Consider the following 60,948-nt stretch of genomic DNA (forward strand, 5'->3'; position numbering starts at 1 on the left):
ACACACTTCTCCGGGTTGAGGCACATGTTGTGCTTCCTGATTTGGGCGAACACCTCGGCGAGGTCGGCTGCGTGATTCGTTGCCGAGATGGTTTTAACTACCATGCCGTCGACATAAACTTCCATGTTTCTTACAATTTGTTGATGGAAGACCTTATCCATCAGCCGCTGGTAGGTTGCTCCCGCATTTTTGAGGCCGAAGGGCATCACCCGGTAGCAGTAGTTGGCGTGGTCAGTGATGAAAGACGTGTGCGCTTCATCAGGTGGGTACATCATTATCTGGTTGTACCCGGAGTAGGCGTCAAGGAAACTGAGGAGGGCATGTCCGGAGGCTCCGTCAACTAGCTTGTCGATGCTCGGCAAAGGATATGAGTCTTTGGGGCATGCTTTGTTTGGGTCGGTATAGTCGATGCACATGCGCCACTTCCCTGAGTTCTTTTTTACCAGGACCACGTTTGCCAGCCATGTGGTGTACCTGACCTCACGGATGAAGCCGACGTTGAGCAACTTCTGCGTTTCGACGACGATGGCCTCCCGCCTTTCGCCGCCGACCTTCTTCTTCCTCTTGGCTACTGGTTTTGCCTCCTTGTGTACTGCTAATTTGTCGTAGATGAAGTCGGCGGCTATGCCGGGCATGTCAGCGCTGGACCAGGCAAAGAGGTCGGCATTTTTGAGGATTTCCGCTTGGAGTTGCTGTCGCAGCTCTGGGGTTAACTGCCTGCTGATCTTTGTGGTTTGTCCGGGGAGTTTCCCGATTTGAAGGTCGTCAAGCTCATCAAAGGGGCTAGGTCGTTCTTCATGAGCGTCGGATCTTGGATCGAGATCGGTGATTTCTCCGTGGTCGGTGTGAGCCACGGCGGTAAGGTCGCTCTTGCGCTGCTCACCAAGTGGGGCGATTTCCAGGCTTTCTGCGTAGCATTGTCGCGCCATCTGCTGATTTGCTCTGATGGAGATAATCTCCCCGTTGTGTCTTGGGAATTTCATGGTGAGGTGCGGGGTGGACACCACTGCCCCAAGTTGATTTAGGGTTTGCCTGCCGATGATGACGTTGTAAGATGTGTCGGCTTCCACGAGTAGGTATCGAACCATGATCTGCCCTGAATCCGGAGGTGTTCCGAAAGTCGTCAGTAGGTCTACGTACCCCCGGGTGTGAATGCTTTTTCCTGCAAAACCGACTAGAGGTTCGGTATGGGGTTGTATCAAAGAGTGGGGGATGTCTAACCTGAGGAATGTTGGCCAATATAAAATATCAGTCGAGCTCCCTTGGTCGATCAGGGTCTTGCAAACCTCCCAGTTGGCTAGTGCCACCGCTATGACCATGGGATCGTCCTGATTTGGGCTGATCCCCGCATAGTCGTCCTTAGTGAAAGTGAGTGCCGGTGAGTTCCGGCGTAAGGCGGAGGTGGTGGGGTGTACGCGATTAACCTTGAGTAGGTGTTTTTTCCGGGCCGAGCTGCTGGCACCCCCTCCTGCGAAGCCTCCTGCAATCGTACCAATTATTCCCCGTAAGGGAGTTGATTCTGCCTCCTGGCTTACCTCACCTCGCAGTGCTCCGCCTGGGTTGAGCTGAGAGTCGGAGGGGTGGTCAGGGTGCCGCCGTCGGGGCTGAACGCGAATCTTTTTATTTTCCGCATTCAGGGTTGCTAGGTCGATTTTGTTGACCAATTTTCTTGGGGCTACATGGTCGCTACCCATGGTGGTTGAATGGCTTGCGTCGTCTGCTGCTCGTCTGGTGTGGCTCCTAGTAGAAACCATACGGGTGGCCGATGAGAGCTGTCTTGATCGGCCCCACGGTGGGCGCCAAATGTTCTTACCGGAATTTGGTCGTAGAGGTGACCCGTCCAGTAAGATCGGTGAGCCTCCTTTGCTTGATGTATTGGTGCTCCAAGATGGGGGAGGTATCTGCAAAAGAGACTCCGATGCCAAAGTTAGGGTTTGTATGAATAATAGTCTCGTATATAATGCACGTACCTTGAAGTGATTTAGGTGTGTCTTGGGCCTTGGGCCTGAGATAGGATATGTTGTGATATAATTAAATGAGGGAGCCCGTCTGGTGCGGGATCCCGGGTTTCAGTTGTGATTTGCTCAGACCGGGCTGACACCGGACAACTAGTTGTCCGGGGTCGCCCCGCGTTGATAACCCGAGTTCGGAGCCCGGCTGCGAAGTACGGATAGTACGTTTATATTTATTTATCTATTTTTCTTTTTTCATCGTTAGATAATGTATAATTATTAAGGTTTCTTTTAAAGATTTTTTTTTCTAAATCCAAATGAATTCCCATATCAATACAATAAATTTTTAAATTTTTAAATGTTAAATTAGGCTTTTGATTTCTCTATTTTAAAATAGAGATAATTAGTCATTCTAATTTTTAAAATACGAAATTTTAGTTCTTAAATCAAATTGATATTCGTTAATCATGAAGTTTTAACGGTTACTCATTCTTAAATTCTCTGATTTTTAGTAATATGACATCTAGACATAATTTTTTTTTAAAAAAATATTTATTAATAAAATAAATATCAATCACTTATTAAAAGAGATATAAATGAAGATCTTTTATATTCTATTTTTTAATGTTGATCACAATATGTCATATCAATAAATATCACATCATTTAAGTGATAATCAGTCATTGAACAATATCAAAATTTAAAGATCAACAAGTGATGGAGGAAGCCCATGGGCCAAGGGCCCAACTACTAGGGCTATGGTCAAGATGATTCAAGAAGAGTGGGCCCATGCTCAAGAAAAGCCCATCATACTTTTCAGTTGGGCTTTGACTCAAGCCCAAGTAGATTAGAAGTAGTGTAGGTTTGGGCCTTTGGGCTTGTATTGCATTTTGGGCCTTGTATTTCGGCCACTTAGACTAGGATTTTCATTTCATGGTCATGTGAATTTAGGGTTAATTTAGGTTTGCATGTGCATCTTCATTTGCATGTAATTAGTATAGCATTTGGTATGCATTTCGGCCATGTGCACACATGTACATGGTGTGACCGAAATGCAACTCAAATGGATACCAAATTACATCCAAATGAGTGCACATGGGGGGGGGGGTGACCAGTTGGCACCAAAATTTGAATATTTGAATTCAAATTTTGGCGCCTAAAGTTAAGTAAACCATAGCATGGTTTCACTTAACCTTAGGTTAACCCAACGTGCACCCTTAACCTAATTTTGCCTATAAATTCATCCTTGGCCGAGAATTGTACCACTTTTGGAATTAATTGAATGAGAATTCTACTCTTGAAATCTCTCCTCCGAAAGTCTCCCTTAGCCTAATCTCTACCCTACTTGAGATCCTCTCCTTGTAGAGTTAGGCATCATCACTTTCTATCCGAGATAGCTAGGTTATACTTGGCTACACTTGTTTCTTCTTGGAGCTTCCAATCCTTGCCATCCTTCCAAGGATCCGAGAAGAGGTTGAAGAGCATTCCTCGAGGTTTTCTTCAAGAAGAACCTCATCAAGTGGTATCTAGAGCTTCGGTCATCAAGAGATAAGTTTCTTGTCTTTTGATTGAATTGTTTGATCCATATGCAATAATTGTGTCTATGTCATTTTTGAGTTGATTCTTTCCTAGATCTAATTCTTGCCTAAAAATTGATGGATCTAGCTTTCGGATTGCTTGAATGATTCATATATGCTTCTTGTCTTAATTTCTTTCCATGAATCATGCTCCACAAATTATGCTTCTAGGAAAATTCAGCTTGTGAACTTTTTGTTTCCTTGAGTCTTACTTGAAAATTTTTGGTCATATGTGTTTTTTGAGTCTTTTAATTTTTGAATCCATGTCTAGTGTCATGTGTAGCTCTTTGATTGTTCTTAATTCCTAGCTATGCTTGTTTCACTCTTTTTGTATTAATTGTGTTTGATTTTTTCTTCTTCTGGATTTGGCCGAATCAATTTGGTTTAGTGTGCTCCATAATTTTGGTTTGATTTGAGTTCATAAACTACTATTAGATCATTAGTAGTTTTCTTAGTTTTTAGGTTTCCTTTGATACAAAGTGTCTTCAATATTTTTGTGCCTAATTCTGTGAGTGATTTTTGAATATCATTTTGGTTGCTGAAAATTTTGTTTGGAAAATTTGAAATTCAAATTTAGTGGCTAAAACCGTGGCATGTGAATAAAAAAGAAAAGCATGTGTAAAATTTCATTTCATTTTGACCTAATTTGAGTATCATTTACATTCAAATTTTGAAACCGGTTTTAGTGCTTTGAAAAAGAAGTGACCGAGAGTGCTTGTATTCAAAATTCAAAAGAAGAAAAAGGCATCTCCTAAATAAAAAAAAATATAGAACAAAAGTTCAAACGAAAATTCAAAAGAAATTTGATAAAAAAAAATATTCAAACCTAATTTTCAAGTTAAAAGCCAAAAAGGAGATTGTATTAACTTGATTTGTGCTTCTCGGTTTGCTATTGTGTAGTTTTAGTACCATACATTTTCAGCTTGCAAATTTTGAGTGTTTTTGATTTGTCATTCAAATTCTAGAACCTATCTAGGATTTTTCCTTCTTGAACTAGCCTAATCAATTCCTTTGTCCATCTAAATTGTCTATTAATCTATTCTACTCTTGTCTTGGTTATCTCTATCTTGTCTTGGTTGTTTGTACCTAACATTGGACTCAAAGTGTGACCTAGTTTTGACCTAGTCTATTTCAATAGAAACTAGTTCTACAAGGGTCATCAAAAGAGGACTAAGATAAGGAGGAGGAAAGGTGACAAATGAGATCTTCTCGGATTGGCTACCAAATCAAACACCAAACACTTCAAGTTGCTGGAAATTTTTTTGTGGCTGCTGCACCTTACCAAGCCGTGAAGATCCAGTGGAGAATTAATTCAAATTGTATTGATTTAAAAAAAAAAAGAGTATTAGTGACGGATTTAGAGACCAATTTTCCATCACTAATTTGAAAGTTTCATTACAAAAGTGGTCTCTAATTTCATCACTAATCTTGGTGGCTGTTTTGGTGTTCCATTGAAGCCACTTGTTTACTTTTCTGTCCAGCATTTATTTCATTTGTAATTGGCCATTTTTGGAGTGTCTTGGGAGTGTCTTTGGTACACAACCATCTCTCCTTAGGAACCCTAATTTTCGTTAGTCTTGGTGGAAGTGGTCCTTGATTGGTCTTTGGTACCTCTCAAGCTTTCACCTTAGGGATCCGTTTGATAGTTTTAAATTCTTGCAATTTCATTTGTTTTAGTTCATAGTTCGTCTAGCTTATTCAACACATCAAAATCACAAAAATATTTTCATTGAAAATATTTTAGGTGAGGATTAACTACAATGGGGATTAGTAATTTTTACTTGAAGAGGCTTGGTTATTAAGTGGCTCTTAGTAGCTCACCTCCCTCCAAAGTTCAATTTGTATACTTAGTCCTCCAAGTACTTAATCTTAACCTTTAAAAATTGCTTTCAAAAAGTCTTTATCAAACAAAATCTTTCACCTATAATGGAAGAATTTTCTACTCTTCATAGTGATAGTAATTCAAGTGACTACAATGACATTTCAAAGGTAGCACATGATTTAAGATCACTAAAGATTTGGAAAGAGCAAGAGGCTAAGTATAGACTTAAAGAAAAACTTGAAAGAGAGGCCCAACTTGCTCTTTTGGAAGAGGAAATTTGTTAAAGGAAAAAGAAGAAAAATTGCACAATAGACACCGAAGTAGATATAGCTCTCAAGTTCATAGTTCAACCATAGGAGAATCCATGCATGATGATAGCCTAGCCTTAGGTGATCATTTTCAACAACCTCCTAGAAGAGTTCATAGGACCCCCAAAGCTAGGGAATCTAGGGTAGATCTCCCTTATTTTCATGGCAAAGATGATGTGGAGGGGTACCTTGATTGGGAAATGAAGGTTGAACAAATATTCACTTGCCATCAAGTGAGTGAAGAAAGAAAAGTGTCTCTAGCCACCTTGAGCTTCCAAGGCCACGCCATGTATTGGTGGACATCCCTTGTTAGGGATAGGCGCCTCCATAATGACCCTCCAATTCAATATTGGAATGAGTTAAGGAGTGCTTTGAGAAGGAGACACATTCCCTCATACTACACTAGGGAGCTTATCAATAAGCTCCAAAGACTCCATCAAAAGAACATGACTGTTGAAGAATATAGACAAACCATGGAGTTATATTTGATGAGGGCTGGCATTAGAGAGGAAGAGGACATTACCATTGCTAGATTTTTGAGTGGTCTAACTTTTGAAATAAGAGATAAGGTTGAGCTTTTACCTTATAGAGATTTGAATGACTTGGTTCAACTTTGCATCAAGGTTGAACAACAAAATTTGAGAAAAAATTTCAAAACAAGCTCATACTCATCTTCTTATTTAAAGAATGACTACAAGAGGGAGGGAAAAACTTTTGAGAAGAAAAATACTTTTGATTCCTCCAACAATCTAGACAAGGGTAAAACAAAAGAAGAAAAAGAAAAGAAAAATACCTCACACACTAGCACCAAATCTAGTGACATAAAGTGCTTGAAATGTCTTGGGAGAGGCCACATTGCTTCTCAATGTCCTAACAAAAAGGTCATGATACTAAGGGGCCAAGACATTTATAGTAGCCAAGATGAAGCTACTACTTCTCCATCTTCAAGTGAAGGTGAAGAAGAAGCAAGTGAGGGAGAGTCATGTGAGGTCACTTATCCTTACAATGGGGAGCTTCTTATGATGAGAAGGGTCCTCAATAACCAACCTAGTGATACACAAACTCAAAGAGAGAACATTTTTCACACAAGATGTAATATTTCCAACAAAGCTTGTTCTCTAATTGTGGATAGTGGATCTTGGTGCAATTTTTGTAGCACTAGGATGGTTGACAAGTTGGGCTTAACTACCACACCACATCCAAAACCTTATCAACTTCAATGACTCAATAATGATGGGGATATGGTGGTTAAACAACAAGTGAAAGTATAGTTTTCCATAGGGAACTATCAAGATAAAGTCAAATGTGATGTAGTTCCCATGGAGGCTTGTCATATTTTATTGGGTAGGCCATGGCAATTTGATAAAAAAAAACACCATGATGGCCTAACTAATAAAATAACTTTCACTCATAAGGGTAAGAAGTTTGTGCTTCATCCTCTATTACCTTCACAAGTGATAGAAGATCAAGCACAAATGAAGACCAAACGTGAGCAAGAAAAAGGAGAAGAAAATTAAAAAAGAAAAAAAAACTTCTAAAAATTAGGAATCAGGAGGATTCTAGAGCTTAGTGTTCCCTCTCTAGAGATAGTTCAAGAAGAGAAACTTGAAACAAAAACCTTACAAACGTCTCTCTTACTTGAACCATCTTCTTATATCCTCATGTGTAGAGGAACACTTACATGCACTGCCACAAAGTCTTTGGAAACTTCTCTACCTCTTGAGGTTAAAAACCTTTTGATTGAATTTGATGATGTATTTCCTAGTGAAGGCCCTATGGGACTTCCACCTTTTAGGGGAATAGAGCATCAAATAGATCTTGTGCCTAGGGCTAGTCTACCCAATAGACCAACCTATAGGACAAATCCTCAAGAAACCAAAGAGATAGAGAAACAAGTACAAGATTTGTTGGATAAGGGTTGGATTCAAAAGAGTCTAAGCCCTTGTGCTGTACCTGTTTTATTGGTGCCAAAAAAAGATGGAAAACGGAGGATGTGTTGTGACTGTAGGGCCATCAACAACATCACCATAAAATATAGGCACCCAATTCCTAGGCTTGATGACATGCTTGATGAGTTGCATGGGTCATCCATATTTTCCAAAATAGATCTTAAAAGTGGATATCACCAAATTAGAATCAAGGAAGGTGATGAGTGGAAAACTGTTTTTAAGACTAAGTTTGGATTATATGAATGGTTAGTAATGCCATTTGGGCTTACTAATGCACCTAGCACATTCATGAGGCTCATGAATCCTGCCCTTAGGGATTGCATTGGTAGATTTGTAGTTGTTTATTTTGATGACATCTTAATCTATAGCCAAAGTCTAAGTGATCATGTGGATCACCTAAGACAAGTCTTACTTGTTCTTAGAGACAATCACTTGTTTGCCAATGTAGACAAGTGCACTTTTTGTGTGGATAATGTTATATTCTTAAGGTTTGTGGTGAGTAAAAAAGGGGTTCATGTGGACCCCGAGAAAATCAAAGCCATTCAAGAGTGGCCTATTCCTACTAATGTGAGTGAAGTTAGGAGCTTCCATGGATTGACAAGCTTTTATAGGAGATTTGTTCTTAACTTCTCTACATTAGCTTCGCCTCTCAATGAGTTGGTGAAGAAGGATGTGGTCTTTCTGTGCACACTACAAGAAAATTCAAGATTATCTATGGAAAAATCCGTAGATAAACATGAAAATCCGTAGATAAGTATCAATTATCTACGGATTATCTACGAAAAAAAATCCGTAGATAATATGATTGTAGATAACGTTATCTACGGAATTTTCCGTAGATAACGTTATCTATGGAACATTATCTACAAAATTTTCCGTAGGTAACGTTATCTACGGAATTTTTCGTAGATAACTCACGAAAGTTGTTATTTACGGATTTAATCCGTCAATAACTTTCAGGAAATTTTTATTTAATTTTAATAAATTTATTAATGTAATAACCCTCATATTTGGCCTCTCAAGGATGCTATTTCATTACACTTCACTTTTCAACATATTTTGTCCTTATTGCACATTTTCTGGGAAACTTCCCAGAAGGTCACTCATCCCTATACTACTCCAGGTCAAGCACGCCTAACTGTGGAGTTCTGATGAGATAGGCTACAGAAAAGCTAATGCATGTTATCAATATAAGTAGTACAAATTAATTCATTTAAGTACAATCTCATACTTATACTATTTTTGGATCTCTCTCATTTTGGTATGTCCAGACCGCTATAAAAATATAAAAATATATATAATAATTATATTACCAATAATAATAATAATTATATTATATTTAATTAATATTTATTTATATATATACTTACTTGTATAATTAACAATCTACTTATTTGTATTTAAAATTAATATTATGATACAATTTAAATTAATTATTATAAATTTAAAAGTTTAAATAATAATTTATATATTTTAAAATGATAAGGGCTGAAATAACACTAGTGTAACTTTTACTAAGTATTACACCGCTCAATAATGTTATATGAAATGTGAATTTTGTAAATTCAACCATTAGATTTAAAGTTCATATCACTTTATATGTTTATATCAAATTTTGTTAAAATTGAACAACAACTTGAAGGTAATCAAAGTGTTCATATTTTAGTATATTTTGAAATGTATATATAACGTCAATTTTATTTTACAAGAATGAAGTATCAAATCATCTTAAATTAATATAAAATTTTATATATATGAGCTAAAAGTAGAAAACTTTTAATCTTACGGTTGAATTTATAAAATTCACATTTAATAAAAGTTACATTGATATTATTATAACCCTTCTCTTTTAAAATATTATTTTTATAAATTAAATTTTAACATTTTAAATAAATTATTAATAAAATTAATATATTTATTCATCTTCAATCTAAGATATAAAATTCAAAAAATGTATTTATTCTTGTTTTATTTTCTAATTATCAATTATTAATAAAATACTAATTTAAAATCTTATCTAATTATATCATAATATTTTCATATCAAATTTAAAACCATATATTAGTATATTATTTTTTTTAACATCAATTAATTTATAAAAATAAAAAATTTAAGATGACAATTTTTAATAATATTTATTTTAAAATATTATAATGAAAAATAAAATTTTAAAATATATTTTAATCATAAATAATTTTAAAATAATTTTAATCAAAAATATATTTTTTGGTCAATACGATAACTAAAAGTATTATGATAAATAATTAAATTAAAAAAATTAAATCTTATAATGATTATTTTTTTAATGATGCTAAATTAAATATTCTAATTATTTTACAATAAATTAAAATGAAAAGATAATAAAATATGTTAATTGATGTTTCAAATAAATTGTAACCTAAGAAATTTATTTACGAGTAAAGTTATCTACGAAAATTTCCGTAGATAACTTATCTACGGAATAATCCGTAGATAAGTTACCTACGAATATTTTCGTAGATAACTTATCTACAGAAAAATCCATAGATAAGTTATTTATGGAAATTTTCATAGATAATTTATCTACAGAAATTTCTGTAGATAACTTATCTAATGACAATTTTTAATAATATTTATTTTAAAATATTATAATGAATTAACTAAAATTTTAAAATATATTTTAATTAAAATAATTTTAAAATATATTTTAATCTAAAATATATTTTTTGGTCAATAAATTGACTAAAAATATTATAATAAATAATTAAATTAAAAAATTAAATATTATAATGATTATTTTTTTAATGATGCTGAATTAAATATTCTAATTATTTTACAATAAATTAAAATGAAAAGATAATAAAATATGTTAATTGATGTTTCAAATAAAATGTATTACCTACAGAATTTATCTACGGGTAAAGTTATCTATGGAAATTTTCGTAGATATCTTATCTACGGAAAAATTCGTAGATAAGTTACCTACGAAAAAATCCGTAGATAAGTTACCTACGGTGTTTTCTGTAGATAAGTTATCTACGGATTTTTTCGTAGATAACTTATCTACGGAAAAATTCGTAGATAACGTATCTAGAAAAATTTCCGTAGATAACTTATCTACGAAAATTTTCATAGATAACTTATCTAATGACAATTTTTAAAAATATTTATTTTAAAATATTATAATGAATTAACTTAAATTTTAAAATATATTTTAATCAAAAATATATTTTTTTAGTCAATACGGTGACTAAAAGTATTATAATAAATAATTAAATTTTAAAAAAATTAAATCTTATAATGATTATTTTTTTAATGATGCTAAATTAAATATTTTAATTATTTTACAATAAATTAAAATGAAACGATAATAAAATATGTTAACTGATATTTCAAATAAAATGTTTTACCTACGAAATTTATCTATTGGTGAAGTGATCTACGGAAATTTTCGTAGATAAATTATCTACGGAAAAATCCGTAGATAAGTTACCTACGGAAATTTTCGTAGATAACTAAACATTGTCTACGAGAATAATTTTCGTAGATAATATTCCGTAGATAACTAAAAATTATCTACGGAAAAAATTCCGTAGATAATATTCCGTAGATAACTAAACATTATCTATGGAAAAAATTTCGTAGATAATATTCCGTAGATAATAATAATTTTTCTTGTAGTGGCAAGAAAAACATAACTTAGCATTTCAAGAACTTAAGCAAAAACTCACTCAGGCACCTGTTCTAGCTCTCCCTGATTTTAGCAAAACCTTTGAGCTATAATGTGATGCTTCAGGTCTTGGCATAGGAGCTGTGTTGTTACAAGGTGGCCATCCCATAGCATATTTCAGTGAAAAACTTCATGGGGTTGCCTTGAACTACCCTACCTATGACAAGGAGTTGTATGCTTTAGTTCGAGCCCTTCAAACTCGGAAACATTATCTTGTGACCAAGGAATTTGTTACTCATAGTGATCATGAATCACTTAAATACTTGAAGGGTCAACATAAATTAATTAAGAGGCATGTAAAATGGGTTGAGTACCTTGAGCAATTTCCTTATGTCATCAAGTATAAGAAAGACTCTACAAATGTAGTAGCTGATACTTTATCAAGAAGACACGTGTTGTTGAACATCCTAGGTTCTCAAATACTAGGGTTTGATGACATAAATGAATTGTATGAGAAAGACCTTGATTTTGCTAACTTTTATTCTTTATGTATTCAAAAACCTTATCAAGGTTACTATATTTCTGAGGGGTTTCTTTTTAAAGAAAATAAACTTTGTATTCCCCAAGGATCTATTAGGAAACTCTTGGTAAATGAGAGCCATGAGGGTGGGCTCATGGGGCATTTTGGGATTGAGAAGACTCTTTTACTTTTGAAAGAGAAATTCTTTTGGCCTCATATGAAAAGAGATGTTCAAAGATTTTGTAGTAGTTGTATAGCTTGTCTTCAAGCTAAATCTACTACAAAACCTCATGGACTATACACTCCCTTGCCTATATCCAAGGCTCCTTGGGTAGACATTTCCATGGATTTTATCCTTGGTTTGCCAAGAACCCAAAGAGGCAAGGATTCCATCTTTGTGGTTGTGGACCGTTTTAGTAAAATGGCACACTTTATTCCATGCCACAAAGTGGATGATGCAAGTAGTGTGGCTAAATTATTCTTTCAAGAGACAGTGAGACTACATGGGTTACCTAAGACTATAGTCTCCGATAGAGATGTTAAGTTCCTTAGCCATTTTTGGAAAACTTTATGGGCAAGGCTAGGAACTAAATTTCTATTTTCTACCACATGTCATCCCCAAACTGATGGGCAAATTGAGGTAGTTAATAGGTCTCTTGGGACTATGTTGAGGGCAATCCTCAAAGGCAATAAAAAGTCATGGGATGACTATCTCCCTCATGTGGAGTTTGCCTACAATAGGGTGGTCTATAAAACCACCAACATGTCTCCTTTTGAGATTGTTTATGGTTTCAATCCTCTCACTCCTTTAGATTTATTACCCCTTCCCGATGTTGCTTCTTTTTGTAGACACCCAATTTCGTCCGGGAGGCACAAAACAACAAGATAGGACGTCAAGGGTCCAAAAGCCCAAATTAGCCATTTTAAGTGGCCCGGAACGGGCCGTTCCCAAGTCTGGAACGGGCCATTCTTGAATTGGAACGGGGCGTTCCAAGGCTCCTAAAAAGCCTATAATTTGTAAACTGGTACGGGACGTTCAAACTGGAACGGACTGTTCCAGTCTCCTACAAGTGGGCTTAATTTGTACCCCCAGAACGGGCCATTCTGAAACTAGAACGGGCCGTTCTGGTTCCCCAGAACGGGACGTTCCAGGGTCCAAATTAACACAGAACGGCCATATCCAGAACGGCCGTTCCGATTTTGGAACGGGCCGTTCTGGACCCCTTCTAAAGTCTATAAATAGACAACTGGGGCTCATTTCTCCGGACTCCAAATTTCGTCCAGACTCTCTAGAGCTCGAAATTTCTCTCTTTTTCTCTCATTTTCTCTCTCTTGTATTTCTTGAGATTTTGTGAGACATTGTAGTGTGAAAGGTTGCCACAAAGCACCTAAAATCTCCATAGTTGAAGATCTAATAAAGCTTGTTACGAGGTATTATTCATCAATCCCTTGTTCTATTTTTTCTTCTTTTATTTTAATTATTGCTATCATAAACACAATTATGTAAATTTCTTAGGGTTCAACCGTGTAATTTAATTTTCATGTAAATAATCATTAATAAAGGGGATTAAATATTTTAATTATTAATTCTTATTATGTTATCTTCATCATAGGGTACCGATTTAGGGCGTTGTAAGGGTGCTTAATACCTTCCCTACACGTAACCGACCCCCGAACCCAATTCTGGTTATCAAGACCATTATTGGACTTTTAAAAACCTCTTCTTTTTCCAATGTTTTGAGTAAAACATTGGTGGCGACTCCATGAACCTATTTTCAAAACCATTAATTAAGGATTAGTCTGGTGTCCGGGGATTCCTTAATTGATGAGACTTTTAAAAAGATGTCTAAACCATAGGTCGCGAGATCGGAAATTTTCGGGTTGCGACACTTTTATCCATAAAGAAGGCACATCTAGGGCTGAATTTGTCAAAAACTTGCATGAGAGGGTTAGGAATCATATTCAATCCCAAACAGAAAAATATGCAAAATACAATAACAAGGGTAGAAAGGAAGTTGTCTTCAATGAAGGTGACTGGGTTTGGCTTCACCTTAGGAAGGATAGGTTTCCTTCTAAAAGAAAGTCAAAACTTAGTCCTAGAGGAGATGGACCCTTTCAAATCCTCAAGAAAATAAATAATAATGTCTATGTCTTAGATCTCCCCTCTGAATATGGGGTTAGTCCTAGCTTCAATGTTTCTGATTTATCTCTTTTTACAGGACTTGTTGCCCAAGAGGAGGATGCTTTGGATTTGAGGACAAATCCTCTTCAAGAGGGAGGGGATGATGGAGGAGGCCCATGGGCCAAAGGCCCAACTACTAGGGCTATGGCCAAGAGGATTCAAGAAGAGTGGGCCCATGCTCAAGAAAAGCCCATCATACTTTTCAGTTGGGCTTTGAATCAAGCCCAAGTAGATTAGGAGTAGTGTAGGTTTGGGCCTTTGGGCTTGTATTGCATTTTGGGACTTGTATTTCGGCCACTTAGACTAGGATTTTCATTTCATGGTCATGTAAATTTAGGGTTAATTTAGGTTTGCATGTGCATCTTCATTTGCATGTAATTAGTGTAGCATTTGGTATGCATTTCGGCCATGTGCACACATGTACATGGTGTGACCGAAATGCAACTCAAATAGATACCAAATTACATCCAAATGAGTGCACATGGGGGGGTGGGGGTGACCGGTTGGCACCAAAATTTGAATATTTGAATTCAAATTTTGGTGCCTAAGGTTAAGTAAACCATACCATGGTTTCACTTAACCTTAGGTTAACCCAACGTGCACCCTTAACCTAATTTTGCCTATAAATTCATCCTTGGCCGAGAATTGTACCACTTTTGGAATTAATTGAATGAGAATTCTACTCTTGAAATCTTTCCTCCGAAAGTCTCCCTTAGCCTAATCTCTACCCTACTTGAGATCCTCTCCTTGTAGAGTTAGGCATCATCACTTTCTATCCGAGATAGCTAGGTTATACTTGGCTACACTTGTTTCTTCTTGGAGCTTCCAATCCTTGCCATCCTTCCAAGGATTCGAGAAGAGGTTGAAGAGCATTCCTTGAGGTTTTCTTCAAGAAGAACCTCATCAACAAGGAAAACCAAAATTTTGTATTTTAAAAATAAGAGGGCTAAATGTCTTTATTTTAAAATAAATAAGGGTGTTTATGGGTAAATTTTTTGAAACATCAAAACTATACCGAACTAATCCATTATATAAAAGTAAATTAGTTAATTGATCCATTTTTTTTATAAACTGGATTGGTTCAATTTTTAAAAAATATGAATCGGATTTTTTTAAAACTAGTTCTATTTAGTGCGATTATCTACTTTTTACTTATAAATAGATTAGATGTTTTTTAAAAGAAATTGAATCGATTTACTCTATAAAATTGGTAACCAAATCAATTTTGCAAAATGAATTGGTTCAAATTTTTTCTCTAAATGGATTGAATTGATTATGAATCGATTCAGATTGATTTAGATTATTTGTGTAACAGTCCAAATACACTAAAATGATAGAGATCTAGAAATTGTACAAGTATGAGATTGTATAGTTAAGGATGACTTAAATGAATTAATTTGTATTACCTATACCAACAAAGTGCATCTACTTTTTGATAGTTCATCACATAAGAACTTCACAATTAAGTGTGTTTGACTTGGAACAATTTAAGGATGAGTGACATTTTGGGAAGTTTCCTATAAAGTGTGTGAGTGAGGACAAAACATGTTAAAAAGTCTTGTGTTGATTTGTTGGTTTAGTCGTTGATTCTAGAGGTAGATGGGCATCTCAGAAATGGGTACTCATGGAGGGGTTCTGACCGGTGAAAGATTCTAATCAACTAGGGGTAATATAAAGTGTCATCGTGTGAAGTGTCGTGAAGTGGAGTCGCTAAGATGTCAAATTTTATCTTAGAAATGGCTACACACGAAGGGGTTCTGGTTGGTGAAAGGTTCTAACCAACAAGGGATTGTGTGAAGTGTCATGGAGTGAAGTCGTTAAGATGTCAAATTTGAGGGACATTATAAATGATATTGGAGTAGGTCCTTTCTCCTAGTATGGTGTGGTTCAGGGATGAACCAAGTAGAAATTGGTGGACTTGTAACAGTCCAAAAAAATTGGAATAAGAGGGATTCGAAGATCGTATAAGTTTGAGATTGTATAGTTGAGAGTGACTTAAATAAATTTGTACTAGTTATATCAATAAGGTGCATCTACATTTTGGTAGCTCATCACATAAGAACTCCATAGTTAAATATGTTTGACTTAGAGTAATTTAAGGATGGGTAACCTTTCAGATTACTACCTCCAATTAGGTCGATTTTCAAATTACTACCTATTAATTTATTACTTTTTGTTTTAAATACCTAACTAATTTTTTTTTCTTCAATTTAGTACCTGACATTGGTCCCCATCTATCAAATGATGACGTGGCAAACAGACTACCATGTCATCACCTAACAGTGTTTGCCACGTCATCACCATGTCCATGTGGCAGTCCCTTGGATGATGTGGTAGACACTATTGGGTGGTGACATGACAGTCTGTTTGCCACGTCATCATTTAACAGAGAAAACTAACGTCAGGTACTAAATTGAAAGAAAAAAAATTTGTCTGGTAATTTTAACAAAAAATATATTTAAAAAGTAGTAATCTGAAAATTGAGCTAATTCAAGGTAGTTTAAACATATTTAAGCCTTATATATATATATATATATATATATAAAGATGAAGGATCAAATTACTCCAAGAGTAAAACTTGATAAAGTTATTTTATTCAATAACTCACAGTGTATGTTAAGTTTCAATTATCCAACCGTTAAATTAAAAAATTTTAATGCATAAATGAAGTTTACAAACTTTTAAAAACTTTAAAAATTATTTTATTTTTCATTTCATCGATTTAAATTGATTAAATTTTTTCTTTATTAAATGGTTAAAATACTTATTAGTCTCTATAACTTCACTTACTTTTCTCTTTTAGTTCCGATAGTTTTAAGTCTCTATAATTTAAGATAAGATCATTTTAGTTCCTATTCTAACAATTTTCAATCTTTTTAATCCTAATTGTTAGTTCTTTTGTAAAGTTCTCTTGTTATTGTTGATGTGACAAATGTATTAATTTAATTGCATTGTCTATTATTGAGACATTTTTTTACCCTCATAAAATTGAAGACTTCTATCAACTTAACATAAAAAAAAGACAACATTACAAAAACAAATAACAATAAGAACTAAAAAAATTGCAAATATAGGGATTAAAAGATGTATCTTAAATTGAAGAGACTAAAAATAATTAAAAAAAGATAAGTATAAAGATTAAAAATATTTATTTTAAACTATAGGAATTATATAAAGACTAAAAAAATTATTTTAACTTTATTGCATTTAAAATTTTTGACATTTAATCATAATATGATATATTATTCCTTTTGAACCTGAAGTTATATATAAGTAAAAATAACTAGTTTTACACGTATTATGAAAATTTATTAAATATATTTAATTATTATAATTTCATATACACTACATTTCTTAAAATATCTTTAATTTGATTCATGATAAATAGTACTCTCATTTATTATCATATAATATCTTTAAATTAGCAACATTAAATAAGATTGAGTTAATTTAATATACAAAATTTTTAAGTATCTCTTACTTATATATATATATATATATATATATATATATATATATATATATATATATATATATATATATATATATATAAGAAAAGTTCAAACGATACTGGTGTAATTTTTATTAAGTATTATACCGTTCAATAAATTTATATTAAATGTAAATTTTGTAAATCCAACCGTTAGATTGAAAGTTCATATTACTTTATATGTTTATATCAAATTTTGTTAAAATTGAACAACAACTTGAAGGTAATCAAAATTTTCATATTTTTAGTATATTTTGAAATATATATATTACATCAATTTTGTTTTATAAGAATGAAGTATCAAATCATCTTAAGATTAATATAAACTTTTGTATATATGATTTAAGAATAAAGAACTTTCAACCTAACAGTTGAATTTACAAAATTTATATTTAATATAAAGTTATTTAATACTTTCATTCTCTCTTAGTAATTTAAATTCTCTCTTTAACTCATTTCTCTCTCATCTCTCATGAGGTCTTCCCCCTCTCTCTGAACAAATAATAATTAATTAATAGAAAAAATAAATGAATTGGAGAATGAAATTAATAAGAAAGAGAAAATATTTTATTTTTATTTAAAATTAAATTAAATTACTATAATATCTTTTATACAAATTAACCAAATAAAAAAAAATGAATGGTCTTTTTGTCCTAAAATTTTGGTTAGGTTGCTAACATACTCCCACTAAAAAATAGGTGGGAGTACATTAGCATTCCCCTATATATATATATATATATATATATATATATAAGGTGAGATCTGTTTATTCTAGGAATAAGTCTTCCTAAACTTACTCTGTTCAATAACTCATGTTTTACATCAAATTTCAATAATCTAACCATTGAATTTATAATTTTTAATGCATAGATCAAGTCTGCAAATTTTTAGCAAATTTGAAAATCATTTGATACTTTATTTTCATTAATTCAAATTGACGAATAATCATAAAATTATTTTATGCATTAATTTGAATTAATGAAAAGAAATATCAAATGGTTTTTAAATTTTTTAAAATTTGTAGATTAAATTTATGCATTAAGAACTTTAAATTTAACTGTTGAATTACTGAAATTTGATATAAAACATGAATTATTGAACATGATAAATTTAGGTAAACTTAACTTTAGAGTAAACAGATGTCTCCTCTCTCACTCGTGTGAGGTTCACAAAGAGAGTACTTCCTTACGCATCAGTCGCATCTGCTGTGTGTGCATCGCACATGTAATAAATATGGTTGGACACACAAGAGACACCACCTGCGGAAAGACGGGTCATTTTTACGAACATAAACCAGTGCTGGAGATTTTTGATGGAAGCTACAATTAAGCACAGTAACTAATTAACGAAAGGAATAGAGAAAAGAGAGACCAAGAATATAAGGAAAAGTTAAATAACCAAATTGTAAAGTGTACGTGCGAATAAACTTCTCTAAAAATATTTTTCAAACAAAAAATAATTATTTTTTATAAATTAAAATTAATTTACACACAAACTAATTTATAATTTTTTCAGTGTAATTTCTCTAAAAAATTACAATTTAATTTATGCATAAATTAATTTTAACTTATTAAAAAATTATTCAATTTTTTCTTCCAAAAGTGCTTATTACGGAGAAATTTATCTTATCCAAACAAGTCCTAAACTAAAATGAAAATCGATATAACTACCAAAAGGGTGAGATATCAGGAATAAGCAAATATGAAAAAGGGGAAGAGCGCGGGAATAAAAATAAAAGAACTAAAATAAAGAGGTAAAGAAAAAGAAGAAAAATGCTAAAAATGAATTTTGTTAAACTTGCACAAGAAGTAGGGTAAATGTAGAAACTATAAAGTAACATAAAAGGGTGGAAATATTAACATGCAAGAAGAAAAGAAAAAGAAAATAACAAAACTGGGAAAACCACTTTAAGATAAGAATAATTAGTTAACTTGTATACATAAATTAAAAGAAAGTTGTATGTATGGATTTAGAGAATATAAGAAGCTTGATAACCACAAAAAGAGCCTTTGAAGAAAAATGTGTCCAATTGCAAGTGGTAATTTTAATTTTGCATCGGCCATCTATTTTTGCTAAACTAGCTAGTGTATAGTTGTGTGTATAAAAAAGGATATAATAATTATTATAATGTCATTGTGTATATTTAAATTAAAATTAAGGCAAAATTTATATTTATACTTAATAATAATTAATATACTTAGAATATTAAACAATAAAATTGTAATTGATCTACAAGATAAACAACAATTAGAAAGAAATATTTATTATTAAGACTTTAAAATTAAGAAAAATATTTTGAGAAAAGAATAAACGGACTAAACATTTAAGATAAAACATGTAACATTGTATATTTGTGTTAAAAATTGTTGACTTGATGTTTTTGAGAGACTATGAAAATTTAGGAATTCTCATGAGTTAAGGCATTTAAGGAGTTTCTTTAGGTAGAGGTCTAATTTGCTCTTGAGGGAAAGGTATGTAAAGTTTCTTTTAATAATTGAATTTTATTAGTTTATTCTTAAGAATCCTAGAGAAATAGGTTAGAGTGAGATACTTTATAATTGAAGGTCACTTTTCTTCCTTCTAATTCCATAATGGACCTCTAAGTCCTTCCTTGGAGATCTTGAGTTGGTGTGTAGTGATTCAAAATTTGTACAGCTAAGAATCAGAGCTTTTAGAGAATCGTGCGAAGTTCTCGGAAAAACTTGTTTCTTTTTCCTTCTTCCTCTCTTCCTCTTGGATTTTGAGGTAAGGGGAGCTAAGAATGATTTATTGTTGATTAGTTGAGTTGTAAGTGTCTTGAATTCTTTAGATTCATAGTTGTGTTGATGAATATGAAGGTGGAGATTATTTGTAGTGCATTTTGGAAGCTTTGGTATTCTTGTGGTGTAGTTGAGATGGAATGCATGATTTGATCTAATTTTTTTTATTATGATTTGATCTCATTTGTTGCAATGCATGATGGATTTCCTAATTTTCATGTGAAAGGAGAGCCAATTCATGAATATGCTATATGTAGATTTCACTATTGCGCTGGGCGTGACTCAAATTAGGGGTTCTTTATCTCACTCGGCCTAGGCATGAGTTGAATGGCGTTGGGCATGAGGTGAAAAAAGGGAGAATTGTCTTTGACTTGGTCACATTCAATGCGAGTTGAATGGTGTTGGGCATAAGATTATGGGAGAATTACATCTAAATTAGTGATGCTAGACCCTAGAGCGTGGAGAGCCTATCGAAACCAAGGTAGAGCTCTTTGCTTGAGTGATGTCAGGTGCTAAAGGTGTGATGTCGAACACGAGAATATAGATTTTTCTCTGTCTAAATTGGGGTTGAACTTGGGTTTAGACACACTAGATGTGATTGTCCTAAGGGATCTTTGATCTCTTCCATGCCAAGCGTAGGTTTAATGGCATTAGACATGGACGAGACAAAGAACTCTCTATCTCAATGGTGTCAAGCGCTAGGTGTATGGTGTCGGGTGTGGATTTCCTTATGAAAACTTGTGTGTTTAATAAAAAGTGAACATGGATAGGTTATGTGAATCTATTGCATGTTGTATGTTGATTAAAGTTGTAAGTTTTATATTCATTGATATGGGATAATACATATAGATGAATAATTGTTGAATTATTAAAGTGTTGATAGAGAATGTTTTAAGCATTTAGACATGTTGTGTTGATTAACTATTGAATAGTGAGGTGATGATGCTTAGAGTGCTCAAGGCATTTAAGCATTATGGTGTGCAATGTTGATCAATTTAGGACTAAAGGAGACAATGTTTTCAAAAGTTGAAATATTCTATTGTGATGATATCGGTGTGGTGCCCTACTAGCCCAAGTTGTTGAAAACTCTTCTTAAGTAATTGATTAGTGGATAGTTGAGTCTCATTTAGGACTTTAGTTGATGCGGTATGTAGATCAGGTCGAGCTATACTAATTACAAAGTGACCAATGTTGATCCGTATATGGGTAAGATTGAGTAGAAGGGCGTAGTATTTGGAGAAATATAGTCGATGGGTTAATCTCATAGGGGACTTAGTGTTGCAAGCTAATGTTGGGGTAAATTTATCCAAAATTTTCTATCCTGACAAGAATATTAGACTTCTTAGTTTAAGTGACAACATTCAAAAATCATGTTGTTGTAAATTTTTATCCAAATTGACTGTTGATCTAGTTGTTTCGAAAAGATCGCGTTGTTGATTTGGTAAGGTCAAGTCACTCAGACTACTTACCTTTATTGTATAAGATTTCCTAATTAAAATGCGTGACGACACATGTAGTTGATTTATTGTATATATGTGGTTGATTTGTTATTGAGTGGTTTGATACATATGCCATGTTGTAGTGTTGTTCAAGTTGAACAATAAGTTGTGCATTAATTGAGGTGTTGACTTTTATGTTGTTCACATGTTATTTAAATGGTGTTGAGTTGTATTATTATAGTCACTATTTGGGGTTATTTTTGTTGAATTAAGAGTTGATACGTGGATGAGGCTGAGGTAATAGAGCTAGTAATGTATTATGCATTAGTTCTTATTGTGGTGAAAAAATAAATACCAGAAGGGATTAAATATTGTGTATCAAAAACTCATATTTTTTTTAGTGAAATAGTAACGTTAGTCAGATGAAATACGAAGAGAAGTCAAACGAAACACTAGGTATTTTTATACTAATTCGTCTCAACCACCAAGATTACGTTCAGTTCTCAGTCCAACTAAATTAAGTTCCATTATCTTTCAATAAAGATATAAGTATTCTTTAAACAAATTACTTCTAGTGTAATCCTAAGTATTCTTTTCACAACAAATCTCTATAGACTTTACAACTAAGTATTCTTTTCAAACAGACCCCTCTAGATTTAATAAAGTATTGTCTTATAGACAAGTCTCTCTAGGTTCAACCTTATAACAATGGTTATGAAAGTTATAGGGATGTTGTGTTTATCTCACCTATACATTATACAACCAATATATAGCACTAAACTTTTCGCAAGAAAGAATGAAACTTATACACAAATATGATTTGCAAAAAGTGTTTCTTTGTGTATGTTTCTGTACAAATGTCTCGTGTCATTCTTGAGTTTCAAATATTCTTATCTAATAGTTTTGGAGAGGATGACCGTTACAACACTTTGAGTCCAATTTACAAGTTTACTTTGTCTATCTTCAACGTGCTTCCTTATAATGAGAGGTAACCGTTGACTCATTTAATGTAAGATGCATTTCACAAAATAGTACGTCTTATTTGATCAAGAAAGTTACTTATTAACTTTTCAAATTAAACGAAGCTTGTAGAAATAATGCCAATGCAAAGCAACAACAACACTTTTATCAACTTTCCCTTGGATTTCAAGGATTTTTGTCTTTGGTTCTAACAAAAAACATGATCTTGTTTTTTTTAACAAATTTGTGAGTTTTTAGATAATTTTCTAGTTCAATGTATTAATGAATCAAGCATTCAAATGAATTTTGTCATTAATTTTAATAAATAATAAACATTTAATATATACGAGACAAATTATATGTTTTATCTTATTCACATCGTCTTACAAACCATCTAGATCTTGCTTTTTGTCTGATAAACATATTTGAAAATATTTTTTCTTGTAAAATTTTTTCGTTTGTTATTAAAATTCCAAAATTTGAGAGATCTAAGATCCATTTTTCACTTAACACCTATTTTTTATGTTTGCTTATTTCTCCAATGAATCTATTTGATGAAAATTTCTTGATGAATTAAGAGTAATTGGACTTTTTTTGTTTTTTTCCTCTGGTCATTGTAGAAATTTGTGGATAAGAGATGAATAAATGAGTCAGATAAATTTAGATGATCACCAAACCATCTGGATCTGCACGAGGAAGACAACCATTTTCAAAATTCATCAGCAGAACATGTCAAATGACAGAAAGAAAATAATTAGACACAGGCAGTGATTTAGAACATCAGCATCTATAAGCATGTGATGTGTGGTAGAAGTACGTAGATGAAAAAAATTGAGAGTTCTAAGGATAATAGTAATACCGTTCATCCAGTTTCAGGTACTTTGTACATGAATGAATTGATGATGTGGGGGATGCATTGGTTTTCATGATGATAACACCAAAGTTATTGGAAGGTCAACAAGAACCACATGGCTAATGGCTAGTATTGACTTTGATCATGGATGATTTGTGCTATTATTTTGCATGGAGTGGATCTTTATTCAGTTTGTGGGTGGAGTGTCACAGATCTAAAATGAATCAGGGAGAAAAAACTACTTGGTACTTAAATACGGAAAAAACTTAAGTGTAGTACTTAGTTGTTTATGCATGTTCAATTATAATTAATAACTATTGTAAACTAAATCATGTAACTAAAATAAAATTTATTTTAAGTAGAGAACATGTGAATAAGTTTCATTCTTTAAATACTCACCAGCTTCATCATTGCAACTCAAATTTATATTAAATTTATTTGCACACTAGAGGTGTTATAGATAAGATTTTTACAAAATTTAATGTAATCAATAAGTAGATCGGTCAATTGATCTATTTTTTTTATAAAGTGGATCAATTAAGATTTTTAAAAATATGAATCAAATTTTTTAGAATTGAATTGGTTCTTATATAATTGTGTGATTATCTACTTTTTATTATATATGAATTGATTTTTTTGAAAAATCAAACTTATTCACTTTAAAAAAAAAAAAAATAAATTAACTAAACCGATTTTATAGATCAGTTCGAATTGGCATAGACTATTGACTAAGAAGGTCAAGTCATCAATAAATATAATTTCCAGCTGCAATATTCTCAAAGTTGGTGTATATTTAAATCCTAATAGGTTATGGATTTTTCTGCACGATTCATTTTATATCTGTGGCTTTTTTCTTTTCCACAAGTGAAAGATCCATTTTGTGCATAATTGCATGTACAGGCATTAGCCCTTGATCAAACCAAGCCACTATTCATCTGGTTTTCGTTGACGAACTTCCCATAACCTTGGTTCTATCATCATGGAGATCAATGAAAATGCATCCTCAGACAACATGAACTTTATCAAGTATAAGGTACCTAAGAAACAGCCTTATAGAACTTGGTACCACTTTCAATCCCCACAAAATTGGATGAACGGTATAACTTACCCTCAACAATTATTTATTTATTTTTATATCGAAAAATCCTAGTATTTCTCAATTTAGTTTTAGCATATATGCTTGTGTCTATTTCAGTGTGCTCATGTCTAATTCTTTTCTCTTGGTCATTTGACATTTTTTGTTGTCACAAATTGGAAATGGACAAATGGTTCCTTTCATCATGCAGATCCAAATGGTATGTTCATGAATTTCTCGGACTTCTAGTTATTTATTTAGTTCATATTCAAATAAACTTCTCAGTAAATATTTATAAAAAAGAAAATAGAATGATAAATTGAGTTGAGTTTTTATGTTAAACTCAACTTATCTACTTCAACTTATACAAAAGCTCTTTTAGTTAACTTCTCCAAAGCTTGAGTTTAACTTATTCACAAGTTAATTTTAGCTTATGAGATAACTCACCTTATTTTGTTCTTCTATAAACATTAAAAAAATTATCCCAAGAGAGCATTACCTATTTTCCACAGCATCATAGTATGAAAAAAAATAAAAACTAAAACAAGAATTCCTGTTATTTTACTTTTCACATGAAATTTGTTCATACACTACTACTAGTCCATTTGTCAACGTTTAATTCAATGAAATCATTGAGATGACATCCAAAAGTTACCATGATCAAATGACAAGTGTTGATTTACACGTGGCAGCACCTATGTACTACAAAGGAGTTTACCACTTTTTCTACCAACATAACCCTCATGCAGCAACCTTTGGTGATAAAATGGTGTGGGCTCACTCGGTGTCCTATGATCTCATCAATTGGATTCATCTAAATCATGCCATTGAACCAAGTGAGCCCTATGACATCAACAGCTGCTGGTCAGGGTCAGCCACTATACTCCCAGGTAAAGAGCAACCTCTTATTTTGTACACAGGAATTGATAATAATAAGCATCAAGTTCAGAACTTAGCCATGCCAAAGAATCCCTCAGACCCCTTCTTAAGGGAATGGGTGAAACACCCACAGAACCCTGTCATGACTCCACCAAGTGGAGTTGAAGTGAATAATTTCAGAGACCCTTCAACTGCTTCGCAGGGAAAAGATGGAAAATGGAGAGTAGTCATTGGTGCTCAAAATGGTGATGAAGGGAAAGTAGTTCTTTATCTAAGTGAGGATTTTGTTAATTGGACTCAGGATCCTAATCCCTTTTATGCAACAGATAATACAGGTGTTTGTGAGTGTCCAGACTTTTTTCCTGTGTACTTCAATGGAAGCACAAATGGTGTGGATACATCTTTGCATGATCCAAGTGTTAGACAAGTCTTTAAGATAAGCTATCTTTGCAGACACGAGGACTATTATTTTCTTGGTAAATATGTTTGTGATGAGGGGAACTTTATCCCTGATGTTAAGTTCACAGGAACTAGTTTGGACTTAAGGTTGGACTATGGTAAATTTTATGCCTCAAAGTCATTTTTTGATCATGCTAAGAATAGGAGGATATTATGGAGGTGGGTGAATGAGTGTGACACTACACAAGATGACATTGAGAAAGGATGGGCTGGTTTACAGGTACTTATTTTAGCTCCATGTTGGGCATTAACTTTTGCTTTAAATTTGGAGGAGGAGTCAATTATAAATGAAGATACAAGTGAAGAACACAAAGATGCATGTCTTCAAAAGAAAGTTGATGATCAAGAGGAGAATGAAGATGATGAAAAATCACCTTCAAAAGAGAAGTTCGAGACAAATGTTAAAGTGGTCCCACTCAAGAAGAATTACAACAAAATCACAAAAAGAAGAAACCAATCAAAAAGAGAAAAGGCAGATTTTGAAACTCAAATTAGGTGATAAAGATATTCAGTCAAGGAGGAACGTGCCAATTGTTGGGATTCAAACAAGTCTCACATCGATAAAATAATACAACAAATAACAACTTATATAATACAAACATACTTCAATGATTGAGAGGCCTTTTGGGTGATGACCAAAAGCAAAACCGTGAGGGCTAAGGCCCAAAACGGACAATATCTCATAATTGTGGAGTATGTTTGTGTAATAACCTTATAAAAATATTTCATAAAATATCCTCTCAGACAAATACCATAAAAATAACTCCATCAATAATGATATATTCATATCATAGTGATCATGTTGAATTGATTATTGATATTGGTCCATGTAGTGTATTCCAAGACAAGTTTGGCTTGATGAAAGTGGGAAAAGGTTGATGCACTGGCCAATTGAAGAGGTAGAAAAACTACGTGACAAACAAATTAGCATAATGGGAGAGAAACTGGTTGGTGGAACAATTCTTGAAGTCTCAGGTATCACTGCATCACAGGTAAGTAAACTAGTGTTGTATTTTCTCATACATATATATATATATATATATATATATATATATATTATGTATTTTAAAACCAAATAATGTTTTTTTAAAACTTAACTTTGAAGGCCGATGTAGAAGTGTTATTTGAACTACCAGAACTAGAGAATGCAGAGTGGCTAGATGAAAGTGAAGTTGATCCCCACTTGCTGTGTAGTGAAGAATATGCATCTAGAAGTGGCATAATAGGGCCATTTGGTTTGTTAGCTTTAGCATCAGAGGACCAAGCAGAACACACTGCAATCTTCTTCAGAATATATAGAGCTCCCAATAGATATGTATGCTTCATGTGTAGCGACCAGAGCAAGTTAGTTCTAATATTCTTCCAAACTGATTTGTAAATTATGGTGCATAATTTGGCTTCTCATTTAGATTTTCCTCCACTAGTGATATCAATGTTGTGTACATTTCACAGGTCTTCATTGCGACAGGACCTTGATAAAACAACATATGGAACCATCTTTGACATAGATCCTAATCTCAAAACGATTTCACTTAGAAGCTTGGTATGCTTATTGCTAATGAAAAATATTATCTTTAATGTTTTATCATGTGCTTGATAGTTTGATATATTTAGTTTCATATATATTATATGCAGATTGATCGCTCCATTATTGAGAGTTTTGGGGAGAAAGGGAGAATTTGTATAACTGCTAGAGTTTATCCATCATTGGCCATAGACAAAGATGCACATCTTTATGTATTCAACAACGGAAGCAAGAGTGTGGTGATTTCAGAACTGAATGCTTGGAGCATGAAGCAAGCAGAATTTGTTCAAGAGGAAAGCATAAATAAACTGTAGCTAGCTAAGAAAAGAAGGATTTGGATAATCATGAACATTTGATCTAGATACTTTATATTGTGTGTGATATTCACTCCTTGTGATTGTTTCATATGAAAAATAAAAATTAAAATAAATTACTAAACCCATTACATTGGACTTTTTGACTGAAATAAATTAAAAAAAAATTAAAATACATAAAATAAATTAAAAAAAAATTAATTACTAAAGTAGGTGATTTTTGACACAAGAAGACATAACATAAAAAAACGCGGAAAAGGGTGGTTTGTAGATGGTCCCTCCCCCATTCGTTTTCCATTACTGACGTGGCATGTGGCCTGGATTTGAAGATGGTGCCTTAACCCCCGAGCCTTCTTCAATGCTACAGAAAACCCCTCCGCCATGCGCCTCCTTTAATCTGACAGCGTGGCAAAAGATGACGCCTCCATAGCTGGCGCCATCAATTTACACCGCTTGTGAAACGTACACAATACTTAAATGCGAAACTCTGTTCAATATTCCTTTCTCTCTCTTTCTCTTAATTTCAAATTTTCTGCTAAGTTAAATTGGAGTTTTTTTTTCTTCTTTTAAATGGTTAACATCAAGGTTTTTGAATTCGTAGCCGCATTGCGTCCCGTTCGCAATTGTGGCTGCATTTGTCTGTGATTTCGACCATAATTTAAAACCTTCAAACGAACCTTGATCTATCTACCAATGGTGTTGTTTGATTTATAATTTCGATGCGGCTTTAATTTCGGAAATTCGTTTTTTTATTTTTATTTAAGCACATCCTTTTGACAATAACCATATATACTTTTTACTTTTTTTCTTTCTCTACTTGTGTTTTATTTATTTATTCAAGCTTTTGGAGGTGTTGATTTTATTGGAAGCTTTTTTTTTTTTTTTTTTTTTGGTTCAGATAAGAAGGTGTTCCTGCACTTCTACATACTGGGGTGGTATTCGACCGGGAGTGATGCGGAGGAAACAAGATATGCATATTCACAAAGCTGTAAGTTTGCGTTATTGCAATTTGTCTCAATTTAAGCATGCCTGTGATGTGATTGATAGGTTGATTTGGGTTCATGAGGAAATTTTAGTAGTTGTTCAGATGATGAAGGAGTGGAATGAGGTTTTGTGGACTTAAGATGTGGAGTGTTATTGTACAAGTTCAATGCACATTGAATAGGAATAGCTGCTGTGTGAAGGTGGTTTTATTTGGATATATGCTTTGAAAAAGGATATAATATAGTAGAATTCATCTGGAATAGAAAGCTAGGCTAAAATAGGCTAAGGGTGAAGCAAATGAAAGTTTGTTCGGGTGAAAAGGTTTGGCATTGAATGTAGAATTAACATGGCTTTTTAAATCCAGTTTTTCCTTCCCCCACCATGCATGGACTCAATTTCAGTCAGCTCTTTCTTCCTCACTGTGGATCTCACACTTTTCCATTATGTCCTTTTCTTCAAGATCTTTTGTCCACCCACCACTAGGAACACTCCCACCTCAACCTTCTTTTTTATCTCACTTTCCTAACACCAAAATCTCGGCCAAACATTCTTATCGCCTCTTCTTTGAATTTCGTTGCTACTTTTCCTCTTTTAGCTAGGTTTTGGGACTATCACTCTTGGTCTGCACACTAGCACCTAGATAGTTGCTTCTCTGCTTTGGTTGTATCTGCCACGTGGGAATTTTAGTCTAACTAAATTTGTTATCTTTTACTGTTATCTGATATTTTTTTATTAATTGGCATTGTGTTTAGGCACCATTTCATAACTGTCTATCATCCCTTGGACCTTGCAACACATTTTGCAACACATTTATGGATTGAAGGAGGTGCATGGGGGAGGAGTTTGCTGTAGCATTGAAGAAGGCACAGGGGGTTAAGACGCCATCTTCAAACCCAGCACGTCATTAATGGAAAGAGGTGCCATCTGCAAAACGCCTTCCCTTACGTTTTTTATGCCACGTCACCTCTTACGTGTCAAAAATCGTTGGTGATTAGTTTCTTTTTTAAATTTATTTTATGTATTTTTTTTAATTTATTTCAGCCAAAAAGCCATTACATTGTTCATAGCTCAATAAGTGACAAACCCGGTGTATGGGTGCAAAACATTAGTACTGGCTAGTGGTAACAAATATATGTATGAATGATTCTTCACTAGATTTGATTAAGAACATATATTTTGTGACACCCTTACTACCCCAATACATATATCGTAATAATGTAATTAAATTAAGGAAAATAAACTTTCATAGTTAGTAAAAGGGTTCACATAAAAACCTTTACAAATGTTCTTCAATATCCAAAATGATTGAAAAATGAACATTGGAAAATAAAAGATAAGAGTTTACAAAATGTTTTCAAAATAATAGGTTCAACTCCATATACAAATACAATTCATGTACTAGAAATCTTCTGCCGCGATGTCACAGTATCAGAACATACCCATAAATCAATTGTTGACATTCTAGATGCCATCATAGTCAGATCTTCCTCACCTAAAACATTCACAAGTTGTACGGTGAGAAAAGAAAACATCTATATGGAAAACACACAAGGGAAAACACAACATAATCTCATTATAACTCCTTAATGAAATATTCACAAGCATTTATATATATATATATATATATATCATAATTTATCAATCATTCATCATCTTCACATCTCAATTACATCAATCCATCACAATCCACTCAAATCTTACAATTAACACTATGCCAAGGCTACGCCACATCTGACACAAGTGATACGGGTTAATTGTCTCACTCATCCCACACCATGCCAGGGGCACGCTCGTCCTTGTAGCATCACTTACTCAAGGTTCGTCTCATCCCTGGTCATTAGTCTGAGGAACCACAATCACATTACAATCCACAAAAGTCTTGCAATTAACCATATGCCAGGGCTGCCATATTTGACATAAGTGATGCGTGTTAATTGTCTCACTCATCCCACACCATGCCAGGGGCACGCTCGTCCTTGTAGCATCACTTACTCAAGGTTCGTCTCATCCTTGGTCATTAGTGTGAGGAACCACAATCACAATCATAATCATATCCATACAACATCTCATCTCATAGCTCAATTTCATATCACATACACAATTCTCTATATCCCATACACAACAGATAAGTCCAACAAAATAAGGGTTTACACACCCCTCAAGCAATTCACATCTAGATCATCAATTCTTATCAAGTAATATAACAATAACATTCATAAATTGATATAATAATCAATGGAATTACTAATTTAATATAATCTTAACATAATGGTAAAACCTCCAATTATTCCAAAACCTAACTTACAGACACTTTTATACAATTTCGTTCTCTCTCCCAGATCATCATTCTTACAAATTATTAGCATATTTCTAATCCTCAACACATACAGAATCTAATGGGATCATCAATTTCTCAAACATAAATAATTATAAAATTACTCATAATCTTAAGGGACTCTTCCTCTACCCAATTCCCTCATGTAACTCTACATACAAATAATCCCTTTTTCCCCTGTACCTGGATAAACAGTAGCTGAAACTAAAACAGAGATCTCCTTGGTCTCTTCCTCTGAGTGCCTCTCGGTCTTCAGAGAGTGTAGAAGGAAAAGAAGAGAGCAAAAAAGAAAAGAAGAGAGAAGCGAAAAGTGTGCTTTTGAGAGTGCTAGAGTGCTCTATTTATAGGATCAGATGTCTTCGGAACAGCCCGTTCAAAATCCAGAACGACCCGTTTTGGACCCTTAAATCACGAGTAAAAATCACGTCCAAAACGACCCTTTCTTAAACCAGAACGACCAGTTCTGGGGTGCATTTAATACTTACAACGGTCATATTTTGGGAACGGCCCGTTCTCAACTCTGGAACGGCCCGTTCTCAATTAGGTGAAAAAGCCATTTCTGAAAACCGGAACGTCCTGTTCCCAACTAAGAATCATAGGAAAATTTAATGGTTTGGAACGGCCCGTTCCATATTCGGAAAGGCCCGTTCCAGGCTACCAAAAGTAGGACTATTTAGTAACTTGGAACGGCCCATTCCGGGCTACTAAACCACCTTAATTGGGTTCTTGGCCTAGTGAAAATTGGGCTATTACAATTCTCCCCTCCTTTATGAAATTTCATCCCCAAAATTTTTGCAATGGTAGACTCCTCGCATCTTACTTTCTAATTCCTATGCAACCTCACTACCTTATAGATGTAGAACTCTATCAATTTTACCAAGGAATGTCTATTACCAACGAGGGTAAGGCAAGTAAATTTGGTGAGTCTAACCACTATAACCCAAAAAGAATCAAATTTCGTAATCATCTTAGGCAAGCCTACACCCATGGTTTATCTACACACCATCTCACTTCCAAAATGGGACGTCTAAAGGCTGCAGAAGTCCTAAAGACTTCTAGCATACTAAACACGAGTACACAAATTCCTCTACTCCTCTCTTCACCTTAGGTCACTACGCTTCCGCTGCGCCACTCTGATACATCTTAGTAGCTCCTAAATGAATGTTAAGAGTACTCTTATGTCCTTCCTCTAAAATCATCTTTCTTAATTCAAGGTTACTAAGCACCCAAGTTTGTTCTTGCACCTCAAAACAACGTCGATTTCTACTCAGAAATGGTTATCTATACTTCTACCAATCTTCTCCACTTGGTTCCCTAAGAAAGGATCTGACTCTTAGGCTTCTCTAATCTCATCCATTAATTCACTAGTCACTTTCAACATAATCAATTCAATGCTCCTAAGGATAATCTCATACACCAAGCATAAGTCTCTAAATTCTTCAATCAAATCCAACCCTTAAATCATCAAAAATGATATATCAGAGGTCATCATAATCAAGGCATCTGCCACAATATTGGTTTTACTTCTATGATCATCTCTAAAGATCAAGCACCTAAGCGTAAGTTCACTAGGTATACATATCAGATATCTAATTTCACCGCTACATCTACACCCAAGTCAAACTCTTATCCATCACCTTATCCTATAGCCTCATATCTTGTCACCAAAATGAATCAACTAATTATGTTTCTCCAATTTCCTTCAACAATCCATTAATTACTCGAATAATACCTAGTCTCACACCACTAAGGGTAACCTTATAAGCCAAACTTAAATATTTCATTTGAGCCAAAAAGATCCATTTCTCTAATCATAAGGGATGATAGATGTAGAGGTTTCCTATGTGACACCCTTACTACCTCAACACATATATTGTAATAATATAAATAAACTAAGAAAATCAAATTTTCAAAATAGGTAAAAGGGTTCACATGAAACCTTTAGAAACATTCTTCAATATCCAAAATATTCTGAAAGTGAAACTTGGAAAATAAAACATAAGAGGTTACAAAATATTTTCAAAATAATAGGTTCAACTCCGTATTCAAATACAATTTATGTCCTAGAAATTCACTACCCCGATGTCACAATATCAGAGCATACCCATAAATCAACTGTTGACATTCTAGATGCCACTCATAGCCGGATCTTCCTCACCTAAAATATCCACAAATTATACGGTGAGAAAAGAAAATATCCATATGTAAAACACATAAGGAAAACATAACATAATCTCATCATTATTCATTACTTAATGAAATATTCACAAGCATTTATATATGTATATCATAATTAACAATCCTTTATCATCTTCACATCTCAATCCACAATTTCATCAATCCATCACAATCCACACAATCCACACAATCTTACACTTCACACTATGCCAAGGTCACGCTACCCATTTAACAATCTCAGGCCGTGCTCACCCTTGATATAACATTGTGCCAAGGTCACGTTATCCCTATCCCAGGGCCGTGCTCACCCCTGACATGTTAACCAAGGTCACGTTACCCACGTAACAATCCAGAGTCGTGCTCACCCCTGATATAACACTGTGCCAAGGTCACGTTACCCCGAACTCAGGGCCGTGCTCACCCCTGATATGTTAACCAAGGTCACGATACTCATGTAACAATCTCGGGCCGTGCTCACCCCTGATATAACATTGTGCCAAGGTCACGTTACCCCGAACTCAGGGCCGTGCTCACCCCTGACATGTTAACCAAGGTCACGATACCCATGTAACAATCCCGGGCCGTGCTCACCCCTGGTCATAGGTGTGAAGAACCACAATCACATTTCATTCACATTCCACACAACATCTCACAGTTCAATTCCATACCACATACACAACAGGCAAGTCCAACAAAATAAGGGTTTACACACCTTTCGAGCAATTTACATCTAGATCATCAATTCTTATCAAATAATATACCAATAACATTCGTAAATTAATATTATAAATAATGGAATTATCAATTTAATATAACTTTAACATAAACAATAAAACCCCCAATTCTTTCAAAACCTAACTCACAAGCACTTTTCTACAGTTTCGTTCTCCCTCTCAGATCATCATTCTTATAAATTAAATATATATTTCTAATCCTAAATTCATACAGAATCAAATAAGACCAGTAATTCTCCAAACAGAAATAATTATAAAATTGCTCATAATCCTAAAGGATTCTTCCTCTACCCAATTCCCTCATGTAACTCTACATATAAATAATTCCTTTTTTCTCCCGTACCTGGATAAGCAGCAGTTGAAACTACAACAGGGATCTCTTGGTCTCCTCCTCTAAGTGCCCCATGGTCTTCAGAGAGAAGAAGAGGGGAAGAAGAAAGAGCAGAAGAGAATAGGAAGAGAAAATGAGAGATGTGTGAAAATGAGAGGTGAGGGGCGCTATTTATAGGATTTCAGGCTCACCTACCGGAACGGCCCGTTCCAAAAGTGGAACGCCCGTTCTGGACCCTTCAAATCTACGCAAATTTTTGAACTGGAACGGCCCGTTCCGAAACCAGAACGGCCCGTTCCCAATCCCAGCAGAACGGCCCGTTCTCCCTCCAGAACGGCCCGTTCTGCTTCTCAAATTTTGGGCCTTTAACTTATTCCAGAACGGCCCGTTTCACTTTTGAAACGGCCCGTTCTGGGCAACGAATTTGGCCTACGGCCCATTGAAAATTGAGCTGTTACAATACTTCTCTCCTTTATGAAATTTCGTCCCCGAAATTTTTGCAATGGTAGACTCCTCGCTTCTTACTTTCTAATTATTATGCAACCTCACTACCTTATTGATATACAACTCTATCAATTTCACCAAAAGATATCTAAGGGCACAACAAGTAAACTTGGCAAGCCTATCCACTAAAACACAAATAGAATCAACCTCTTAAGCATCTCAGACAAACCTACAATTAAGGCCTATCTACTCATCATCTCACTTCCAAAATGGGACGTCTGAGTGCTACAAAATTCCTAAAGACTTCTAGCATACTAAACACAAGTATACAATTTCTCTACTCCTTTCTTCACCTTAGGTCACTTCACTTCCGCTGCGCTATTCAGATACATCCTCCTAAGGTCCCGACACATCTCATTAGTTCCTAAATATATATATTAAAAGTACTGTTACGTCCTTCCTCTAAAATCATCTTCCTTAATTCAAGGTTACTATGCACCCAAGTTTGTTCTTGCACCTCAAAACAACGTCGATTTCTACTCATAAATGGTTATCTATACTTCTACCAATCTTCTCCACTTGGTTTCCTATGAAAGGATCTGACTCCTAGGCTTCTCTAATCTCATCCATTAATTCACTAGTCACTTTCAACACAATCAACTCAATGCTCCTAAGGATAATCTCATACACCAAGCATAAGTCTTTAAATTCTTCAATCAAATCCAACCCTTAAATCATCATAAATGATATACTAGAGGTCATCATAATCAAGGCATCTGCCACAATATTGGTTTTACTTCTATGATCATCTTTAAAGATTAAGCACCTAAGCGTAAGTTCACTAGGTATACATATCAGATCTCTAATTTCACCAGTCCATCTACACCCAAGTCAAACTCTTATTCATCACCTTATCCTATAGCCTCATATCTTGTCACCAAAATTAATCAATTAATTATACGTCTCCAATTTCCTTCAACAATTCACTCGTTACTCAAGTTATACCTAGTTTCATACTACTCGGAGTAATCTCATAAGTCAAACTTAAATCTTTAATTTCAGCCAAAAAGATCCATCTCTCTAATCATAAAGAAAAAAAATAATGTAGAGGGTTTCTACTCAAAGCATCAACCATCACATTGACTTTATGCAAATAACAACTAAGATTGAAATCCTAGTCCACAAAAATTTCAACTATCTCTTTTGTCTCATATTCAAGTCCTTCGGGTCAAACAAAATTTGAGGCTCTAATGATCACTAAATACCTCCATCTTAGAATCATATAGGTAGTGTCTCCAAATCTTAGTGTAAATATCACGATTGCTCACTCAATGTCATGGGTAAGGTAATTCCTCTCATGAATTTTCAATTGCTTAGAAACATAAGCTATTACCCTTCCTCCTTGCATCTACACTACCTCCAAATTCATCTTAGGAGCATCACGGTATACCACATAAGACTTACTAAAATCCGGTAACATTATCCAATCTTTCCTTAAGAGTTTGAAACATACTCTCACATTTATTATCCCATACAAAGGCAACTTTTTCCTAGTCAATCTAGTCAAATAGTAAGCAACCTAGAGAAGTAAGCGACGAAATGCTTTGGGGAGTTGAAAATAAGCATAGGTCCGGGGATCCTCGATATAGGTTAACCTTTTGAACTACTGTTGAATTCCTGGGTAGGCAAAAGACAACTTAGTGAATTGAAACATCTTAGTAGCTAGAAGAAAAGAAAGCAAAAGCGATTCTTGTAGTAGCAACGAGAGAAACGAGAGCAGCCTAAACCGTGAACGGCTATCTTAAAAATTTACTCAATAAATTTCCTATAAACTATCCCAATAAAACTTCTAACCTCACAAATTGACTTTTGATATCTCCCACTTAAGCACAACTTCTACCATAGGTAGATCTATGTTATATCCGCGCAAGAAATTACAAGGCCTAAAACTATCTTGGATATATCTTCAAAATTAACTCTAATATGATGATATCACATCTTAAGGTCAATCTCACTAAACACACAACCATTCACTAATTAATCCATAAGGTCATCTATCCTCATATCCACATACATGCATATCATATTAGAATACCTATTTAAACCTTCATATATATATATATATCCTTCCCAATCATATATATAAATCTATCACTAATTTACACCATATAACAAGTGCATGAACTTAACTTTACCACATAGCATCATAAAACCTTGAACAATCTTATAATCCACATGACAACACCTCAGAACATCATAACAAAATCATTTTTATCCTTGCATTGCCTAGTAACTTAAAAACATCATGATAGCATACATATCCCATCAATAACTATCAAGGAAAATGATACCTAGAGAGTTACACTTGTCCAACGATCTCAATCCTATCTTAAAAGGAAGATAAAAGAATAAGCTATAACTCTTATGAAGACATGAGATTCTGAATAGATCCTCTTCTCAGCTAACAATTCAAAAATCACAACAGATATATTTAACGCTTATAACTAGCCTCTGATTACCAAAACAACTATAACTAGAGTTCTAAACCTTCATTTTACCTGATTCCAATGCCATTGAAAAGATCACATCCAAGACTACAACTTCCATGAAGACCACAAAATCCAAATCTATCAATACGGTACTCCTACTAGCATAACAAAACTACAGTGAAAACATCTCCTACACTAGACAACAATAGTTCACTAACATCCCACAGAATACCTCAACCCTTCAAAACTTACTTCTTTCTACCTTAAACTCATATCCAAGCTTCCAACTACAATCCCTAAACGAAAATAATTCACCTATTCCACAAAAGACTTAGAGCTGAAATCAAATCCTCATGCAACCTAACCCCTAACAAGATTAATATGCAAGCATCAAAACTTAAGAAAATCACCAACACTTTGACCTTTCATCAAGAACACTCAAAGTTCTAATGCTCGACACATAACCTCTTGGATTCAATCACTACCACTATAGCTTTCAGAAACGCCACCAATCGTAAACTCTTAATACATTCGATAAGTCAATTTTTGACCCACATCCAAGCTTCCACTAGTTCTAGTTGGTTAGCAAGATACTTCGTCTACTACCACTACTAGCACCTATGCTCGCAACACGAGCGATGCCACCCAACCACTACTTCTTACATAAGCAAGAAGTATCAAAATAATTAAGCAATCATGAGATTAAGAAAGAGCAATCAAAAATAGCATCATCAAGTTATATCATGTCTATCAAACAAATCCTGAGAACACAATGCACACAAATAAATAACAACAACATAATCGATCATCACATTAGCACATCAATAAGCTTCACACTCAATGCATTCCATCATTCATCTACCAAACAAGCATAGTAGACTCGCAACTCACGGCCGATTGGATCGACCTGCTCTGATACCACTAAATGTGACACCCTTACTACCCCAACACATATATTGTAATAATATAAATAAACTAAGAAAATCAAATTTTCAAAATAGGTAAAAGGGTTCACATGAAACCTTTAGAAACATTCTTCAATATCCAAAATATTTTGAAAGTGAAACTTGGAAAATAAAACGTAAGAGGTTACAAAATATTTTCAAAATAATAGGTTCAACTCCGTATTCAAATACAATTTATGTCCTAGAAATTCACTGCCCCAATGTCACAATATCAGAGCATACCCATAAATCAACTGTTGACATTCTAGATGCCACTCATAGCCAGATCTTTCTCACCTAAAATATCCACAAATTGTACGGTGAGAAAAGAAAATATCCATATGTAAAACACATAAGGAAAACATAACATAATCTCATCATTATTCATTACTTAATGAAATATTCACAAGCATTTATATATGTATATCATAATTAACAATCCTTTATCATCTTCACATCTCAATCCACAATTTCATCAATCCATTACAATCCACACAATCCACACAATCTTACACTTCACACTATGCCAAGGTCACGCTACCCATTTAACAATCTCAGGCCGTGCTCACCCCTGATATAACACTGTGCCAAGGTCACGTTATCCCTATCCCAGGGCCGTGCTCACCTCTGACATGTTAACCAAGGTCACGATACCCACGTAACAATCCAGAGCCGTGCTCACCCCTGATATAACACTGTGCCAAGGTCACGTTATCCCTATCCCAGGGCCGTGCTCACCCCTGACATGTTAACCAAGGTCACGATACTCATGTAACAATCTCGGGCCGTGCTCACCCCTGATATAACACTGTGCCAAGGTCACGTTACCCCGAACTTAGGGTCGTGCTCACCCCTGACATGTTAACCAAGGTCACGATACCCATGTAACAATCCCGGGCCGTGCTCACCCCTGGTCATAGGTGTGAAGAACCACAAGCACATTTCATTCACATTCCACACAACATCTCACAGTTCAATTCCATACCACATACACAACAGGCAAGTCCAACAAAATAAGGGTTTACACACCTTTCGAGCAATTTACATCTAGATCATCAATTCTTATCAAATAATATACCAATAACATTCGTAAATTAATATTATAAATAATGGAATTATCAATTTAATATAACTTTAACATAAACAATAAAACCCCCAATTCTTTCAAAACCTAACTCACAGGCACTTTTCTACAGTTTCGTTCTCCCTCTTAGATCATCATTCTTATAAATTAAATATATATTTCTAATCCTAAATTCATACAGAATCAAATAAGACCAGTAATTCTCCAAATAGAAATAATTATAAAATTGCTCATAATCCTAAAGGATTCTTCCTCTACCCAATTCCCTCATGTAACTCTACATATAAATAATTTCCTTTTTCTCCCGTACCTGGATAAGCAGCAGTTGAAACTACAACAGGGATCTCTTGGTCTCCTCCTCTAAGTGCCCCATGGTCTTCAGAGAGAAGAAGAAGGGAAGAAGAAAGAGCAGAAGAGAATAGGAAGAGAAAATGAGAGATGTGTGAAAATGAGAGGTGAGGGGCGTTATTTATAGGATTTCAGGCTCACCTACCGGAACGGCCCGTTCCAAAAGTGGAACGCCCGTTCTGGACCCTTCAAATCTACGCAAATTTTTGAACTGGAACGGCCCGTTCCAAAACCAGAACGGCCCGTTCCCAATCCCAGCAGAACGACCCGTTCTCCCTCCGGAACGGCCCGTTCTCCAAATCGGAACGGCCCGTTCTCCCTCCAGAACGGCCCGTTCTGCTTCTTAAATTTTGGGCCTTTAACTTATTCCAGAACAGCTCGTTTCACTTTTGAAACGGCCCGTTCTGGGCAACGAATTGGGCCTACGACCCATTGAAAATTGGGCTGTTACATCCTACTCAAAACATTGGTCACCATAATGGCTTTACTCAAATAACAACTAAGTTTGAAATATTAGTCCTCCAGAAATTTAAACTATCTCTTTTGTCTCATAATTTAGCTCCTTTGGTCAAAAGATATTTATGGCTCTTATGATTACTAAATATCTCAAGCTTAGAATCATATACGTAATGTCTCCAAATCTTATTATAAATATTAAAACCGCTAACTCAAGGTCACGGGTAAGGTAATTCCTCTCATGAATTCTCAATTTCCTAGAAGCATAAGCTACTACTGTTCCTTCTTGCATCAACACTCTGTCCAAACCTATCTTAGAAGCATAACTATATACCACAAAAGACTTACCAAAATCTAGTAGTATTAACACTAGTCAATCTTTCACTAAGAATTTGGAAACTACTCTCGTACTTAGTATCCCTCACAAGGACAACACTATTTCTAGACGACCTAGTTAAAAGTAATGTTATCTTATATATTTACTCAATAAATCTCTAACAGTAATGAGCTAACCCAAGAAACTCCTAACTAATAGACTCAAGTATCTCCCACTTAAGCACAACTTCTATCTTAGATAGATCTACGTTATACCTCTGCCAGAAATTACAGGACCTAGAAAACTCACTTCATAGACTACAAGAAAAATGCTGATTTCCAACGGAAATATCTGACGAAAACAGGTAAATTTCTGATAGATTTTTTTTTCTGACGGATTTCAATCCGTCGAAAAAAGTGGCGTCGGAAAAAAAAATCCGTCGAAAATAATTAAATCCGTCAGAAATTTTTGACGAAAAATTCTGTCAGAAATTTCCATCGGAAAAATCTGTCAGAAAATTCCGTCAGAACTTTCTATCAGAAAAATCCGTCGAAAATTTTCGACGGAAATTTCTGTCAGAAATTATAATTTTTTTTAATTTTAATAAATTTATTAATGTAACAATTCTCATATTTGGCCTCTCAAAGGTTCTATTTCACGATATTTCACTGTTTAACGTGTTTTATCCTTACTCGTGCAATTTCTGGGAAACTTTCCATAAGGTCACCCATCCCTATACTATTCCAGGTCAAGCACGCTTAACTGTTAAGTTCTGATGAGTAAACTACCGAAATATATATGTATGTTGTCAGTATAACTTGTACAAATTAATTCATTTAAGTCATCCTCAAATATACAATCTCATATTTGTACTATAATAATAATATATAATAATTTTATATTACGAATAATAATAATAATATATTTAATTATTCTTATTTATATGTACTTACTTTTATAATTAACATCTACTTATTTTTATTTAAAATTATAATTTAAATGATTTAATTTTATAATTTATAATGATAATATAATTTATAAAATTATAAATATTTATTTATTACATACTTTAAATAAATTATTAATTAATTTAATATATTTATTTACCTTAAATCAAACATATAAAATTCAAAAAATGTATTTATCCTTATTTTATTTTCTAATTATCAACTATTAATAAAATACTAACTTAAAATCTTATCTAATTATATATAATATTCTAATATCAAATTTAAAACCAGATATTAGTTATACAAAACGATTAAGATCATATAGTAAATTGTCAATAAGATTTTAGTTAAATAATTAAAAATAATTAATGTTTCAATTATATTGTTAATTAGCAAATAATTTATTCCAAAACTAATTAATTTTTTTATATTAATTATTAGTAAAATTTAATAACTTTTAATTTAACAATTAATTGGATCAATGAAATTCAACACACCATGAGTTATTGAGCGGAATAAGTTTACCAAGAGTTATTTTGTAAGTTATCTTAAATCAAACATATAAAATTCAAAAAATGTATTTATCCTTGTTTTATTTTTTAATTATCAACCATTAATAAAATACTAACTTCAAATCTTATCTAATTATATCATAATATTTTCATATCAAATTTAAAATCAACTCTTACATTTTTGACAAATATAAATTTGTCTGAAATATTCCATCAATAATATAGCTTTTCCTATAAAAATTTTCTCATCGAAAATATAAATTTTCTGACAGATTTAATTTTGTTTTATAAGAAATCATCTTCGATTAATATAACATTTTGTATATATGATTTAAGAGTAAAATATTTTCAATTTAACGGTTGAATTTACAAAATTCACATTTAATATAAAGTTATTGAGCGGTGAAACACTTAGTAAAATTTACACTAGTGTAATTATAACCCCCTCGTGTATATATATATATATATATATATATATATATATATATATATATGTATGTATGTATGTATTAAATGTGACTTTTACTAAGTATTACACCGCTCAATAATTTTATATTAAATGTGAATTTGGTAAATCCAACTGTTAGATTGAAAGTTCATATCTCTTATAGATTATATATACAAAACTTTATATTAATCCAAGATGATTTGATACTTCATTTTTATAAAACAAAATTGATGTAATATATTTATTTCAAAATACACTAAAATATGAACACTTTGATAATTTTTTGATAAAATAAAATTTGTAGCATGCATGTTTATCGTTTGTATTTTTTATTTATTGTATACGTTGATTAAAAAATCAAAATAGTAAAATTGTATATATTGATTAAAAAAATCAAAATAAGAAAAATCAGAAGATTTATATTCCATTTAGAATTATTATTATAAGATATATTTTAAAATAAATTATCATCTAAAAATATATATTAGATATTAAAAACATATTTATATCATAAATAAATTAAAATTGATTTTTATAAAATTTAACATATTTATTTTTATATTTTTAATAGTGTTAAATTATTATAAAATAAGTCTTTATGATTGTAATTCTACCCAAATATTTTAAAAATATTTATGATAGATAAATAAGTCATACTTAAGATATATATTTTTAAAGAAAGTTAGGTTCAAACCAACTAAATTATAATAAAATACAGTGTGACCTAATTTATTTTCATCTTTAATATTAATCGTAGATTTAAAAAACTTGTAATAAATAGTTATAATATATTTTTCATCCTTGTAAGATTTATAAAGATTATTTTGTACTTGTAAAATGAGTAAAATATTTTTCTTTGATTTTCATCCCTCTAAAATATAAATTCACTAGTTTGATTATTTTAAGGTAGACAAATAATATTTATGTTGAAAACTAAAAAAAAATAGAGGTGTTAAATATCAATACGATAATAGTACGTAATTATTGTAGGTGACACTTAAGATAATTATTTATCTTAAAAAAAAATAAAAAGTAGTTAAAAATGATTACATAAAAAATAAGAATTAAAAATGAAAATTCAAATTTTAGAAAATGAAAATAAGAATTAAAAATAAGAAACTAAAATAAAAAATTAAAAATAAGAATTAAAAATAAGAATTAAAAATAAGAAATTTTTCGAAAATTTCTGACGGAATATCGGAATATTCTGTCGGAAATTTTCGACGATTTATTTTTTCGTTGGAAAGTTTTCGTCGAAAATTTCTGACGGATTTATATTTCCGTCAGAAATTTTTAACAGAAAATTCTGTCAAATTTTTTTGATAGAAATATAAATCCGTCTAAAATTTTGACGGAAATTTCTGTCAGAAAATTCCATCAAAAATTTTTGACGAGTCCATTTCATCAGAAATTTACATTTTTCTTGTAGTGATACAATCAAAATTCATACTTAGATAATTTAGCCTAAATCTGTCTTGGATACAACCTTACTCTCAACTCCAATCTGATGATGTCACATCCTAAGGTCAATCTTGCTAAACAAACACTCGCTAATTGATGCATAAGGCCATATATCCTCATATCAACATACATGCATATTAAATCATATTAGAATACCCACTTCAAACAATCGATATATATCATTCATAAGCATGTACGAATCAACCACCATTTACCCCATATAGCATGTACATGAACCAACTTTACCACATAACATCATACAACCTTAAACAACCTCTCAATCCACATGACATCTCAAAATCATGACAAAAATCAATTTTTATTCTTGCATTCCCTAACGATTCAAAAATATCATGACACCATACATATCCCTTCGACAACGATCAAAGAAAATGATACCTATAGAGTTCTACTCATCCAAATGATCTCAAACCTATCTCAAAAGAAAGCTAAGAGAATAAGCTATAACTCTTATGAAGACATAAGATTCTAAAAAGGTCATCTACTTAGATAAAAAATTCAAAAATCACAACAAATATATTCAGCACTTACAACTAGACTTTTGATCACCAAAGCAGTTATAACTGAAGTTCTAGACCTCCGTTTTACTTGATTCTAGTTCCATTATAAAGATAACATCCAAAGCTACAACTTTCATGAAGACCACAAAATCTAATTCTGTCAATACGATACTCATATTGGCACAACAAAACTGCAGCAAAAATATCCCCTATACCATACAACAATAGTGTACTAACATCCCACAAAATACCTCAACCATTCCAAACTTACTCCTTTCCACCTTAAACTCATATCCAAGCTTTCCACTACAATCCTAAACCAAAACAACTCACATATTCATCACAAAAGACTTAGAACATAAAACTTACATGCTACCTAAACCATAAAAGGTTAACATGCAAGCACCAACTCCAGAAATCATTGACACTTTAATCTCTCCTTAAGAATACCAAAACTCTAATTCTCAACATACAACCTCCTTGGATTCAATCGCTACAACTATAGATTTCAGAAATTCCACCAATCATAAACTCTTAATACACTCAACAAATCGATGTCTCACCCACATCCAAGGTTCTAATAGTTCTAATTGGTTAGTACAAGGTTTCGTCCACTACTACTGGCATATATGCTCGCAACACGAGCAATACCACTCAATCACTACTTCTTACGTAAGCAAGAAGTATCAAAACAAATAAGCAATCATGAATAGCATCAACTAAGCTATATCATGTCTTTTAGCCAAATTCTAAGAAAACAATATACAAGTAAGCACAACACTAACAACACAAGGGAATCACCATCATTATCCTCATCATAATGCAAAACATTGTTAGAGTACACACACTTAAATAACAACAATCATAATCAATCATCATACTAGCATATCAATAAGTTTCACAATCAATTCATTCCATCATTCATCTATCAAACAAGCATAGTAGACTCATAACTCACGGTCGATTGGATCGACCTGCTCTGGTGTCACAAAAATGTGACACTCTTACTACCCCAACACATATATCGTAATAATATAATTAAATTAAGAAAAATAATTTGGAACGGACTACCAACAATAGGTCTATTTAGTAATTTAGAACAACCTGTTCTAGACTACTAAACCATCTTAATTGGACTCTTGGCCCAGTAAAAATTGGGCTGTTACATATTTATGTTCAAAATATGAATAAAATTGATGGTAAAAAATTTAATTCCTTTTAATGGTGAGATGTGTTAAAGCAAAAATATAATTGTATATTTACTTTCTCTTTTATCTCACTTTTACTCTATTTTCTTTATATTTATATTTTATTAAATCACATATGTTACTTTCTCTTTCTACTTTTTTTCTTTTTTTATTTCTCTATTTTTTTAATCATCTCAATCCACCCCTAAATGGCTAAATGGGATGGACGTCAGTTGGTGCTCATTTCCTGATTAGCATTGTGACTTTTGAGATAACAAAACACTCTTAGATTTCACACTACTTGGTCAAATGGTCTTATCCAAAGTGTAATATGTAACTAAGTTTTAGAACATTTATTAGAATTCATGAAACTAAATATTTTATATATATGAAAAATCTTATAAAATCATAAAATTAACATATAAGTCGAATTCGTGACATTGATAATATATATATATATATATATATATATATATATATATATATATATATATATATATATATATATATTTTTATAAGCGTTATTTTATAGTTTCAATTTGAATGGTCTAAAAATTTAGAGAAGAGAGTCAAAATGAGAGAAAAAGATAAAAAATATTTTTTTTTCAACTTCCAAATATGTTTGGTTACTTTAAATTTTCTTAAATTTTGAAATTTTAAAAAATATTTGTTTTCATACTAAATTCTTATATATTAAATATGAATGATTATTTTTTGTGAGTGGATTGAAGCCTTTCTTTAACTAGAAGATTTTTAAGAATTCTTTTAACTTTTTTTTTTATCTAATTATGTTTTTATTTATCATAATTATTTATGATTTAAATTTAAATATTTTTTAAAAAAAATTAATAAATGTAGATATTTTGTGCTACTTATATAATTTATATGTTAAAAATATCTATTTATATAAAATTTAAGTATAATTTATATATTCAAACATAATATTTATTTATATATAATTATTATATATTTAGTTATATATAATAAATATTTAACCTTTACATTACAATTAAAATACTAGTTATTAATAAAGTGAAATCCATTTAAACATGTGTTATGTTACACTTACATCTGACTTTAAAATCGTAATGTAACAACATTACTCCACACATATCATATCATCAAAATAGTGATGGAATCATTTTTAAATTTTAAAAATTTGTAAAAATAAAATAAAATTTAATTTTTATATATTATCGGTGTTTACAGTTTTACTAAATCATGCTAAGTATTACTTTTAAGACTATTATGATAAAAGCAAATAAATTTATTATATAAATGAAGAACATAACATATACAATGTAAAATATCAAGGCATTCAGCAAAAAAATGTAAAATATCAAGATCAAATGTTGTATGATTATCCAAATCCTTCTTAGCTACTGCTTATTTATGCTTTACTCTTGATCAAATTCTGCTTTCTTCATGGTCCAAGCATTAAGTTCTGAGATCACCACACTCTGGCTTCCATTGTTGAATACATAAAGATGTGCATCTTTGTCTATAGCCAATGATGGATAAACTCTACTAGTAATACAAATTCTCCCTTTCTCTCCAAAACTCTCAATAATGGAGCGATCAATCTGCATAATATGAACCAATGTATATCAAACTAGTAAGCACATAATGAAACAAGAAGGATAATATTTTCATTAGCAATAAACATACCAAGCTTCTAAGTGAAATCGTTTTGAGATTGGGGTCTATGTCAAAGATGGTTCCATATGGGGTTTTATCAAGGTCCTGCCGCAATGATGACCTGTGAAGTGTACACAACACATATACTCAAGTCTCAACCATAAATCACTAGTTGAGGTTTAACCTTGATGAAAAGTTAAAATATATGCACCATAGTTTACAAATCAAGTTGGGAGAATTTCAAAAATAACCTGCTCTGGTCACTGCACATGAAGCATACATATCTATTGGGAGCTCTATATATTCTGAAGAATATTGCAGTGTGTTCTGCTTGGTCCTCAGATGCTAAAGCTAACAAACCAAATGGCCCTATTATACCACTTCTTGATGCATATTCTTCACTACACAGTAAGAGGGGATCAACTTCACTTTGATCTAGCCACTCTGCACTTTCCAGTTCAGGTAGCTCAAATAACACTTCTACATCAACCTTGAAAAGTTTAAGTTAAAAGAGAAGATCATCATTGATGTTGTACTTGGTTTTAAAACTCAAAAAAAAGTGAGAAAATACATCACCAGTTTTACTTACTTGTGATGCAGTGATACCTGAGACTTCAAGAGTTGATCCACCAACCAGTTTCTCTCCCATTATGCTAACATGTTTGTCACGTAGTTTTTCTACCTCTTCAATTGGCCATTGCATCAACCACTTCCCACTTTTATCAAGCCAAACTTGCCTTGGAATACCCTACATAGCCAAACAACCATATCTTAATATCTAGATCACATTATAATAAGAATATGATCCTAAAACAATTTTTAACATGGAGCTTACAGAAGTACCTGTAGACCAGCCCATCCTTTCTCAACATCATCCTGTGTGGTGTCACACTCCTTTGACCACCCCCACAATATCCTTCTGTTCTTGCCATATTCAAAAAATGTCTTGCCAGCATAAAACATTCCATGGTCCAATATTAAGTCCATACAACTTCCTCCCAAGTCAGGATCAGGAATAAACTTTTCCTGATCAGGAAAATATTCACCTACCAAATAGTACTCTTGTTGTTTGTTTTGATAACTCAATTTCAAGACATGCTTAACACTGCTGTTTTGGACAGATGTATCCACCCCATTCTTTGTGCCACTAATGTACACTGGAAAGAAATCTGGACACTCAAACATTCCAGTACTGTCTGATGCATACAAAGGATTGTAGTGTAGTTTCCAATTAACAAAATCCTCACTATGGTAGAGAAGAGCCTTCCCTTCATCACCATTTTTGGCACCAATAATTACTCTCCATTTTCCATCACTTCCTTGCCAAGCAGTTGTTGGATCTCTGAAACCGTCCAATTCAACTCCACTAGGTGGAGTCATCACAGGGTTTTGGGGGTGTTTCACCCATTCTCTTAAGAAGGGGTCTAGTAGATTCTTTGGCATAGCCAAGTTTTGAATTTGATGTTTTCTAGTATCACTTCCTGTATACATAATAATAGGTTTTTCCCCAGGGAGGGTTGTGATTGAGCCAGAATAGCAGCCATTAATGTCATAAGATTCACTTGGTTCAAGAGCATGATTTAGATGAATCCAATTGATGAGATCATAGGATACAGAATGACCCCATACCATGTGCCTACCAAAGGTTGCCGCATAAGGGTTATATTGGTAGAAAAAGTGGTAAACTCCTTTGTAGTACATTGGTCCTGTGATAATTAAATCTCGTTAGATCGTAATTTGGATGTGTTTCATTGAATTAAGAGTTGACAAGTGGATGGGATAGCAGTTCATTAGCTCCTATTTTGAGGGGGAAATTATTGTATAGTACAGGACTATCATGATCCGACCAATCTTCACGTAACATTTAGCTAAATTTTGTTATTAATACTATTTTGTTAATTAAAAATTTGAGCTACAGGTCGCATTTAAAGATTAGTTAGAACCATAGACACGTGATTGTTATATATCATACAAAAAATTTCTAATGGGGGTTAACATGGACAAGAGATAAATATTAATATAACTGAAAGTTTGAGAAGCTCACAAGCATACCATTTGGATCTGCATGATGAAGGCAACCATTTTCAATTTTCATCAGCAAAGCATGTCAAATGAGAGAGAAAATAATTAGACATGGGAAGTGATTTAGAACATAAGCATGTGTGGTAGAAGTAGATGGACAAACTAATCAAGAGAGTGCTAAGGATAATAGTAATACCGTTCATCCAATTTTGTGGGGGCTGAAAGTGGTACCAAGTTCGGTATGGTTGTTTTTCATGTACTCTGTGGTGGGATGCATTGATCTGCATGATGGTTGAACCAAAGTTATTGGAAGGTCAACAAGAACCACATGGCTAATGGTTTGGTTTGATCAAGGGCTAATATATGCAATTATGCACACTGTGAATCATTCACTGTGGAAAAAACACCACAGGAATCGTGGCATAACATATTAGAATTTTATATACATCAACTTTCAGAATAATGCAAACTGGAAATTATATTTATAGATGACTTGACTTTCAAAGTCTCCCCAAATTGGAATTTTTAAAATAAATTACGTAGGAGATATACCACATAGCTATTATATAGTTTTTTTTTTTTATATGTATATAATCGTGTTTAAGACGCAAAAGATGTACTCAAATTCCAGAAGGGAGAAGTATCCCAAATTCCTGTTAGGTCCTGCAAACTACACTTATGTGCTTGAGTATTATATTATGGCAATCTTTAGTGGAAGAAACGCGGAAAAACAGGAGAAAACTCTTGGCATTATGTGAAAAGGAAAAATATTACATTGCATACTCCAATAGATAAGTCAAAGTTGATCTCATTAATCTCATTATTAAATGTTACTTGTTATTCAAAGACTCGAAGTCCTCAATGCAAACATATTAAAAGAAATTTAAAGTCTTGCTCTTTGCTTTTTAGAGGCTGTAAGAAGTCATGTCTCTTGACATTTACTACTGATGTTTTTCTTTAATTCAAGTTATCTCTCACCAAAGAAAAACTATTGGTAGAGGTCATTGGGTTAGAGAGTTTAAACACAAAGAATACTCTAAGAGTAGGTAGTGAGATTATTTGGATACAAATTTAAAAATATTTTTAATAATTTTTTTATTAAAAAATACTCTATTTCTAATAGGAAAGTTCTCATAAATGCTTTTAACTTGCATTTAAATAAATTCTATAGCATATATGAGCTTTAATGTGTTACAACTATTGGTTAAAAATTGAAGACTATGATTAGGATGTATTGGTGGATACGGCTGTGACAGGCTGTGAGTGCACTGCAGATAGAGGAAATGAGACGAATTCCCCGGGATGAGGTTCATATAAATCTTTCACTCCTCATCTTTCACTCTCTCACGGACCATGCCATTTACTTTATCACAACTTTTGAGGACAGAATGTTTGGCTTCAATAATCAATCAATGTCAGACATCTTATACCGCGTTTAACAAATAGTATATATATTTTGACAAAAAATAATATTTATATATATATATATATATATATATATATTCTTACTTGAAATAAAAAAAAGCTTAAGTATAGATTTTAAGGGTGGTTGATGTTGTTTTCTAATTATATTTAAAATTTTATTTTTATAATATATATAAATATATATTAATGAAATTTATATTAAATATAAGTATATAATATTGAAGTAAAATTATTAATTAAAAGATAATATTATTTAAATTTACATTTAAGGAACTGTAACTAAACTTTTCTATTTAAAAATTCTGTCATATAACATATATTAAGATAAAATTAACACAACAAAAATTTATTTATTCTTATTATTCAATGAACTATAAGACAATCTTCTTCTCTCTCTCCTTTTTTTTATTTAAATTTTATCTCAAGCACAATATATATATATATATAGAGAGAGAGGAGGGTTCAAACGACATCGGTGTAACTTTAACTAAGTGTTACACCGCTCAATAACTTTATATTAATTGTGAATTTTATAAATTCAACTGTTAGATTGAAAGTTCATATCACTTTATATGTGTATATTAAATTTTGTTAAAATTGAACAACAACTTGAGGGTAATCAAATTGTTCATATTTTAGTATATTTTGAAATAAATATATTACGTCAATTTTGTTTTATAAGAATAAAGTATCAAATTATCTTGGATTAATATAAAATTTTGTATACATGATCTAAGATATATAAACTTTTAATCTAACGGTTGGATTTACAAAATTCACAATTAATATAAAGTTATTAAGCAGTGTAACACTTAGTTAAAGTTACACCGGTGTCGTTTGAACCCTTCTCATATATATATATATATATATATATATATATATATATATATATATATATATATATATATATATATAACTACTCATTTATTTTTATTTAAAGTTGTATTATTTTACTATCTTTTTTCACAAATTTAATCAATGTCACCATTATTATTATTGTTATCATCACTAATTGTCCATATCATTATTACAACATTACAATACTATTATTATCTTATTATTATTATCATTTGTAACCATTATGATTATTATTATCATTATTATTATTATTATCACTACTATTATTATTGTTGTTGTCCTTACTGTTATTATAATATTATTATAAGCAAAATAATTAATATGAATTGTATTAAGGTAAATAATATTAAGATGATTAATATACTAAATTTTATATTGTTTTGTTTATATAGTATTATTCACCCAACAATATAAATTATAAAAATTTATCTTGTAACTTAATTATTTTTTGTGTGTTATATTTTAATGTGTATAAAATGCACTCTAATAATATAAATACTTTATTAATTTTTTACTTCTTTTTACTTCAATCTTTAATCGACATTATGATTTTCTAACCATATATACTACATTTTATATAAATTGAAAAAAAAAATTGATGTGAAACCCTTTTATCTAAAGGATTTAATAAATAAAATATAATAAAATTTATGGTACATAAAACATTTATAGTAATACTTTTCATAAATTGGTAAAAAAAAGGGTTTACATCTTTCATCAATACTTAAAATAAAAAATTATAAAACATCGTTTCAAAGAGAATAAAACATCTCCTTAAATCAAATAAGTTCTAATAATAAAGTAGTTTAAATTTTAAACAAATATTAGTCTTAAGAATTTAATCCGGATAATATACTATCAGAGCAATATCTCTTTTTACTATTCCCCTTCCTCAAGCTTATCATTTTGTATCTGCTTTATTTCTACAAATGGCGTTTAACCCAAACACAAACATATAAACACCAGGAGAGATACATTCATCCATCACAACATATACAGAGCATAAGAATAGTCACACACACCATTCATACAACAATTACATCGTATAAACTTTCATCAATTCCTCTCATTCAATATTAATAATAAGTTAACATATTACATTCCATTAATCACCATCATACCATCAATCACAATACATTATATTCATCAATTAAGACTCTTGAAATGTATGCTCCTAACTCTATAAGCATGCGGTACAAATCTCTTCCCCACCAATAAGTGCACAAAATAACATATAGGAGTAATGAAATGGGACCACTCCATCGAATAGTGTAGGGAACACTCTGCAACAATGATCCCCCCGAACCACCTTAGTGGGGGATGTTTATCAAGGTCCTATCGAAGTGTTACAACTGACCATGGAAGTATTCCATTATCGATAGAGGTTTCCCTACCATAACATTTCCTGATACACAAGTAGATGACCTATATATATAGTATTCCACCTGCATAGACTCACACTATCCCACGAAACAAAAATGGTATGCATGAACTCAAATAATCAACTCAACCACACAAATGCATTCTTAACTCCTTGAGTGCTAATCCACAACACTGAATTTATTCATCATATCTCATCATCAATATTTTCACAATATGCATCATCATAATATCTCAACATAAATATTCCTACATCAACTCAACCATATCTCATCCTAGTATGCTTCATTACAACTCAACATTACATCACATCATTTATTTCATGCATCATATAACATTATGCATCATAATAGCATCATTATGCAACATAACATTATATACATCATTCTCAATTCAACACCGACACTTCATATCACATGCAGGCATAAAGTCTCAAGATTAAACACTTAAGGAATAAAATAATTCACAAACCCTCTCCTTTTATCTTAACCTTCTACAATGTTGTGTGGTTTATATGGGCTATCTAAAGATGTATCTATGCTATCGAGTTGATCTTAATTTTCTTATGAAGATAAGATAATTATCTACAACTTTTATGTTGACCTCAATAGTTGATTTTATCTCTTACTATTTTTAAAAATTACAAAATCATAGTATTTTAGTTTAATTGTGACAATTTGATCTTCACTTACTGATTTGACCATAACTTGAGTTCTAAACCTGATTTTTGAGTGATTCCGGTCATTGAAAAGATAACATCTAAGGCTACACTTCTTAAGACATCAAAAAATAATTTGAATTTTAAAAAGGATGCACAACCATGCATAAAATAAGCACAATCATGCTTCATTAAAATCCATCATGCATGAGTGTACTTAATTAAGCATGGTTGTGGTTCCCTCAAATTTGGACATGTACGGGTGTGCTTCCTTAAGCACAACCATGCATAAAATAAGCACAATCATGCTTCATTAAAATCCATCATGCATGAGTGTACTTAATTAAGCATGGTTGTTGTTCCCTCAAATTCGGACATGCACGAGTGTGCTTCCTTAAGCACGATTGTGGTGCCTCTTGCATGGGCTTGCTTCTTTCAAGCATGGTCGTGTTACCTCCTACACGTCGTGCTATACCTCTTACATGGACATGTTTCCTTCAAGCACAACTGTGCTTGTCTGTCTAGAGCCAAGAAATTTCATCTTTATTGCTTCACACACAATTCTCCATTTTACTTTAAATCATAAAATTATTTGATACTTGTATCTTCATCAAAATTAAACATCACGCTTCAATTATTTTTTTTTCCTGAATTGAATAAATCACACTAAACCTCTAAATTATGCATACAACCCCAAACCTCAAAATTTATACATAAAAATCCTAACCCTCATAATGCATGATCTCAATATCAATTTAATATGTTCAACAAATAAGAATACACAATAGCAATGTAATTTCAATCAAATTTATACTGAAGAAATTCTCTTCAAACAAATAACCTAAGAGGCTTAGGGATCGTCTCTGTATCCTTACACTCCTATATGCTTAAGGAATCCATAATTCCACTCCCCCTACCTGAAGTGACGAGTCTCAAGAAGTGATGTCCCTTTGGTAGTTCTTATTGTCAATTTGTGCTTTCTCCCACAACCTCTTTTGATTCTCCTCCTGTAACCTAACCTTCACTGATCTCTCCTATTTGAATTAACCTTCAGGTTGGGCCCAAAGTCTAGTCTAAAGACTTCTAATGAGCTCTCCTCGTATTATTTTATTAATAAAATATTTATTATTATTTTTAATTATTCTATTCTATTTATTTATTTATTAAAAAATATGTTACAACTGATATATTATATGATAAAGAACATTTATTTATATTTAAATAATATATTATGTGTTAAAATGAAACAATGCAATGAGATATTAATTAATTTGATGTGTATGAAATTTCATAAATTTAATCTCTCAATTCAATCAAAATGTACTTTAATTAAGATGTATTTATCGAAATAAATAAATTTAAAATAAATAATTATGTAATTACCTTATAATTAAAGTAATACCTTTTAGATTTGACATTTCAACGATCTTATTTTATCATTTTACATAGGTTACACACCTTTGTTAGTCATAACTCTTCATCGGTCAAACTCCTTTGTGGATAGTCTTTTGAGATGTTTGATCACCTTTTAGAATCTTCGAGAGGTTGATCCAACACATCAGACCTAATGCAAATCTTAAAGTGAAATTTTTAAAAATTAATAATAATGTTTTTTAATAAAAAAATAAAAATCTTTTAGATATGATCCTTGAAAAAGCTAATTATGTTTATATTTATTTTAGAGATGGACCTTTAAAGTGAACCTTTAAAAATACAATAAGTGATTTTTGAATTATAGACCTTGAAAAATTATATAAATATTAATGCAAAATAATTTATTTTGAAGGGGCCTAATTAAAGCAAGGGTCTTATCAACCTTATGTTTGGATTGACCTTGAGAATTATTAATTATTTCATAAACTAATACAAGACTTTTCAACGTATTTTGTTCTCACTTGTATGTTTTTTTACAAAAATTCTAGAAAATCACATATCCCTAAATCGTTGCAAGTCGAGTATTTGTGAAATTTTTAAACGATGGCCTATCAAAAAAATGATATTTTTTTTGTATAGATAGTAATAATTAATTCATTTAAGTTATCTTCAATTGTATAGTTTTATATATATGCAAATCTTTATACCTATCTCATTTTAGCGTGTTCGAACTCTTACATATAAGGTATTACTTTTTTGAAGTTTCTGAATAATAAAATTGATAAAAAAAATTAATAAGTTGTTAGTTTGAACAATACTAAATTCAACAAAAAAGATTTTATACTTGAATCTTATATTCTTGTAGATAAAAAATGTGTTTCAAAAAAGAGATTCTGATAAAATTAATAAATTAAATTTATTTAAAAAATTAATTTTTAACAAAATTAATAAATATACTTTATATGAATAACATGATTATTAAAAAAATTGATAAATAATTTTTATATCAATAACATTTATAAAAAAAAGGATAAAAGATATGATGTTAAAAGTTGAGACGGGAAGAAAATCATAATGTTATTATTATGCCATGCAATTATTGAGGAAGAAAAAAATCTTATGAATGGAAGAAAATCATAATGTTTTTATGCATTATTGAGGAAGAAAAATAATTTAAAAGCGAAGGAAGAGAAAAAAAGGGAAAAAGACAGAAAGTGCACTTCAGAGCAAGCCAGTTTGGCTTGTGTTTTGGTCTCTTGTACGTGCCATCTTCAAACACATCCTTTAATTTCCTCATCCACATTCTTCCAACCTCTCCTCTCTCTCTCACACACACACTACTGAAACTTCTTCATGTAGCTACTAATTAACTGCTCTTGAAGCATTCTTTGGTGTGGCTGTTTAAGTGTTAATTAAAGTTGGTAGCTATATTTTTGAAGTCAATCCATCTCGGGATCCATTTTTCTCAGCTTTTTCCTCTTTCTTTTCTCTCACACTGGTGTTCTCAAGTGTATCTGAAAAGTTTGAAGAATAGAGAAAGCTATATATATAAAAGTAAGCAGGATCCATGAGCTAGCTCAAGAAATCAGATCCATTAATTCCCTACCACATATATTATATATCCTCTATTTTTCAGTGTAAGATCTCAGATATTCTTTTGGTGCAAATTAAATAAAGGTTATTTCTCATGAACGTGTGCTATATATTGTGTGTGTATACATCACCTATATTATGTAGAGTGGTTTGCTTTCTTACCTAATTTTACTTCTTTTTTTTTTTCGACAGTTATTCTTAACTAATTTTACTTATGTAAAGGTTTGGTGGTGGAATAAAACATGTCGAATTTGACGTCTGCATCGAGTGAAATAAGTGCTTCTTCTGGAATCAGGAATGACAATGGTTCTCTCTATGCTCAATACTCCTCTACTTCAATAAATCAAGAACCACAGCCTAAAAAGAAAAGAAGTCTTCCGGGCCACCCAGGTCATATATAAATCTTCAACCAATTAATACTTCTATTTTTCTTCTTATAACTGATGGTGGATTTGGTGCAAAAATCAACATTTAATTTTTTTTTTCCTATAATTGGTGTAGTACATTTAATTTTCACCTCAATTTGAAAAAAAAAAATCATCAATTTTACAAGAGATCTTTATAAGTGATGTTAGTGTTTGTTGTTCTTGGACAAAGTTTGAATGAATGAAATAAAAGTTTGTACTAAAGAGGACGGTATAAGTTATCAAAAGGGAAACTTCAATTCTAATCCTAAAATAATACCAAAATTACACGTAGTTGGATCTATATTTCATCCTACATTATGTTTGTGAACAAATTAAGTAATGTTTAATTAGCGAAAGATGCGTTTCATTTGCATAGATTATCTTATTTCTTAACTTTGACACGCTGGTAAATTATGTTCATAAATAAAAAATTTATTTAAAATTTGTTTAGATATAAATTATAAGCATTTTTAAGAATTTTTTTATTAAAAAAAGTTTTTTTATTTTCGGTAGATCAAGTTATTCTCAAAAAATTTTCTAAATTTTATTTATAGAGATTCTATTAATGTGTGTTATGAAACTTATAGAAAAGAAAGAAATCACAAGAAAAATTACATCTAGTAAGATGTAAAAGTAAAACCAAACACTCCTTTAGCTTATTAACGTTGTACATGTTGTTTTACAAATGAATTGTGTTGGTTTAAATATTTTGTTCACTTGGTTTGGTTCAGACCCTGGGGCAGAAGTGATAGCTTTGACTCCTCAAACCCTTTTGGCAACGAACAGGTTCGTTTGTGAGATTTGTCAGAAAGGGTTTCAGAGAGATCAGAATCTGCAGCTTCACAGAAGAGGGCACAATTTGCCATGGAAGCTAAAGAAGAAGAGCAGCAAAGAGGGAAGAAAGAAAGTGTATGTGTGCCCAGAGGCAACGTGCGTTCACCATGACCCTTCAAGGGCCCTTGGCGACCTCACTGGAATCAAAAAGCACTTTTTCAGGAAGCACGGTGAGAAGAAATGGAAGTGTGAGAAGTGCTCCAAACGCTACGCAGTTCAATCGGATTGGAAGGCACACTCCAAAATTTGTGGCACCAGAGACTATAAATGCGACTGTGGTACCATTTTCTCTAGGTAATTCAATTTAACAACCCCATGTTATATACTCAAATTTTGATTCATTTTAAATAACCCCATAAACCAAATCAGCTTATTTTCAAAGAATCAAAATACATTTTTATTAAGAATGGAGAAAACTAAAGCTATGAAAGAGAGCTTTATCTATTCAATGTCTCTCATACTTTGAAAGAAGATTAGTATTGTGTTTGACTGAAATAGCCTTTGATAATAAAAAAATTAAATAAATAAAACTCATTCTGAAGTGCTTAAAAGAACTAATTTTCTGCTTGCTATACCCAAAAAAAAAAGTTGTCATTAGGCATGCCCTTGTTTTTTTTATTTTTTTATTTTACTAACAGACATTAAATTATTAATATAATTATTGTGAGTTTATATTAATAATTTAATTAAAATATACTAGCGGTGTAGATTATTTTCTGTCATCCCAATTACATATTATCGCAATAAGATTGTTAAATTTGTATTATATAACTATTTTAAAAATTATAGTTATAATAATTTCTAGCAGATTATTATTTTAAAACTATTTATCATGACAATATATAAAATCAAACTTTTATACTAAAAATAATTCTGCTAGTATAAAAGTTGGTAAATATTATCACTATATCATACTATTAGTTTAGTATATTTTATCATTAATATAAATTCACTATAGTTTTACTAATAGTTTAAACTATGATAGAAAAAGTATATTCTAGTTGGCTCTTTTTTGGTACATTATTCTAACAGGAGCTAATCGAATGATAAATAATTAGTAAATAAATATCGAAACTAAATCATCTGTGCGCCTTTATTTATTTTCTCTTTCTTGAAAATGTAAATAAGAAAAATACTATTAATTAATGAGAAGAAAGAGTATTCCTTTCTAACCAATATCATATTTTAATAACCTATAAGAAGGATATCGAAAGAAATACGTACCAATATGTGACAACATGTTTTATGACGTTTTCTATAATACTTTCTTTTTTAATTATTGTATCACTCATTTTTTCAATATTCTTTTTATCCTCTTCCTGTTTACATAAAATGTACACTTTTTTTCAGAAAAAAATATAAATCTAAAATTTTCTTGGCCCCTGCACCTATCTTTTTTTCCTCTCAAAATATGATTATTATACAACTGACATTTCTCTATCAATTGGGGAGGGAGTGGCGAGACAGTTCCTTTTATGGAAAAATTTTGGTAGACATCAAATTCTATCCAATAAAATAAATAGAAAGAAAAAAAATATAAGGATAATATGTAATATGTAGCAATAAAAAATAAAAAAATATTAATAAATTAAGTTTAATATATAGAGTTGTTTATAACTTTATATATTATCAGTTTTGGTCAGTAACAAGTCCAAAAAGATGAGAAGGGAAAGTGCATAGAACAGCACAAACGACAAAAAGTTGTATATATAGCTAGGATTAGGAATGTGTGTGTTATTCATGAAAAAAAAATGCAAAATAAAAATAACTATATGCAAATGCAGTACTAAATTAATAAGCATCAATTATGTTAAGCTCAAAAACTATTTTACCGAAATGTTAGAATAAGAAGTTCATACATGTCTTTCATGACAAGTTTGATTTTCATACTATGAAGATAAAGTTGCAATTAGAAATACAATTTTATTTTTCAAATTTATGACTATGTAAAAATGAGTTATATGCACTTTTTAGATTATAATTGGATACAAGTTTATTAAAATTTTTGAAAATTTCTAAAAAGTTCTTTATGTTTAATAAAAAAATTTATAAAAGAAAAACACTTCTAAATTTGTTTTGAGATACTTGCACTCTTAGTTATAAAGGAAAAAAATTATAAAATTGATTTCCCTTTTTTGTGGTTGCAGGAGGGACAGCTTTATCACACACAGAGCCTTCTGTGATGCCTTAGCACAGGACAGCATTAGAGCAGTGAACCTTCACCCTCACCCTCTCCTATCAACTCACACCCAATTTCACAGCCATGCCCTTCAAGCACCACCATCATTTCTCAAAAGAGAACAAGAGTTCAACCTACTAAGTCCAGAAATTCTATCATGGCTGGCTTCTCCAACAGCAGAAGAAGAAGCAGCAGCAATGTTCCACAATCAAACTATAAGAACCCTAGACTTAACACATGTCAACCACTCCTTAAACCCTAACCCTAACCCTACAACTTCACCAACAGCTACCACTTTGCTTCCTAACTCCCTGAGTTGCTTCCACTATTTCACTAATCCTCCTCACGTGTCAGCCACTGCTTTGTTGCAAAAAGCCTCACAAATAGGGAGTGCAGCACCTTCACAAGTTAGACCCCACTTGTTGCTGCAACAGGTTCACGTGCCTCATGATGAGTGTACAACGACAGGGTATTACATGGCTTCATCTTCAGCCGTTTCTGGAATAGTTATGCCTTCACGTGAAGAAATAGGCACTGGGGGGTTTGCTCGTGGCATGGCATCTTGAGGGAATAAAGCTGCAATGGTTTCTGATTACTTGGAAGAAGGTGCATGCTGATCATCATATATGTATCGAGCATCTTCTCTCTTTTCCATGATATGATAGTATAGTACTGTGCCTTCTGCTTCTGCCACTGGGTTTGAGGAGGCTCTATATATGACTGTGATGTGAGGGGCATGTTTAATCCACCAAGCACAAGATAATGTTAACTTTCAGAAACTTGTTTCAAAACCAACACAGTTTGCTAATAAAGCCAACAAAGGCACCCCTTTGGTGTCAGCCACTGCCAATGTTTTAAGATGTAATTTTCACTTTGATACATATAGCACAAAATTGCAAACAAAATATATTTTTATATCTTATAGGAGCATCTTCTCAAAGAATGTTCTTTAATTGATAATATTATATATAAAGAGAAGAGAAGGATCAAATGAGCGGCTTTTACGAAGTATTGTATTATTTAATAATTTTATATTAAACAGAAATTTTGTTAATTTAATTGTTAAATTATAATTTTATATTATGTTTATATTTATGTTAAATTTATTAAAATTAAATGATTTAAAAATAATTAAATTATTTATAT

At 32.2% G+C, this 60,948-nt stretch overlaps 3 protein-coding genes across 7 annotated transcripts; 2 read left to right on the forward strand and 1 right to left on the reverse strand.

Moving 5' to 3' along the window:
• The first annotated feature begins 24,277 nt into the window (after nucleotides 1-24,277).
• On the forward strand, nucleotides 24,278-29,878 carry LOC109804698 (beta-fructofuranosidase, insoluble isoenzyme CWINV1). Of its 2 annotated transcripts, XM_083063936.1 has the most exons (8): nucleotides 24,278-24,557; nucleotides 25,942-26,093; nucleotides 26,707-26,865; nucleotides 26,979-27,217; nucleotides 27,326-27,416; nucleotides 27,509-28,174; nucleotides 28,611-28,700; nucleotides 29,449-29,878. In XM_083063936.1, exons 1-6 carry the CDS (start codon nucleotides 24,440-24,442, stop codon nucleotides 27,710-27,712), a joined length of 963 nt encoding a protein of 320 aa, XP_082920062.1. In that variant the 5' UTR covers nucleotides 24,278-24,439; the 3' UTR covers nucleotides 27,713-28,174; nucleotides 28,611-28,700; nucleotides 29,449-29,878. The 2 variants fall into 2 exon arrangements, with proteins under 2 accessions (XP_082920062.1, XP_082920061.1); XM_083063935.1 differs by lacking the exons at nucleotides 24,278-24,557; nucleotides 25,942-26,093 and adding an exon at nucleotides 24,654-25,425.
• A 16,802-nt stretch (nucleotides 29,879-46,680) lies between these two features.
• Nucleotides 46,681-49,551, reverse strand: LOC109795085 (fructan 6-exohydrolase). Its single transcript, XM_020354497.3, has 7 exons — nucleotides 49,291-49,551; nucleotides 49,125-49,133; nucleotides 47,916-48,778; nucleotides 47,662-47,820; nucleotides 47,324-47,562; nucleotides 47,103-47,193; nucleotides 46,681-47,017 (listed from the first exon to the last, which is right to left on the reverse strand). The coding sequence occupies exons 1-7, from the start codon at nucleotides 49,379-49,381 to the stop codon at nucleotides 46,832-46,834; spliced, it is 1,638 nt and encodes a 545-aa protein (XP_020210086.1). The 5' UTR covers nucleotides 49,382-49,551; the 3' UTR covers nucleotides 46,681-46,831.
• Nucleotides 49,552-56,028: 6,477 nt separating this feature from the next.
• LOC109805755 (protein indeterminate-domain 7) lies at nucleotides 56,029-60,724 on the forward strand. Of its 4 annotated transcripts, none has more exons than XM_020367968.3 (4): nucleotides 56,029-56,047; nucleotides 56,605-56,772; nucleotides 57,521-57,917; nucleotides 59,771-60,724. In XM_020367968.3, exons 2-4 carry the CDS (start codon nucleotides 56,625-56,627, stop codon nucleotides 60,366-60,368), a joined length of 1,143 nt encoding a protein of 380 aa, XP_020223557.1. In that variant the 5' UTR covers nucleotides 56,029-56,047; nucleotides 56,605-56,624; the 3' UTR covers nucleotides 60,369-60,724. The 4 variants fall into 4 exon arrangements, with proteins under 4 accessions (XP_020223557.1, XP_020223535.1, XP_020223567.1 ...); XM_020367946.3 differs by lacking the exon at nucleotides 56,029-56,047 and adding an exon at nucleotides 56,058-56,466; XM_020367978.2 differs by lacking the exon at nucleotides 56,029-56,047 and adding an exon at nucleotides 56,058-56,426.
• Nucleotides 60,725-60,948: the final 224 nt, after the last annotated feature.

Source organism: Cajanus cajan, chromosome 9, assembly GCF_000230855.2.
Source record: "Cajanus cajan strain Asha chromosome 9, NIPB_CcT2T_4, whole genome shotgun sequence".
Classification (NCBI taxonomy): domain Eukaryota; kingdom Viridiplantae; phylum Streptophyta; class Magnoliopsida; order Fabales; family Fabaceae; genus Cajanus; species Cajanus cajan.

Coding starts and splice junctions, on each gene's coding strand:
- LOC109804698 (XM_083063936.1), top strand. CDS start 24,440: ATGGAGATCAATGAAAATGCATCCTCAGACAACATGAACTTTATCAAG. Junction 26,866..26,978: donor CAGGTATCACTGCATCACAG/GTAAGTAAACTA, acceptor TTAACTTTGAAG/GCCGATGTAGAAGTGTTATT. Junction 27,417..27,508: donor CGATTTCACTTAGAAGCTTG/GTATGCTTATTG, acceptor TATTATATGCAG/ATTGATCGCTCCATTATTGA.
- LOC109795085 (XM_020354497.3), bottom strand. CDS start 49,381: ATGCAGATCAATGCATCCCACCACAGAGTACATGAAAAACAACCATAC. Junction 47,563..47,661: donor CAGGTATCACTGCATCACAA/GTAAGTAAAACT, acceptor AAACTTTTCAAG/GTTGATGTAGAAGTGTTATT. Junction 47,018..47,102: donor CGATTTCACTTAGAAGCTTG/GTATGTTTATTG, acceptor CATATTATGCAG/ATTGATCGCTCCATTATTGA.
- LOC109805755 (XM_020367968.3), top strand. CDS start 56,625: ATGTCGAATTTGACGTCTGCATCGAGTGAAATAAGTGCTTCTTCTGGA. Junction 56,773..57,520: donor AAGTCTTCCGGGCCACCCAG/GTCATATATAAA, acceptor GGTTTGGTTCAG/ACCCTGGGGCAGAAGTGATA. Junction 57,918..59,770: donor TGTGGTACCATTTTCTCTAG/GTAATTCAATTT, acceptor TTGTGGTTGCAG/GAGGGACAGCTTTATCACAC.